This window comes from Cydia fagiglandana, chromosome 12, assembly GCF_963556715.1.
Source record: "Cydia fagiglandana chromosome 12, ilCydFagi1.1, whole genome shotgun sequence".
NCBI classification, from domain to species: Eukaryota; Metazoa; Arthropoda; class Insecta; order Lepidoptera; family Tortricidae; genus Cydia; species Cydia fagiglandana.
The window spans coordinates 17,652,610-17,724,698 of NC_085943.1; the positions used below are offsets into that span (position 1 = coordinate 17,652,610).

General features: G+C 38.6%; 1 protein-coding gene across 2 annotated transcripts; it reads left to right on the forward strand.

Annotated features, from left to right (window-relative positions):
• The first annotated feature begins 36,895 nt into the window (after positions 1–36,895).
• Positions 36,896–40,475, forward strand: LOC134669698 (uncharacterized). 2 transcript variants are annotated; one of them, XM_063527377.1, is made up of 4 exons: positions 36,896–37,288; positions 37,758–37,841; positions 39,383–39,564; positions 40,181–40,475. In XM_063527377.1, exons 1-4 carry the CDS (start codon positions 37,195–37,197, stop codon positions 40,370–40,372), a joined length of 552 nt encoding a protein of 183 aa, XP_063383447.1. In that variant the 5' UTR covers positions 36,896–37,194; the 3' UTR covers positions 40,373–40,475. The 2 variants fall into 2 exon arrangements, with proteins under 2 accessions (XP_063383447.1, XP_063383446.1); XM_063527376.1 differs by having other exon boundaries at positions 36,897–37,288; positions 39,383–39,576.
• The last annotated feature ends 31,614 nt before the right edge of the window (positions 40,476–72,089 follow it).

Genomic DNA, 72,089 nt, shown 5'->3' on the forward strand with positions numbered 1-72,089 from the left:
TTCCCTGTGTTTTCTGGCGAATAAACAGTGATATCGAGGCATCGTTTTCCGCTCGAGAGGACCCAGTATTTGCGTTTGACGTTAATGTAAAAGGAAAGTTTTTAATCATTTCGATGGGTTCTTTCACAGACAATATATGTATCTCAATAGATATGACATCCGCCGCGATTTGTATTGCAAGGGTGCTGTTCGAGTGATCCGTGATGCCATTAAAGTCTATTTAAGTGATATTTTATCAGTCTATTCTCTGTACGTGGCCATACTGAAAGTTTTGGATTCTGAGATATGAGTCAACTTGTTTTTTAGGGTTCTTAATTATAGTTATCTTCTTGTGTTTTTTTTCCTGTTCCCTTCCCTTTTCATTTTACCTTTACCTTTCGCCTTCTTAGTCGTGTTATTATCAACAGCTGGTTTCGTAGGTCGTTTTCTTTCTTCTATTTCTTTTTAAAGCTGTTATTCGATATCCTGACTTTTTTGCCAACACATCTTCTACTGCTTTTCATAGCTTCTTTAGACCTTATCGTCTTTTTTTATATTTATCGTAATATCGTACCATAATTACACTGCTACCTGAAGATCTACTAATGCTCGCAATATCATGAAAATTAGGTAAGCCCCATCATGCCTCGCAAATTTTACCCCGTCTTTTCTTCACCTCCATAATTTAGCAAAAATATTCTTAAAAAGAAACACATCAAACTTCAAGCATTTTGACTTACGCCACACGACAATTTAATGTAATAACAAATATGTAAAAAAATCTACGTATTACTTACGGTTTTATAATAAATTGCTTAGGTCCTAAATTAAAGATCGTTGAGATTGGTAAACACGTTTCGACCTGCACTGAACAAACGCACAACGCTCTCACTCCCTACTGACATCGGGCTGATGGCCATTTGGGAGGGGCGTCCCGTTGTCCATAACGATTCGTTTGTGTGATGTCTAGTTTCGCCTATGTGTGGGGGGCTCCATCTTACCTCGTGTCCCCGTCTTATCCGTCTATCTCCCCTATTGCTGCCGATTTTTGATATTTACCGCAACATCTTTCGGAAACTTATTCAATAACTTTATTCTTACGCAGTGCATTCCAAGTTCAATACGGTTATTTCAAGTGCTATATTAATATGCCTTTTGCTCGTATGGTCGCATTATTAGAATAGGTTTATCGTCAAAAATGTTGATATATCAGCGATGCCGTACATCCGGATTTACGTTTACGAAATCACTTCCCGCATCAGATTCGCTCTCCAATTTGATCCGATTTACCCGGATAATGTATTTGCGATATTCCGGGCACAATCTCGGAGATAGTGGCGTGCCAAAAGAACGTTGGCGGAGAGTTTGCGGCGGTTCTCAATTAAAAGTACTGATCGTGCTCACACATTGACAATTAATAATTGTGTAGGTATCCGACCGCAACGACACTCTTTGGTAAAACGACTTTCGTTTGGTAAGCCTCTGGTAATAATATGGAAGTACCTACTGTTTTATTAACTTTCATCACATGAATAAAAGTTATATTTTAAATACATATAATTTTATTTATGTTGCTGCGGGTTTAATGGAAACAGTCCAATTTAACAATTTCTACTCTATGTAAGTCGAAACAGGAGCTGAGTTTTAAATATTTTAGGTAAATATACCCGTCTCGCTAACGGAAGCGGCCCTAAAACTAGTGCGATAAGGACAGGGCGAAAAATCCTGCGTAAAAATCTCAAAAATGGAGGTTTCGTACTCGACTGTTTCCTCCTCCAAAACTTAACCAATCGTAACCAAATTTGGAAATCTAAATGATTATGATTAGCACCGACCGACGACGATAATGACCGGATGAGTACGATTCATGACCGGATTAGCAAGCTGAAGTGGCAATGGGCAGGCCACATTGCACGCAGAGAAGATGGCCGATGGGGTCGAAAAGTGCTCGAGTGGAGACCACGGACTAGCAAGCGCAGCGTAGGACGTCCACCCACAAGGTGGACAGACGACCTTGTTAAGGTCGCCGGAAGACGCTGGATGCGGGTCGCTTCCCACCGGCACGTATGGAGGTCCAAGGGGGAGGCCTATGTTCAGCAGTGGACGTCTTATGGCTGAGATGATCATGATGATGAAATGATTATGAAATTATCTGTGTCAAACTGTTTTGATTTTTTGGCTAATTGATATCAGTTTTGAATAGTACGCCTCTCATTGCGGCATAGTCAATGAGGCCATTTTGGCCATTTTCGAAGGGCTATTTATTTAAAAAACAAAAATATCAAAAAAAGCAAAACGGTCTAACACAGATATTGACAATATTAATCTGTGTTGAAAAACTCATTGCTCTCGCATCAAAACCCACGGAGGAAACAGTCGAGTACGTTTGTTATGGAGAAATGGCCACTCATGTGGCTCTTAAAAAATTGCACTCCATTAAATTAACAGACATAATTGTTTTGTAGGTAATTTGTACATTATCCGGGCTGTTTTTTGTACAATCATTAAAATTATTTTATACATTATTTTGAGTACTTTGTTAAATCTTAATATATGTATTTAAAAACACTATGCAGTTGGTTAATGTAATATTTTAATAAGCTATTTTAGTTGACAACCAACTATCTCTCTATCTCTATAACTACGTATCTCATATGCAAAATTGGCCTTTCAGAATCGCGTCAAATAAAGTTTTCTACTTAAATCTGTTCGGGAATTGCAATCGATTTCGTTTAAAATAGTTTAAATGTAATCGGAAACGAATAATTACGGAATTCATTACACCAATAATGCAACGTTAATGAAACACGAAAGTAATCCAACTCTTATGCAAATTTAATTATTTAAATTGAAAAGATAGCTGAAATAATTGTACTGGAGAATAATGTGTACTACGTGATGAACCTTTTAGTTGAATTCAATATTATTTATTATAGGATTGAAGCAGATTCGTCCTAACAAAATCTGATTTATCTAATGATGCACTAATTAATGTTATCGCTAATGGCTTTTTTACAATTGTGTAATAAAACAATTATCAGTCAGTTTAGCTTAAAGTATACTTGAGCTAAGCAAACAATCTTGGTTCCAGTTAATTTTATACATTTTAATCCCTATGTTTTCCTAGTATTCCAACTTTTCAATTAATTAAAAAGGTAAAAGATTTATGTACATACTTACATATAATCACTCCTATTTCCCGGAGGGGTAGGTAGAGACCACAGATTTCCACTTGCTACGATCCTGACATACCTCTTTCACTTCCTTCACTTTCATAACATTCCTCATACACGCTCGCCGGTTTAGGGTGCTCTTGATCTGGCCTTTCTTCAGGATTTCCCCAAACTGATCAGAGAAAGTCCGCCAAGGTCTGCCCCTTCCAACTCCAACTTCCACTTCACACTCTCTTTGTTAGCCTTCTTTCACTCATTCTTTCCACGTGTCCAAACCATCAGCTCAACATACCATTCTCAATTTTTGTCACAACATCTACATTCAGGCCATACTTTTCCCTTATCAGCTTATCACACTGTTCCTAATTCTATCTTGCAATCTCACACCACACACACTTCTCAACGCTCTCATTTCCACTGAATTCACTTGGCTCTGATGCTTCTTCTGCCATACCCAACTTTCGCTACCATACATAAGTGCAGGCACCAACACCCCTCTATGAACAGCCAACCGTGCTTTTTGCGACACCTTCTGGCTGCTCATAAAAGCGTTAACTGCCCCATTCACACGATTTCCAGCATTCACTCTCAATATCTTTATCATGCTTACCGTCCCTAGTAAACAAGGTTCCCAGATACACAAACTCTTTCACTTGTTCCGGTCTTTCTAGACCAATAGATTTATGTAAAGGAATATTAATTTAAAATTAAATACGATTATTGTCGAAAAAAGTTGAATTTATCTAATAACGTGTCGATATTATCCCAGAAACACAGATCCTATTTAACTTAACTATAATTATATTACTAATTATAGTAAAGTTAAATATCTAAACCGACCTTTAGGACATAAGGATTATTATTCTAAAAATCCATGTAATTACAATGACACCATGAAAAATGGTTGCGTTTCAACGCTCCTACTGACATATTAAACCGCGGGCCAAATTAAAATGTAAAACTCGACCGAGTCACGCTCGTGTAAAGTGAATAAGATAAATGGCCTAGGGATCCAGTGAAATGTTCATTTTATGTATCACTGAAATAAATTAACCGCCGAGCCCCAGGCTTCCGCTCGTTCCGCAGCTAAATCAATAAGATTTCATTTCGAAATATTTGTTGATTAACTTAAAATTTGTTTGCTATAAATTATGGGGGCGCAGGCGACCTAAGGTCGTTCACTTAAAGAGAGAGTTGTCCGATTTAAGATTGGGCGTAAAACTAGTAAATAAGAAGCCAGTAATTTTGAATTAAAAATGTTTAACATTAATCATTCATCATTCATGGTCTTCCTTTTATTTTTGACACTATGTTATTTAGCAAAAAATAATCCTTATGATGTAGCCTTTCGATCGGTATGATAAAACTACAGGGTGATTTTTTTCTCGTGTAGCGGGTTCGATTCCCGGTTCAACCATGTAATTATTTAAAAATCTATGAATGCAGTTTAAATTGTTATTTTTTTTATTAAAATAATGTCTTCTTTCAGCGAAATATCCTATCTACGATATTTAAGGTACTTTCCCTTGACCTGTAAACATACCTTGCAAACAACCCTTTCTATACAAATACAATACCGGAACCAGGAATGTCCGGTTCTCGCCATACAAACTCGGTACCGGGAGCAGTATACTGTACCGTCACCGTCAAAAAGTCACCTCAAACTAACAAAAAGCGTCATATTTCTATTAAGTACAGTATTAAAGGCTCCGTACGCGTACGACAAAAAGGTAATCGAACATTTGGCGGTAGTTCGCGGGTTCGCTCTCATCACGAGCATGTGTCGCGCGAACTTTCTTCGCCGACTCAATAATATTGCGATTCCACCATTTGTTATTACTCGATTCTTTTTATCGTTCCTCACTTTCTTGCACCCTAAACGTTATGAGAAAATATCTTTCCTATTATCGGCATGAAAATTGCGAGACATAGATATTATGAGTGAAGGAAATAAGTGGATGGGTTCTCTCTCTCAGAAGACTCAACAATGCCTTTAATTAAAATTTCCTTTCATTATTATTTATACCAAACTAATGGCCGTTTTCGTTTGAGCGAAGAAGCTCGGCTCGTGTTTTATATGGTTTTCCTTGCTGTTATTACTTTAATTAAAGCGTAAATATAGTAATTTTATGAGATTCCTCTCAAGTAATCTGGAAACTTATCGGATCTTTCCTTTTTGTAACTATGAAACGTATTTACGATACGGTTGCGTTTGTGGCCCACAAATGGTCTCGCCGGCTGCCGGCCTAGCCAAGATTACAATCGCTATCGCTTCGACAACGAAACGCTTTGTGTCTCTCTATCACTCTTCCATATTAGCGCGACAGTGACAGTTGCGTCTCGATCGCTACGGAGCGTAAGCGATTGGCATGTTGGCTACGGGGCCAGCGCTGACTTTCAGGTTAGCATTATGCTGAGGCGGGACCAACGGGCGGGACCATTTTGTGGTAAACTATATACTTTATGCTTTAAATATACTTTTGGTAATACGTTTGTATGAAATGTAGTTTTAGTTAGCCATGAATAAATGAAATTATTCTTATTCTATTTAGCATCCGAGGTTGCAATAGTCAAGAGGGCAGGTAAGAATGATTATTAATGGCTCCCGTTCTTAAAGTCTATTGTTATCTTTACCAACAGTCCCGTCCAGCGAGGAAACCCACCTATTCACCGAGGACGGAACTACTAAACGGACGCCCAGCATAATTTATGAGATTTCTTACTTCTAAAATACGGTCTTGCTGACGTAAAAAGTTGAGCTTTGACGAGTTGGCTTTAATACTTGTTTTTTATTGCAAGTGTGGCGTTTACGAAGAATTTACGTAGGTATATTATTTTAAGTAAGTAGGTTGCTACTATTGATTTTTCATTAAAACGCTCTATTGAAAATTAGCGCCCTTGAATTGTTTTAATTATTTATTTAAACTTTATTGTACAGTAAAAATTGTACAAAAGGCGAACTTAATGCCACAAGGCATTCTCTACCAGTTAACCCTCGGGACAAACAGAGAACAAGAAGTAATAGGTGCAAGAAAAATTAAAAGTACGAAAAATTTATTATTTTTAAAATAATGTATGTAAATAATGAAAATATGGATGTAGCGTAATTTTTTAACCTGTATCTTTGTTTGCATCTACTACTTATTAATTATTACTATCGTTATTCATCATAATCGTCTTTCAAATCTAATAAACCGTTAATATTCAATATTTGACAATTCTGTTGATGGAGACAAAACTTTAAAAAAAACAACGGGTTGCACTCCGGGAGTGCCGACAGAAGCGAAAACTCAATGACTAGTTAGTCCAAAATGTCTGCAGCACTATGTATAATTAATTGACCCATCCTCCTTTCTATTGAAAAACTTTAGTTCCGAAATTGCTGGTCAGTGAACTTGTTTAAAATTCGAATAGAAATTGTAAAGTTACCTTGCAGACCTCGCATCGAAATATATTTGGTCATGATTTTATTTTGAGTTTTATTCACCAGTACTAGAGTTCATTTTTATCTAGACACGCGGCAGCGTGTCAAGCCAAGTTCAAGCAAAGGAACTGGCTTGCCAGCGCCAAGTGTAATATTACACGAACCACTTGGTGCCACTTTTGACCCTTCTATAACTCAAAACATCTTTAACGTAAACACATAAAACTACGTGTGCTTAATTATATCCATAAGGACATCTAGAAGCCCAAATTTCATGAAGCTAGCTCAAACGGTTATAAAGATATGAAGGTCAAAAAGTCGTAAATTTTAAGACTGACTGACAGACTTATAGTACCTAAACCTAACCTACTTCCAGATGACCTAGAAGGATGAAATTTGGAATCCAGCTCAGTTATTGTGTGAAAGCGTAGGAAAAAATCTAAAAATAAAAAAAGTTATAAAGTAGGGGGGGTCTCCATACAAAAAAACCATTTTTTATTGTGACTGACATATAAGTACCTAAACCTAACCTACTTCCAGATGACCTAGAAGAATGAAATTTGGAATCCAGCTCGGTTATTGTGTGTAAGCGTAGGAAAAAATCTAAAAACAAAAAAAAAGTTACTAAATAGGGGGGGTCCCCATACAAATTTCTTTTTTATTGTGACTGACATATAGTACCTAAACCTAACCTACTTCCAGATGACCTAGAAGGATGACATTTGGAATCCAGCTCGATAATTGTGTGCAAGCGTAGGAAAAAATCTAAAAATAAAAAAGTAAAAAAATAGGGGGGGTCCCCATACAAAAAACCTGTAATACGCGCTAAACAACTGGCCAACGGTGTGTCGTTGGCGGCGCGCGGCACTACATAATTAATACAAAGAACAGAAGTAAAAACATGCAGCGGAAACACAAGAAAAAACATTAAATCTCAATACCTGCCTAGTTTTCTTTACAAAAAGTATTGATATCCCATCAAAAACATAAATGTAAAAAAGGAGAGCCAAGTTCAATACAAAAATTATGCTTGGCTGTGGGGTTCGCCGCAAAAAGAATGGAGATCTAAATGAGTGCCAAGTTCTATGCAAAATCCAAATATGTATTTATAGGAACAAAATAACATTATAAACAAGTATTAAACTCTATTTCTTTGCTTTATTGGATACCTATAAAAATTGCTGTTATTTAAAAAAAATGTGAGATCTTAAAGTAGGTTAGATTTGGCTTGGCCAGTTTTTATCAGAATTACAAAATATATATGTTGAATAACTTTATAAAATGACTGGTGTAATGAAAACTGGCCAAGTCAAATCTAACCTGCTTTAAGATCTCGCATTTTTTTTAAATAACAGCAATTGTTATAGGTATCCAATAAAGCAAAGAAATAGAGTTTAATACTTGTTTATAATGTTATTTTGTTCCTATAAATACATATTTGAATTTTGCATAGAACTTTGGCACTCATTTAGATCTCCATTCTTTTTGCGGCGAACCCCACAGCCAAGCATAATTTTTGTATTGAACTTGGCTCTCCTTTTTTACATTTATGTTTTTGATGGGATTAGCGATTTCATCAAGATGTAGCTTTATTGAATTATATTTGAGTGATATAAAGTTAGAATGTAACTGTGAGATCCTCGTATTAGATTAGAACCTTTTTCATGTAATGTCATTGAGTTTTTCTTTATTGATTTAAATGCCATCTAAATGAGCGGCCATCTAAACCTTACGGTCACGTGATCGCCTTACGCTGTCTCGCTCGAGTTTATCATTTTTTCCCCACCTCAAAAATTGCCCAGCGCCGCTAAAGAACTTTTCACTTCAAAAAATTTTAAGAGTGTGCTTTTGCTACGTTTTATGAGTAAGGGGAAGTGTTCTTACTTGGGAACTTACTTATTCTTAGATAAATAGTTTAATTTCGGACTAGGAGGTTATCATATTAATCTCGTGCGACGAACCAAGGCTCAAGGTGTTTTTACATCAACTTTGACTCTGGTTCTAATTAAAATGAAAAATATTCTGTAGTAAATAAAATGTCACTGTAGTACCGTAAGTGATGGCGGCTTGGCGGCGCTCGGCTCCGTAAATAAGGCGAACTATTAAGCGACCGTCGCTTGACTAGCTCACACAATTCCCTGGATAAAATACTAGTATCTCTTTACACTGGGTATATTAAGGCGCTCTCGAAAAACACGGTTTATTTTGTGTTCAGGAACAACGAAGAGGAACTTTTGTTGGATTCGCGTTTAATGATTATGTTATACGTAATTGCTTTAATGCTATATAGTTTGTCAAAGATACTGAGAGAGACTGTTTCAATTCAATCATAGACAGAGAGAATCATAGGTACTACTTTGTCTTACACTAGTACATACTAGCACCCAAAAGAAAAGGATGAGTATCGTTTTCGAACTGACTGACAAATTGGTTTGACCTACTATATATAACTTTATTTATCAGAGCTATTTTTAATATTATCAAAGGATTCAAAGGGATGAATCCCACCTACCCAGGTAGGTAAAGGCCCAGTGCTGCAGAACTGTGTCGTTTTATTTGAAAGTGATTTTCCTATGTGACTTACGGGCAACACAAATAGCCATGGATCACAAATAAAAATAATTTAGCCTAGATACGTCCCACTGCAAGTCCCACTCCTTTCATTCGCAAGAGGGCTTGGGAGTCCCCAATATATTATAGGTTGCGCATTGAGTAGTCACTCAATGCGCAACCTATAATACATGTACACTTTTGGAATTATTCGCATATGTGTGCAGGTTTCCTTATGATATTTTCCTTCACCGAAAAGTTAGTGGTAAATATCACATGATATTGCGTACCTACGTAAGTTCCAAAAACTCATTGGTACCTACGGGCCAGGATATGACCCACGGATTGAAAGTCGGACGTCAGATCCACTCGACCAGCAGCACAGCTAAGACATAAAAGATAAGAAATTATAAAAGATAGTTTGAAGATATTTATGATAGGTAGGTATGAATATTAATTTAATTTATTCATAAACATTATTGGTAGGTACATTCAATGTCAATCTTAAAATCTAGTTAACAATTTACTAAACGATGTCAATGAGGTAGGTATGTGGATTCCATAAAATAAGTTCAAAAACTAAAACCCGACTACTGCAAATCGCGCTCTAAAAAGTATGAAACAAGATAGAATTCTTATCTAAAATTATCAAGCAGGAAATATTATAAATGTTACCATTTTTTTTATATAAAAATACAACGTAATATAATTTACTGAATTTTTTATATATTCACAGAGATTCAGAGGATCGCCGTGGTCGTATGCCACGATTATAAACTTAAAAGTAATGTAGCATACGACCACGGCTATCCTCTGAATCTCTGTAAATATATAAAAAAATCAGTAAATTATATTACGTTGTATTTTATATAAAAAAAATGATAACATTTATAATATTTCCTGCTTGATAATTTTAGATAAGAATTCTATCTTGTTTCATACTTTTTAGAGCGCGATTTGCAGTAGTCGGGTTTTAGTTTTTGAACTTATTTTTTATTTAATTAATTTTGGGGTCATGATTTCGTTACTAACTTTTTGAAGTCACTTTATATTACTTTTGCGAGGGCGTCGCAGAAATGCACGCAGAGCGCCGCCTATATCGGGCTACGCCCGACTCCTTTAGTGCCTATGAGGGCGCCGATGGCGGCCGTCTTTGGAACGCGTACGTCGGGCTACGCCCTACTCTTTTAGTATGAGGGTGCCGAAGGCGCCCGGCTTTGGAACGCGTACGTCGGGTTACGCTCGACACTTTTAGTATGAGGGCGCCGAAGGCGCCCGGCTTTGGAACGCCTATGTCGGGCTACGCCCGACTCTTTTAGTATGAGGGCGCCGATGGCGCCCGGCTTTGGAACGCGTACGTCGGGCTACGCCCGACACTTTTAGTATGAGGGCGCCGAAGGCGCCCGACTTTGCAACGCGTACGTCGGGCTCCGCCCAACTCTTTTAGTATGAGGGAGCCGAAGGCGCCCGGCTTTGGAACGCGTATGTCGGGCTACGCCCGACTCTTTTAGTATGAGGGCGCCGAAGGCGCCCGGCTTTGGAACGCGTATATCGGGCTACGCCCGACTCTTTTAGTATGAAGGCGCCGAAGGCGCCCGGCTTTGGAACGCGTACGTCGGGCTACGCTCGACACTTTTAGTATAAGGGCGCCGAAGGCGACCGGCTTTGCAACGCGTACGTCGGGCTCCGCCCGACTCTTTTAGTATGAGGGCGCCGAAGGCGCCCGGCTTTCGAACGCGTACGCCGGGCTACGCCCGACACTTTTAGTATGAGGGCGCCGAAGGCGCCCGGCTTTGGAACGCGTATGTCGGGCTACGCCCGACTCTTTCAGTATGAGGGCGCCGAAGGTGCCTGGCTTTGGAACGCTTACGTCGGGCTACGCCCGACTCTTTTAGTATAAGAGCGCCGAAGGCGCCCGGCTTTGCAACGCGTACGTCGGGCTCCGCCCGACTCTTTTAGTATGAGGGCGCCGAAGGCGCCCGGCTTTGGAACGCGTATGTCGGGCCACGCCCGACTCTTTTAGTATTGGAACGCGTACGTCGGGCTCCGCCCAACACTTTTAGTATGAGGGCGACACTTTTAGTATGAGGGCGCCGAAGGCGCCCGGCTTTGGAACGCTTACGTCGGGCTACGCCCGACTCTTTTAGTATAAGAGCGCCGAAGGCGCCCGGCTTTGCAACGCGTACGTCGGGCTCCGCCCGACTCTTTTAGTATGAGGGCGCCGAAGGCGCCCGGCTTTGGAACGCGTATGTCGGGCCACGCCCGACTCTTTTAGTATTGGAACGCGTACGTCGGGCTCCGCCCAACACTTTTAGTATGAGGGCGCCGAAGGCGCCCGGCTTTGGAACGCGTATGTCGGGCTACGCCCGACTCTTTTAGTATGAGGGCGCCGAAGGCGCCCGGCTTTGGAACGCGTATGTCGGGCTACGCCCGACTCTTTTAGTATGAGGGCGCCGAAGGCGCCCGGCTTTGGAACGCTTACGTCGGGCTACGCCCGACTCTTTTAGTATAAGAGCGCCGAAGGCGCCCGGCTTTGCAACGCGTACGTCGGGCTCCGCCCGACTCTTTTAGTATGAGGGCGCCGAAGGCGCCCGGCTTTGGAACGCGTATGTCGGGCCACGCCCGACTCTTTTAGTATTGGAACGCGTACGTCGGGCTCCGCCCAACACTTTTAGTATGAGGGCGCCGAAGGCGCCCGGCTTTGGAATGCGTATGTCGGGCTACGCCCGACTCTTTTAGTATGAGGGCGCCGAAGGCGCCCGGCTTTGGAACGCGTACGTCGGGCTACGCCCGACACTTTTAGTATAAGGGCGCCGAAGGCGCCCGGCTTTGCAACGCATACGTCGGGCTCCGCCCGACTCTTTTAGTATGAGGGCGCCGAAGGCGCCCGGCTTTGGAACGCGTATGTCGGGCTACGCCCGACTCTTTTAGTATTGGAACGCGTACGTCGGGCTACGCCCGACACGTTTAGTATGAGGGCGCCGAAAACACCCGGCTTTGGAACGCATACGTCGGGCTACGCCCGACAATTTTAGTACGAGGGCGCCGAAGGCGCCCGGCTTCGGAACGCGTACGTATCTTGTAAAAAAAATGACTGTTTCATACATTTTGGCTGATCAGGACTTCTATACCTATTCACGTTATAAAATGTTGCAGGACATTAAAAAAAACACCATGTATAGCGGCCAAACAAATTTCTTTTGCAAAAACCTTCTTGTATCGCCGTAGTCGCGTAACCCGCGGATAGAATCCAGAGCGCTTGTAGATTCATAGTTCGACGAATCACCTAACCGAAAATTTAATGTTTTATCTGGCGAATGCAAGCAAAACCGGGTGCAAACGCTAACAATATTTATATATTTGAAATGTGCTAATTGAGCTCTTTCCAATGATGTATAACACATCATCATTACTTAATTTTAGTTTTTTGGTTCGTGACTTTATGACCTCTAGAGGGCGCAGTGTTCATTTTTTTCTGACACCATATAGCCTATAACCAGCGGACAATTAAGACGATTCGAATGACACATCGTTTATTAAATTATAATAAGTACTTTAGAAGTTATGAGGGAACAGATGAACATACATACATACATACATACATACCCACATACATACCGGTCAAAATCATAACCCTCCTTTTGCGTTGCCGTAGTCGGGTAATAAAAGTAAAACAAGCACCTTGTTTAAGTAAGTCAAAAATACTTTTAGCGCTAACGAAAGCGGATTATGGCTTCATAATAAAATTCGCAATGCTCAAGAGAATCCATATTATTTTAAAGCGCACGTATTTTCCATATAAATTTAATCCTTCGACATTCTATTTCGCTATGTCAGCAATGCCCGGTGAGGGCAAACACTTACCGGGCCAATAAATAAAGCAAACGGATTGAACCCATTTGCGGAGTGGTTTTGTAAGCCACGACTACGGAAACGTCTTTTCTAATAAAGACGTTAGGTAAATCTAGTTAATTGTAAGCTAAGACGCGCCACGTATACTCGTATAGTATAGTCTTTCGATTTGTAGCTGGCCCCGAGCGGCTAATTGTAATTCAATAACCGGTTAAAGTGACTGGTTTTTATGCAGGTTTACTTAACAATAGACAAAGGATTAGCAGTTTGGGGCCAGCTACAAATCGAAAGGCTAATACGTTGATTATAATTTTATTAGCACGTAGCTATGGAGGCTGGTTCTGATTTAACAATTAAGTAATTAAAGTTTTCATGACATCGAAGTCGTCTCAGAACAAGATTTGTTAGTTGGGCACCAAGAATAGGCAGGTCGGCATCACCATGTTCAAAGATCGAAATGTGAGTGGATTTTTCATTGGTAAAATTGGTACCACTCACTATTTTTGTCTAGTTAATCAAACCATTTTTTATTGAAGATATTTATTTTTAAAACTTGCTTAAAAACAGGAAATCGTATCGTCGTGTATCGACCGTTTTAGTAAATAATGCAGCTGTAGTTTTTTAAGGGAATTTTTATTATATTTATAATATTTACAATTTTGCAATCTCTAATGCCAAAGGCTGTTTCCAACTAACAAGCAGTGAGGTTCCATAGAAATATCTAAACTAACTAAAATGGTGGAATATTTTGTGAACTTTAAACTAAATTCCTGATGAATTTATGATTCCTGAAAGAATTCCTAGAAATCGGTTGTACATTAACTCATAGTTTATTAATCATAAATATATCTAATAGGATCATATAAAGCATTGCCTCTTTCGTTGAAGAATTCAAGTATGTAAAACCGTGTCATCGACACAGTCATAACCTGCTCTTTTATTTTTAGTATGGAATTACTGAATTAAGTGGATTGTCGTAAAGTAAAATTAAGTTAAGTACTGATGTAGTGCATAATTGTGTTCCATCGTATTTTCTCGGAAACGGTCGTATTTGTCATGCTACTTCTGTTAACGTCAGTACAGTGCGTGAGATCTTAGAAGAACCTTCGTAATTTAGAAAAAGACTTCGGTTATCGGCGGTAACCTACGAAGGTGATACTGCTGTTCTGCTTTCTTAATAGCTGATAAAACTTTTTGAAGTTATCGTAAAAAGTTAAGTGGACAATTAGCATCAACATAAAATAAACCCTAATCTAAAGGCTCTGAAATTAAATTTCGCTAGATAACTATATTGCGATTAGACTTATTGTCATAATTTAAATCAAATGGAATCAGAATTTGAATTTCGACCGGAGGTAAATTTGAAAACAGAATGTCATCTCACCATGTATCGCTTCTGGAAGAAATTATATAGAGCTGAGAATACCTATCGCATATTGGATTTTCTTCGATCATACAATCAGACGTGGCACGCACACGCATTAAAAGACGTATTATTACTGGGAGTGTCGATGGGCGAATGAGTAGAGGGCGTACACCCAGAAGATGGACAGATGTGGTCCAAGACGTTACCAGGACTTCACTCCAGGCAACTATACAAATGGCTGAAGATCGAACGGCCTGGAGAGCAGTGACAGAAAGAATAGCCCAATAAAACAATTATCGCTCTTCTTAAAAGTTGCCGCTTCCTTCGGTATAGAGGTCGCTCGGTCGGTTGAAAATATTTGTGGGACTCCTATTTTAAGATTCAAAGGAATAATTAACCAAGTAAAACTAAAGCGTATTCAATTTATTCTGACATTAGAAGAATCAATCTTTTTACAATCAAAGTGACACCTAATATGAATTGTCGACTTAGCGGCCTGCTTCGCAGGCGGAGGTAAGCAACCGAAAAAGGTTCGCCACATATTTATAACATTATATACAATTTCCCGCAATTGACTATTTACAGATATACCCTTTTTGAAACATGTCTCCATTAAAATCAATTTAAAAAATATCTAATGAAATAATAACGAATATATTATGGTGGTATTAACTGCTCTATATAGTTCAAGATGAGAAAAACGACTGCACTCTTTGGGTGTTGGACTGCCACTAATTCGTCAACCAAAGTAATTGAAACTGTCATTTTCTATTACACGATTACGTCCGATTATAGCCGAGACCCGAAGGTTCTTCTAAGATCTCACGGACTGTACTTTTTGTTCCGAGACTGACTGATAGCAACAACGACAATAGCAAGTGTCTTGACACGTTTCCGTGAAAATGTATGTATGTATGTATGTATGTCACTTTATTGCACATAAACAGGTTTACATAAAATGGACAAAAACAAAACAAAAATAAAAATGTTATGTATGTTATGTGTGAAAATACTATGGAAAATAATTATGCACTATATCTGTATACAAATATTGAAATTATAAAAATGCAGCCAAATTGTGCTATGAAGACATGGGACATAGGTAAGATAAGATTCCCCTAGATCCTACATCAGAAGCAAAGTGGCAGCCACAAGCTAATAAATTAATAAACGTGGGCTATTTGCGTAACGACGGGTAAGGATGGATGTTGCTCATTGTTGGAAACTTCCAGATACTGCAGCATCTTCGGATTAATTTTGCGTTAGTCTTAAGTGGTTTACTTGGGTAACGGCGCGCAAGTTGTATTTATAGCCTAACTCTCTAATGTTCTTTGTATTACCTTCCTTTCCGTGCAACAAAAACGTACTTTCAGCTCACTTTGTAGTTAGCACACGGAATTTAAGTTGGATTATTTAAAATGTATTTGAGCGCTCTTTGCTTTTCTTCGTTTTAGAGTACACTAAGTACTTACATCTGTGTGGCTTGCACATACAGCTTACTTAAGTGCTCATTAACCGCCCCAGCTGTTACTCACAAAATAAGATACCTTAGAGCATTTAATAACCGGAGTCGCTTTTGAGAGTTTACTCATTGCCGAAAACCTTGCACAATTGTGTAAACTTTTGTATAGACTGACGTTTATATGACGTGGCTATTTGCACGTTACGTATAATTAGCCATACTTTTGACGTGCCCCTCTCCCGCAAAAATCGGCAGACTGTTTTGTACAGAAACTGACAAACAAAGTGTCTTTAGTTACTAAATGCTTTAATTAAGATACCTACAAGTAATTATTGTTAGAATTTATATGTTACATTAGTCGGGTGCGGGGCTTTTAACTGGTTTTCATTAAAATTTACAAAGGATATTGCGGATTTTATCATTGTAGCATTGGTTGGTGTAATACAAAGCGTGTTACTGGCCTGTTATTGTATACCTGACTATTTAATGTTATTATATGGATAAGCCTACTTTGCGGTTTAGAAATTACTTATAGTTTTAAATTTTATGAAAAAAGAAGTAAAATATATGACTAATAAAATTATCTTTCATTTAAAACAATGTTGTTCCAGATGCATCTAATAAAACCTAAACCAAAGGTTTATGAACTATATCGAACATCAATTTGTCTTTTGTTTTTGAATGAATCATCAAGGGAGAATAAATATTAAAGGAGAAGTTTCTTAACGGATTTCCGTTATTGGTGAGCAAAATTTAGTGTAAACGGAGCTTAACATGGGCCAATATTATACAAAGCCATCATAATGCCATCAGTCGAATGTGTGTTTACCTACTTAATGTACCGACCCACTCGCTTGCACAGCACAATGAGCGTTATGCACGCTTCAATGGATGGTAAATAGTGTGTGGAATATAATATAATATTGCAATTTGTGGCCAAGTAAATTGAGGTAAGTAAATACAGAAACATAATATGATAGCAAAAAGATGCCAATCAAATGGGGTCAGCTTCCCACGTGCTCTTAAAGTATTGTTTAAGAAACATAACATTAATAAAAAAAGCTCGTTCAAAAGTAGCCAAATCTGACTTTTTTACTTTATTCGCAATGTTATGTTAAGAAGATTTATATTTCCAAGAAAACTCCTGCAAAATTTATGATTTCATTTATGGAAATTGTTTTTTGCACAATGGCTTTATTCGTTTTCCTCGAATTCTATGTATAATATTGTGTATAGTAAAATACAGATTTAACCTGAATAAGTAATTATCTTTCTATTTACCCATAAACATTATTTGGAGAGGCGTTGTTTATTTTAATATAATCTCACGAACATGACAAAAAAATATTACATGTTCGAAGACACAATTATATCTAAATAATGTAAAATGTGTTTGAGTTGTAGGTTATGTGGGTACTCCACGCACTGACCGCCCAATTCGAACTTTAAGATGTATCAGTTAATAGATCTAGAAACGTAATAGATTGGATATGTCAGTGTCAAATGTTATTTAATCTGTATATATAAATGCACAAGTGTCCTGTGACTGACTGACTGATTCATCAACGCAGAGCCGAAACTACAAAAGATAGAAAGTTGAAATTTGCACACCAGATTACATTTATAAAGTGTACAAGAGATAAGAAGCGATTTTGAGAAATTCAACCCCTAAGGGGGTTAAAAAGGGGATGAAAGTTCGTCTCGGGGTGTAAATTTTATTTTAAGCTAGGAACTTGAAACTTTGCAGAAAGGTATTAAATTAAAATACAAGAAAACTAATTTCAGCGTTTTCGAAAATTCATTCCCGAAGGTGGTGAAAAAGGGGTTGAAAGTTTGTATGGATAGCAAATTTTTTTTCGAACGCGGGATTTGAATCTTTGTATTTGGGGTATTATTAAAAGACAGGAAAAATGAATTCAGCGTTTTGTAAAATTCATACCCTAATAGGGTTAAAAAGGGGTTGAAAATTTGAATCCATTACAAATGCTTTGAAACTTCTTAGAAAGGCGTAATAGCTGATTATAGTGATTAAAAAAAAAGCAATTGCAACGTTTTTGGAAATTCAATTCTTAAGGGGGTTAAAAAGGGGATGAAAGTTTGTATGGGGTTCAAGTTTTATTTTAAGCTAGGAATTAGAAACTTTGTAAAAAGATATATTATTATTAAAATATAAGAAAAATAATTTCAGCGTTTTGGAAAATTCATCCCCTAAGGTGGTGATAAAGGGGTTGAAAGTTTGTATGGATATCAAAATTTTTTTCGAACGCGGGACTTGAATCTTTGTATTTGGGGATATTATTAAAAGACAGGAATAGTCATTTCAGTGTTTTGTAAAATTCATCCCCTAACAGGGTTAAAAAGGGGTTGAAAGTTTGAATCCACTACAAATGCTCTGAAACTTCTTAGAAAGACGTAAAAGCTGATTACAAAAAAAAGTTATTGCAACGTTTTTTGAAAATTCGTCTTGGGGTGCAAATTTTATTTTAAGCTAGGAACTTGAAACTTTGCGAAAAGTTATTAAATTAAATTACAAGAAAACTAATTTCAGCGTTTTTGAAAATTCATTCCCTAACGTGGTGCAAAAGGAGTTGAAAGTTTGTATGAATATCAAACATTTTTTTTTTCAAGCTAAGAACTTCAAACTTGGTAAAAGGGCATTAACATTATATTAAAAATTTGTATTATAAAGTTTGCATCGATGAAAATTATAGGTACCTACCTACTCAAGATGTAAAATGTTCAAGATAAGAGTCCACGCGGACGAAGTCGCGGGCAACAGCTAGTTGACGTATAAGTTCGAACCGGGCATTGACAGGCTTACGAAGTGAGAGATCCTGGGTTGAAATACAGCTAAGGGCATTTAGGTACTTGTGTACCTATTTATCATAAATATTGATATTTTTTTCTAAATCATGGATGTTTTCAAAGTCCCTATATCCATATTGCTAGCTTTGACTACCTTGCTACAGTTGCTGCGATATGTTGACTTTTGTAAAATATATAAATATTTGTATAATATACTTACTTTACAAATGCTATTTCGCGAAATCATTCATGTTCGTACATCATGCAAATGACATAATATATAACGGCATTTAATACGTCGCGTGTACCTACACCTAACAATCTACACTTGTTTGGCATTCTATCAACTTGACTGTCATTTCTTAGTAATGATTCTTTTTGTTCATTTGATCTACGCAATCAGAATATCGGGTCCACCACCACTACAATTCAGCCTATATACGTCCCACTGCTGGGCACAGGCCTCCTCTCATGCGCGAGAGGGCTTGGGCTATAGTCCCCACGCTAGCCCAATGCGGATTGGGGACTTCACATACACCTTTTGAATTTCTTCGCAGATGTATGCAGGTTTCCTCACGATGTTTTCCTTCACCGAAAAGCGACTGGTAAATATCAAATGATATTTCGTACATAAGTTCCGAAAAACTCATTGGTACGAGCCAGGATTTGGACCCGCGATATCCGGATTGAAACTCGGGCGTCATATCCACTCGGCCACCACCGCTCCGACTCCGAATATCGGGTCAGAATCGATTAAATGTGTTTAATAATGTAATTAGTTTTAATGATGTACTTTTTTAAGAGCGCTGTTTATATTGCAAAATTATGTATTATACTTATACTGTTATGTAGTACTCTAAAATATACAAGAAGCAACCATTATTTTTATGATATAATATATATACTTGTCTCATAAATCATGAAGTATTTATCCTATGCGAAATGGCACAAAATGGGTGTCATCTGGGATCAAGCACCGCGAAAGGGATTATTGGACCCTTTTTAGAAAAAAACAAAGATATGAAAAATATTTTACTTAAAGTAATTTAAAACGAGCGCTTCGATTGGTCATAGCAGAGATATATATAACTGCGTATAAGATAAATAAAGTCTAAGATAAAAACGTGCCTCGGAAATCAAGAAAAAGTCATTCTCGAATAGATGGCGCCATATACCTTTGGCCTATTCTCGGCTAGATGGCGTTGACGACACCGTTTGATATTTAACAAGTTTAACACATATCAGTGAAAGAACATGGGTCAGTATGGAACAATAAAAATTAAAATAAAGAACAAACAAACAAACAAAAATAATTTTTCCGTAAACATATTTTGATTAATTTATACATTTTCAATTTTATTTTAAGTTTCAATCGTGTGTCGATAAATGGCAGTAAATGCACCGTGACTACAAAATTTACTTTGGCAATAGCCCTCTATACTATCTACATATTTTCTTTGGTCATAGGTATCAATTTTCGAGGTATGGACAATAGGAACTGAGAAAGTTTCTGATTAAAAGATTTTTGTTTTTTTAAGGTCGGTCAAGCGCATGTGACACCCCTGGGTTCGCAAGTATTGGTCACCGACGTTGTATACAAAAAACCGGACAAGACCGAGTCGGACTCGCTCACCGAGGGTTCCGTACTTTTTAGTATTTGTTGTTATAACGGCAACAGAAATACATCGTCTGTGAAAATTTCAACTGTCTGGCTATCATGGTTCATGAAATACAGCCTGGTGGCAGACAGACTGACGGATGGACGGACAAACGGACAGACAGACAGTGGAGTAATAGGGTCCCATTTTTACTCTTTGGGTACGGAACCCTAAAAAATTAGCCGTTGAACTTTGAAAAACAAATTGGAGCCTCGTCATAAAAAAATTTGGCGGTATCAAGAGTAATTATGTTGAAGAACCCTCGAAAAGTATAAACTGGATTCTCTCAGGATCGGCGACCCGATTAAGATGTCCAAGAGTGGACAGTCTTCAGGGCTATATATCCTGCTATATAAAAAGACACATTTTGAATTACAAAACACGTCTCTTACGCCACTTTGTGTAAGGCGACCACTGTATTCGAATGCTTGAGTAAAACGGCTTAGCTTCAAACACTTTACATGCTACATGTGACATTATATCACAGAGCCAGTGTAGTACTCTCCCCATTAGGGACACCCTCTTGGATGGCAGGAGCACCCTCGATTCTTCACAAGCCCGGAATTCCATGGCCAGTGATTTTCCACTTCGAGTGCCCTTGACGTTCTGTGTCCCTTCTGTATAAAGTTGAATATATTTTTCAATCGATTTTTAGGCAATTAAATTTAATTTGTTCAATGAAGATATCGTTGCACGTTCGGCATACAAATTAAATACGTATGTATTTGAAACAGAAAACATACTTACCTAATCGTAATTTTATGACTTATTTTATAATGGTTTGGTTTTCAGATGTTTTGGTTATCCACTTTACAGTTACATAAAACCTAAGTAGGTAATACAATTTGATACAAAATCGTTCGATATGTTTTATTATATTGCTTAATCAGTTATAACCCAAATAAGTAACCGGGCAATAACTTATAATTTTAGAAGTACTTAAATACACGACATGTGTATGTTCGTCATTAATTTTACCGTAAAAGGCGACACTTAAGCTCTTTTACCAAGACTCACGCGCACTCAAATTGCGTCTACGATTGATGAGCACCTATTACTTTAAATAAAATAAATTAACTAAAAAATTAAAAACACGACTGCTGCATTTTAAATCGAACTGAAAAGCTAAAAATAATGTTAATATGTTAGTCACATAATTTTATGAATCTAAATTGGAATGTAAATATACACTCACGGTCATTCACAGTAAGTACAAAGGGCTATGTACATTTATGTCCGTGACTGTAGGTACATGTACATTTAATTTCAATTACAGTCGGGGGACCTTGATGTACCTAAGTGCATCTCAATCAAAAGGTCCCCCGACTGCAATTGAAATTAAATGTACACGTATACCTACAGTCACGGTCATTAATGTACATAGCCCTTTGTACTTACTGTGAATGACCGTGAGTGTATATTTACATTCCAATTTAGATTCATAAAATTATGTGACTAACATATTAACATTATTTTTAGCTTTTCAGTTCGATTTAAAATGCAGCAGTCGTGTTTTTAATTTTTTAGTTAATTTATTTTATTTTAAACATTTTAGTAAAAAAACTAAGTAAAACTATCATTTATAAGGATTTCCCCCGGCCATTTAGTTTGTCAACAAAGTTCTTTTTATGTGGATAGGTATTAGCTCCTAGGACTGGGACCTTCTAAAGGCAGAGACACACTTATTACGGGCGTCTTTTCTGTGGATTTTGGACATTTGACACATCACAATTTGGGACATTTGATATTTGATATTAAATATAGCTTCTTAACTTCTTAATAAAAAGAAGTGGAATTTTGAATTATAATGGCCATGAGGGTTTGAAGGTCCACAATAAAGACTCATAATTTTAACTGTCACTAAAAAAGTTTTTGATCCAATTATCTTCGTCGCAACTTCAGCACGACGACGCACACATGGCCTTTGGCAAAATAGCACCAATTCAAAGATCAATAATGACAGACTGTATGTAAAAGGGCCTATTCAACGCTAATATCTTTAAGTGTTAGTACCTACCAGTGGCGGCGCGACAAACATATCCATAGGCAAGCCGGGGCTAATTAGGCTTACATATTTCCTTTACAACTCTGCTCAAACGTCCAAAAACAGGCAAGCTGGTGGGAATCGGCTTTTATGGACGCGCCGCCACTGGTACCTACCTACATTCAAATGATGAACTTCCAAATAAAAGTAGGTAGCCCTGACAGACTAGATGGCTGAATGCCGAGCTCTGCGTAGGGCCGAACACCCAAAGCGTCCAAGAGAAGCGAGTTTCTACGCGAGGCTGAAGGCTAAGCTGCGGGACGTTAGCGGTGAAACACAAAACCACTGTAGGTACATGTGTTAAAATACATAAGCTGAAGACCGACCTCCGCGTAAGTTGAAGGGCTAGGGATTCTAGCAATTCCTGCAATTTCTTCAAATATCTGACCAAGTTCCGCGAGTACTAACCTCCCGCAGCTCGGTCTTCAGCCTTGCGTGGAATTGCGACTTCTCAATTATGATACTAGGAGAAATTGTAGAAAGCGCGTACCTGTCGGACGCTCCGGGCCTTCGGCTTTACGCGGAGTTCGATCTACGGCCACGCTTTAACTATGAGGGCGCCAAAGGCGCCCGGATATGGTAAGCGTACAGCATGTCACGTACGTCGGGCTACGCCCAACTCTCTTAGTATGAGGGCGCCACGACTTTGGAACGCGTACAGCGCGCCATATACGTCGGGCTAAGCCCGACGCTTTGAGTACCTACAGCGTGTGACGTACGTCAGGCTACGCCCGACTCTTTCAGTATGAGGGCGCCGAAGGCGCCCGGTTTTGGAACGCATACAGCGCGCCACGTACGTCGGGCTGCTTTGAGTATGAGGACGCCGACGGCGCCCGGGTTTGGTAAGCGTACAGCGCGCCACGTAAGTCGGGCTACACCCGACGCTTTGAGTATGAGGGCGCCGAAGGCGCCCGGCTTTGGTAAGCGTAAAACGTGTCACAACGTCGGGCTACGCCCGACTCTTTTAGTATGAGAAGGTCGAAGGCGCCTGGTTTTGGACCACGTGCAGCGCGCCACGTATGTCGTGCTATGCCCGACTCATTTAGTATTATTCAAACCCTATCGCTTAAATCGAAGTTCACACGTTTAGATTTCAATAGGGCGATTTAGTTCCTAAAATTACTTTATAAAAATATACCTATACAAGTCATATGGATGATTTGTATATATTTTTATGATCAGCGGTAAATACGCTTTTATTTGATAGCTCACTAAATAAGATAGAAGAATTTATTTTTCTTAGCACATTTTGTAAATCCTTATTTAACCAAAATAAGATTTAAGCGCGTATGTTGCATATATATTTTAAATCGCCTTTCAAAGCTCTTCATTTTGAGACCCCACTCGATAGGTTTGCAAGATTTTTTTTTCTAAATGTCACGCAATATTGTGTATTACGTCCGCCATATTGTTTTTATAATGACGTCATATAGCCTATGTCACCCGGGATGACGTAAGGATTCTAATGACATATCATACATCTAAATCGGTTAAGAGTGCTATTACATTTCGGGGTTGAGCGAGTTTAGGTATTTTACGTGCTGCGGCAGGCCGTGCGAGCTCAGTATTCCGATCCCTTCTACCACACTCGCACTACAATGATGGATTAAACATTCTTGATCCTTCGCGAAGCATATTGAAATCAACCATAACAACACTAACTGTACTTAACTTATAAAGTCCTAAAACTGTTATTTGGTAAGTACGAAAATACTAAATGCAGTGCAAATGTACATAGGGGCTGTTCATAAATTACGTCATCTATTTTTGACCCCCCCATCCCTCAAATCATCCAAAAATCATGCTTCGGATGACTCTGTTTCCTCCTACGTCATGCTACCATCATCCGATGTCCAGACCCCCCCCCCCTCCTCCCATTTGAAACGACGTCATTTATGAATAGCCCCATACTCGTATTTATGAACGTATATTACTCGAAAGAAATTATAGGTACTCGCTTATTTACAAGAAACAAGTTACAAGAAACTGAAGATACACAGGGTCTGATGATGGAGCTGGAAGGTGGCCACGGGTACCAGTGTATCATGTAACTAAACCACTTCGTGTTTGGGCTCGTTTGATTCGTCTCAACAAGTTCTTTGACACTGAAGATACACAAGGTCTGATGATGGAGCTGGAAGGTGGCCACGGGTACCAGTCTCATGTAACTAAACAATTTCGTGTTTGGGCTCGTTTGATTCGTCTCAACAAGATCTTTGACACAAGACAGTACTCAGGGTCTGATGATGGAGCTGGAAGGTGGTCACCGGTACCAATCAACCATGCAACTAAACCACTTCGTGTTTAGGCTCGTTTGATTCGTCTCAACAAGATCTTTGACACTAGGTAATAAACCAAACACGAAGTGGTTTAGTTGCATGGTTGATTGGTACCGGTGACCACCTTCCAGCTCCATCATCAGACCCTGAGTACTGTCTTGTGTCAAAGATCTTGTTGCGACGAATCAAACGAGCCCAAACACGAAGTGGTTCAGTTACATTATAGGAGTGTTGGCAAAAAATCAATTCGAATTGACGATTGACGATTGAGAACTGACCGATCAATTCGAATTGACGATTGACGAAACTAATTCTAAATCTACTGATTGAAGATTGACGATTACTAATCGTTAATTCGAATTGATCGGTCAATCCTCAATCGTCAATTCGGATTGACGATTATACTTTGTATGTACCCACCTAATGTCCTTTTTATTTAGGCCATTTTTGTGAAACTGACCAAATGCGTTCAAAAGCGGTGTCTGAGTTTACCAAAGGTTCCGCAATGTTTCCGACGGCTATATGAAGGATGTCCTTTTTGGAACATTTTCGGGACTTTCCTTGAAATTAACCGATAGCGTTCAAAATCGATATCTGAGGTGCCCAAAGGTTTCGAAACTTGTTTCCAAGGGAAATATTGAGAGATGTCCTTTTTTGGGACATTTCTAGAAATTACCCGATTGCGTTTAAAATCGATATCTGAGGTAAACAGAGGTTTCTAAACATTTTTTCAACTGCAATATTGAAAGGTGTCCTGTTTTGGGACATTTTAGTGACATTCTTTGAAAGTGACTGATTGCATTCAAAATCGATATCTGAGGTGCAAAATATGGTTTAACGGCAATATTTAGATTCTACACTTTAGCCGAGTACTTACTTTACTACCTGCATTACGCCACCCTGCTGAAAAAAGGTCATTTCTCGGTATTGCCGTCAGAAACATGTTTCGAAACCTTTGGGCACCTCAGATATCGATATTGAACGCAATCGGTTAATTGAAAGAAATGTCCCATAATTGTCCAGAAAAAAAAGGAAACTCCGTCTGTATTGCCGTCGGAAACATGTTACGGAACCTTTGGAAATCTCAGATATCGTTTTAAAGTGCCAACGATCAATTTAAAAAAATGTCCCGAAATGGAAGGGACATCCTTCAATACTGACGTCAGAAACATTTTTCGGGACCTATGGTCGACATCGATTACGAATATGAACGTAATTGGCCAATTTCGAAAAATGTCCCTAAAAGGGACATCAGTCAATACTGACATCAGGAACATGTTTTCGAACCTCTGGGAACCTCAGATATCGACTTTAAGTCCAGTAAGTAAGTCCCTAAAAAGGACACCTTTGAAAACTAATCTTAGGGAAGGGAAAGGCACCCTAGGTTAATCTAGATTGAGAATTGATTTAATCTGAATTGAGGATTGATGCGTTAATTCCAATTGATTCAATCGGATTGACGCGTCAATCAGAATTAAATAAATTCGAATTGATCAATTCGGATTGATCAATTCGGATTGACGCGTCAATTCGATTGATCAATCCGGATTGATTTAGTTCAGATTGATGCCAACACTGCATGATAGACAGGTAGGTACCCGTCGCCACCTTCGAGCTCCATCATCAGATCCTGAGTACTATCTTGTGTCAAAGATCTTGTTGAGATGAATAAAACGTGCCTAAACACGAAGTGGTTCAGTTACATGATAGACTGGTACCCGTGGCCACCTTTCAGCTCCATAATAAAACCTTGTGTATCTTCAGTGTCAAAGATCTTGTTGAGACTAATCAAACGAGCCCAAACACGAAGTGATTTAGTTGCATGGTTGATTGGTACCGGTGACCACCTTCCGGCTCCATCATCAGATCCTGAGTACTATCTTGTGTCAAAGATCTTGTTGAGACGAATAAAACGAGCCTAAACACGAAGTGGTTTCGTTGCACGGTTGATTGGTACCGGTGACCACCTTTCGGCTCCATCATCAGACCCTGAGTACTATCTTGTGTCAAAGATCTTGTTGAGACGAATAAAACGAGCCTAAACACGAAGTGGTTTAGTTGCATGGTTGATTGGTACCGGTGACCACCTTCCGGCTCCATCATCAGACCCTGAGTACTATCTTGTATCAAAGATCTTGTTGAGACGAATCAAACGAGCCCAAACACGAAGTGGTTTAGTTGCATGGTTGATTGGTACCGGTGACCACCTTCCGGCTCCATCATCAGACCCTGAGTACTATCTTGTGTCAAAGATCTTGTTGAGACGAATCAAACGAGCCCAAACACGAAATGGTTTAGTTGCATGGTTGATTAGTACCGGTGGCCACATTCCGGCTCCATCATCAGACTCTGAGTACTATCTTGTGTCAAAGATCTTGTTGAGACGAATAAAACGAGCCTAAACACGAAGTGGTTTAGTTGCATGGTTGATTGGTACCGGTGACCACCTTCCGGCTCCATCATCAGACCCTGAGTACTATCTTGTGACAAAGATCTTGTTGAGACGAATAAAACAAGCCTAAACACGAAGTGGTTTAGTTGCATGGTTGATTGGTACCGGTGACCACCTTCCGGCTCCATCATCAGACCCTGAGTACTATCTTGTGTCAAAGATCTTGTTGAGACGAATCAAACGAGCCTAAACACGAAGTGGTTTAGTTGCATGGTTGATTGGTACCGGTGACCACCTTCCGGCTCCATCATCAGACCCTGAGTACTATCTTGTGACAAAGATCTTGTTGAGACGAATAAAACGAGCCTAAACACGAAGTGGTTTAGTTGCATGGTTGATTGGTACCGGTGACCACCTTCCGGCTCCATCATCAGACCCTGAGTACTATCTTGTGTCAAAGATCTTGTTGAGACGAATCAAACGAGCCCAAACACGAAATGGTTTAGTTGCATGGTTGATTAGTACCGGTGACCACATTCCGGCTCCATCATCAGACCCTGAGTACTATCTTGTGTCAAAGATCTTGTTGAGACGAATCAAACGAGCCCAAACACGAAATGGTTTAGTTGCATGGTTGATTAGTACCGGTGACCACATTCCGGCTCCATCATCAGACCCTGAGTACTATCTTGTGTCAAAGATCTTGTTGAGACGAATAAAACGAGCCCAAACACGAAGTGGTTTAGTTGCATGGTTGATTGGTACCGGTGACCACCTTCCGGCTCCATCATCAGACCCTGAGTACTATCTTGTGTCAAAGATCTTGTTGAGACGAATAAAACGAGCCTAAACACGAAGTGGTTTAGTTGCATGGTTGATTGGTACCGGTGACCACCTTCCAGCTCCATCATCAGACCCTGAGTACTATCTTGTGTCAAAGATCTTGTTGAGACGAATAAAACGAGCCTAAACACGAAGTGGTTTAGTTGCATGGTTGACTGGTACTGGTGACCACCTTCCGGCTCCATCATCAGACCCTGAGTACTATCTTGTGTCAAAGATCTTGTTGAGCCGAATCAAACGAGCCCAAACACGAAATGGTTTAGTTGCATGGTTGATTAGTACCGGTGACCACATTCCGGCTCCATCATCAGACTCTGAGTACTATCTTGTGTCAAAGATCTTGTTGAGACGAATAAAACGAGCCTAAACACGAAGTGGTTTAGTTGCATGGTTGACTGGTACTGGTGACCACCTTCCGGCTCCATCATCAGACCCTGAGTACTATCTTGTGTCAAAGATCTTGTTGAGCCGAATCAAACGTGCCCAAACACGAAGTGGTTTAGTTGCATGGTTGATTTGTACCGGTGACCACCTTCCGGCTCCATCATCAGACCCTGAGTACTATCTTGTGTCAAAGATCTTGTTGAGACGAATCAAACGAGCCCAAACACGAAGTGGTTTAGTTGCATGGTTGATTGGTACCGGTGACCACCTTCCGTCTCCATCATCAGACCCTGAGTACTATCTTGTGTCAAAGATCTTGTTGAGACGAATCAAACGAGCCCAAACACGAAATGGTTTAGTTGCATGGTTGATTAGTACCGGTGACCACATTCCGGCTCCATCATCAGACCCGGAGTACTATCTTGTGTCAAAGATCTTGTTGAGACGAATCAAACGAGCCCAAACACGAAATGGTTTAGTTGCATGGTTGATTAGTACCGGTGACCACATTCCGGCTCCATCATCAGACACTGAGTACTATCTTGTGTCAAAGATCTTGTTGAGACGAATCAAACGAGCCTAAACACGAAGTGGTTTAGTTGCATGGTTGACTGGTACTGGTGACCACCTTCCGGCTCCATCATCAGACCCTGAGTACTATCTTGTGTCAAAGATCTTGTTGAGCCGAATCAAACGTGCCCAAACACGAAGTGGTTTAGTTGCATGGTTGATTGGTACCGGTGACCACCTTCCGGCTCCATCATCAGACCCTGAGTACTATCTTGAGTCAAATAAATACATATAGAATGTCAGGTCGTTTCAAATATTTTTAATCCTGTCCGGTAGTTTATTAAACTGTACCATTATTAATTATAATACTATAAAAACAGTGCTAGGATCAAAGTCTCTCGTTGCGGTTTACACGCACACAGTATAGCGTTTTACACGGCGCCCGCCGCACACAATGATAAAAAACCTCGTCGTCGCCGTTGAAAATGTGCGGAGCCGACCGACACACGTCCTGCCTGTACAAGCTCTGCCGCGGCACTGAGCTGGCGAGCGCGCGTCATCGGTAATATAGAGTAGTTTTCAAAAAATTGCCAAAAAATTATAGTAGAATTTCATAAACACTAATGTATACCAACAGTATAAGCAAACGTTGCAGATTGCTTGAGTATGAAAATGACTTCGATATTAAGTAGATTTTCGTAGAAATTGACACTTGTTTCGGAGAGAAAATTGAGTTCGTTTTACTTTGATTTTCTCTTTCTCAAAGGTATGTAGGAAAAATATCGTTTGATATGCCTAAAGTACAGGGTATTAGTAATACAAAATAGCCAGGTTTAGCAGAGTAAACTTCTCAACATTTCCAAATAAGAGCTTGCCGTTCAGTGCTTCACGGGGTTTTTCGGAAACGACCATCGGAAAAAAATTCATTACTAATTTAATAAGTCCTTTTTCTAATATTTACAACGATATTTAAAAAGATAAGAATACGCTTTTACTGGAACAAGTACTCATTGTTTCTAATAATGAGCACAAAGTCCTGAATTTCGTCGACTAGTATCATCAATTTTGCATTATTTCGACTTTTCTTGTAAGAGCGCTCTTAAGGCATTCAGAAGTTATGGTGGAATAAAGAAACTCACATACATACAAACATGAACGCTGAACACAATACACTCTTTTTGTTTGGGCAGTCGTGTAAAAATAACGCGGAGTAGGGGAAAATTTCCACTAAGTCTCGTTTCAAAGAAGCGTACTCGTAAACTTCTAAGCAGACCATCTCTTTTTTTGCCAAATATCTATTGAATATTCGGCTCCTCTCATGGCCGAAGCGCCAAATATTCGGCGAACGAATATTCATCATGACATGCGGACAATTTGAGTTACAATTATTATGAAAATTGTTTGCCAACAAGGCACAAAGCTTGCTAAGATATAATTTTTGTTGAACAGAATAATTAATGTAAATATATGTAGTCAATCAAATTATCTAATTTTAATAATAATAAAAAAATAATATGTAAGAATAAAATATTTAGTTCTCAACAAAGCTCAAAAAAGGGTATTCGTATTTAACAACTTTCCAAGAATACATTTAAAATATTAAATAGACCTAGTTTTTGGTTAGCTATTTTTATTGTGTGATTTTTCTTTTTAGGTAGTTACAACATATATTTGGTATTCGGTCCAATTACTAAGCCTAATTCAGCCGAATACCGAATATTCGGCAAAGTGGGCGAATAGGCCGAATACCGAATAGTTGCCAAATATTCGTGGCATCTCTACTTCAAAGCAAGTTTAGTATTATCTAGAAGATAAGACTGTTTTTATTGTAACAGTGTTCTGAACTTAATGCATTTATTTAAGCTAAATATATTTAAAAAAACATTGTACAAGTACAAATGGTAGACATTTAAGTGCCTGAATGTTATCTATCCCTGGCGCAGATAGTCCCTCTTATATAGTAGTTATAAGAATATATTATTTTGTTTGTGTCTATTCAGATAGATTAAAACTACCTTTCAATCGCAATTTTATTTAAAACACCTGTAGCTTTTTGCGAAAGAGGTATCATAGTGAAATTGGGTTTTCTTCTCACAGCAAAAAACCGTAGCCTTTACAGCGAGCGACATTCGTTTCAGTATAGATAGGTAGTCAAAAATAAACTATCAATATAGACGATTTAAAATAACAGTTATCAAACTTGCAATGGTTGATTGGATGTATATATTTGCCAAAGCGCAAACTAGTGAAAAACAAGTAAATCGAAAAACTGTTTACATTGTTTACGAATTCCGGACCGCCCAGCACACGCCGCAATGATTTACTGAATAGCTACATAAAGGCCACGTGTGTTGTGTGTGAACAAAATGTTTCAATATAGGTACCTACCTAAAGGCTCCTCTACACAATGGGCCAACGCCGGCTATTCCAAGGGACGCATTTATGCGTTAGAGGGAGCAAGTGATATTGCTATTTCAGTAGAGAAGCCATAACAAGTAGAACGGTCTGGAAATTGTTGCACTAAACATATCTGTAATATGGCTATAAGTGCTATAACTATATAAGTTGGACAAACAGAGAGACAAAGATTTGTTTTTAAGGTTCCGTACCCAAAGGGTAAAAACGGAACGCTATTACTAAGACTCCGCATCGGTCTGTCTGTCCGTCTGTCTGTCACCAGGCTATACCAGGCTATGTCAGGGTTACTCATGAACCGTGATAGCTTATGATGTATTTCTGTTGCCGCTATAACAATAAATACTAAAAACTAAACAAAACAAATTTCTAAGTGGGGCTCCAATACTACAAACTTGATTTTCTTGCCGTTTTTTGCGTAATGGTACGGAAGCCCGCGTGCGCGAATCCGACTTGCACTTGTATATAAATGGGTATTTCAGAATGTTGTAACTCTGTTAAACATATCTGCATAGGAGGAACTTTGGCAGTTAAATTCCTCATTTATTTTATATCTTGTGGCGATAAAAGACATTTCATAAATAATGAGGATTTCAGTAATTATAACTACCTACCTATTCTGCCCTGCTAAGCCGAGTGGAGCTATCTCAAAAGAAAATCCATTGCAAATTTATACTTTAGTTTTTATAACTGAAAATTCCATTTTCAAAATCATTTGTTATTGAGATAGCGCTTTTCGGCTTAGCAGGGCAGTATTTTAAGTGTGGGAAATAACACTGCGCTTTCATAAAGTTGTACAATACAATACAGTACTAATGTTCTTTATTGCACACCTCATTAAACAAAAAAATACAGAAAGAAAATAGCAACACCGGCGATTTTATTGCTAAAAAGGGATCGCTTCCAGACAATCTATGGATAGAATCTATAATCAAAGGGTATATATACCTACTTGCATCAGATCAGATGTTTGTTTGAAATTAGTTTTTTTCATGACGATCAGTTGGGCTAAAGGAATTTTCCCCATGAAACGGGGAACCCTTTTGCCTTTTACCTATTAGGTTTTAAAAGTTACTACTTCTAGTAAACGAAAAATTTAAATACAAATCCAAAAATAGGTAGGTAGTAACGTTTTAAAATCTTAAGTACCTAACAGTCGTAAATCGCAACATATAGGTACAACATAACCCTCTTAGGCCCACTTACACCATTCCACTTACCCAGGGTTAAGCGGTTAAACCGTTAACCTAGTGTCAAATTGTATGGGTAACCATGGAAACTCCAGATTTAACCGGTTAACCCCGGGTTAGTGGAATGGTGCAAGTGGGCCTTACTAATAAAACCTAGCAAACCTATGTTAAATTTTATCTCTCTTTCTAACAAACAAATTATAAAATGACAGATAAGGAATAACGATTAGAGATGCACCGGATATTCGGTTACTATCCGGTATCCGGCCTATCCGGCCATGATTTTAATAATCGGCCGGATACCGTATAGTGTCCTACTATCCGGCCGGATACCGGATAGTAAAATTGCTTGATTTCGGAGTAAACTAATTGGATTTAAGAAATAGCCTTGATCATAATCGTGCTTGTTTATTATTTTAAAACAATTTAATCATTCCACTGCCTTGCACGCGCACTCATTTCGAACCTAGAAAAGAGTCCGCGCGAACGTTCACTAGGAAACAGGTCAAACCTGCAGAATGTGCAGCTGCAAAACCGAAATGTAGGTATATTTCCGCTGGCCGAATATCCGGCCAAACAACTATCCGTTGCATCTCTAATAACGATTATCAAAGGCTTGTTAAACTGAACAAGTGTTTATGAATAACGTCATGAATATTAACTTGTTACTCGTAAATAAGTATTAATTAATAACCACGGCTTGGCCGTCTCGAACATACCTTGGAGCATTTTTAATTAAAGCCTCCAACACTGGAAATTAATATATTGTCAGACGCAATAGCTAAGATATTATAGACACGTTCGCTGAATTAATATATGTATTAATATCCAGGATATACCTGTTACGACACAGACGTACCTATTCAATAGAACAGGTAAGGAATACGTTTGTGTACAAAGGCATATTGTGTGCCGAAAGCTATGCGATGTGACGGAATGCCTCTACCTATAATACGATCATTTTAATGAGAGTGCACTTCTACAGTCAAACTAAGTTGACGTTTAAAATAATACTTGCACTGCGTGTGCTATCAAAATCGTTGCAGACTTATCTTGATCTAACTATAAATTAGTATAAATACCTACTTAAGTAAATAAAACTGATAGATTCAGATCCATTAAAGTCAGAAATAAATATTTTCCTGTAAGCAAAAGTGTTAAAGTACCGAAACACATCCATGCTAAAACCCGCAGCATGCAAAAAACCATAAAAAAGCCTGCGGAGGCTAATTTTGCAGAACTAGCTAAAAAGCCAGTAACGAGAATATGTGTGACAGCTGTACAAAATTGTGACATCGGCAGAGGCGCGAATTTGTAAATGTCTGTAATAAAGACGGCTCTGACACAGAAATTGTGACATTGCAGTAGTTTTACGAGGCAACAAATTAATTTTTATCAATTCTAAACCTTTCAGACCCTCTTATGCGTATAAGTACAACGCGTCTGGCCAACTCTATTCTAACACCTGCACAAGAGTCTTTAAGAACAAATTCGGCCTGGCCAGCCACAGTCGGGCCCATAATAGGCGTAATCCGTTATTTCTGACGTCGACGTCATCGAAATCGATGAGGAGGACATTTATTTACGTACATTTATTTTCTATTTGATTTTTGTTTACACGGTATAAACATCCATAAACATCCAGGAAAGAAAGTCCATCCATAGTTTTGTTATCAGCAACGCAGGCTTCATCAAGTGCAAACAAATTAAAAGCAAATCATATACAGGCTTCGTCATCTACTTACAAAAGATGTAATCCACAACAGGCTTTCTCAATGTAGCATAGTAAAAGTTTAATTAAAGTTTAAAAACAACCCAGCTTGATCAATAACTTTTTCGGAACTTATATCCGAAAGAAAGTCAGAATTAGTTTTGACTGAAATCCTATTTAATAACGAATGGAATTCTATGGTTTACTATAAGTCTTATTCCGTACTTTTATATTTTCTGTGGCTTTAGTGCAAGCGCGTTGGCAAAATGCCGCCGTTATATGTAGCCGCTTTAACTACATATCTCAAATCGACCTTACCAGGAGTTCTGGTTCACTCTCTCTGTATATGTTAGACAAGGATGTAGTAATGGATTTCGATGTGGAAATTTTGATAGATGTATGAAATGGATTCTCAGATTATAATATTCTAATATTCTCCGGTTAATGCTAGACTTGCAACGGTGGGTAGTATTAAAATGATAACTAAATATTTTAGGCAAAAGGAGATATTAAAGTATTTTAAATTATAACCAGAAAGGCGTTTTGCCATTGTCAAAATATTTTATTTTGTGACAGACTATGACATTATGACTCAATCATTGACTAATTCGAAGAATAAACATTTCTTTAAGGTATCAATCATAAATTAGTGCCACTTCCAGATTTTTTTTGAGAAATATCTAATTAAACGTATTGTTATTCGTTAGTGAAACAAATAATGTTGGTCCTATTTCAAATACCAAACGGAATACAATAAAAAATACAAACATTTCAACAATAGCTCGAATTCATAAAAATACCTCATGGCACTCCTCTGCTTTCAATAAATCGTGTTATATTACGTTTGGCAAAATGAAATACCTTCTTTATACTGGCGCAGCTATAAGCGTTTCAGCTATAACCAATCAATGTAAAATTGTTCCGAATGAATCTCGACGAAACCCTTACTTCATTAAAATTGTATCTCTCTTTATTTTTCCTTCGACTTACAACCTTATTTCGTGGAGTCTAAGACTATCATCTTCATGTCAGTTGTCATAACATAAGAGATTTAAAAAATAAGTAGTAGATATAATAAAGCAAGCGGCAGATTGCAAATTGCGAACAATGGATTCTTTTTGCCTATAGGCCTTCGTTGCGAGAAATAATACAATTGCGATTTCAATTATTGCAAATATTTTATTGGGATTTTGAACGGCTGTAATACTCGTTCGAGGAAAATTGAATTTAGGAGCAGGTAACATTAAAAAACGTACCTGCGTAAAATGTGTTTAAATTATTACATTACATTTAAAAACATAGTGAACCTAAACATTAACCATAAGGTATGTATCCCCTACCTGGAGGCATATTCTAATTGCGATAACGGGTTAGGAACTTGATCTGGATTTGTTAAGGATATGATATGATCTGTTAGTGTCAAAAGTATTATTCCTTTAACCCTTCGTATATCTAAGCACTGATCTGATCAGTGCGAACGAATTTAAACCTATTGTATTAAACAAAGGATTTTAATTCGTGCGCACTGATCAGTGCTTAGACATCATCATCATCATCATCATCATCATTTCAGTCATACGACGTCCACTGCTGAACATAGGCCTCCCCCTTGGACCTCCATTCGTACCGGTTGGAAGCGACCCGCATCCAGCGTCTTCCGGCGGCCTTAACAAGGTCGTCCGTCCATTTTGTGGGTGGACGTCCTACGCTGCGCTTGCTAGTCCGTGGTCTCCACTCGAGCACTTTTCGACCCCATCGGCCATCTTCTCTGCGCGCAATGTGCGCTTAGACATACGAAAGGTTAATAATTACAGACATAATTTTTGATTATGACATAATTATCATATCCATAACACAACTAGATCAAAGGCATAACCTGTTATTATAATTAAAATACGCCTAATTGTCACTATTACATCATTTTACTTAATGGCAGTTATACCATTATAATTATTATGAGAGATGAAAAACTTTACATCAAAATATTAATACAAAGTGAGACGTTATATTATTATTTCTCTTGCGTATGTTATTTTGACATGTAAAATATACTGGGTCAAGCAAATCTTGTCAGTAGCAAACGGCGGCAAATTTGAAAAATCGCGGGTTAGCAACACTGTGTTCGAATAATTCGAAAATCGCGTGTCATCTGTGTTTTATCTGTGGAATGTGGATCGCGAATGACAGCCATCATCTTGTTTGTTTACAAATGGTTTACAATGTTCACATTCTGAATCGATTCTATTTCAAGAGATATTTCTGCTGTGTCACCATTAAATACCAATATATTAAATAAGACTGTGCTTAATTAAAGCTAAGGTGCCTACAATGCCTACAGTGCCAACTGAGAAATCTAATAAAATATGAAAATCCAGTATGACATCTACCTGCTGAAGCAATGATTTTATTCATACATTCTTGTTTAACGGCATAGTCCACTTACAATTTTATTTTGAGATCTTCAAATTAGTTAATCATTTTTATCAACATCACACACTGCTTTTAAATTGTCCGTCCATACGTATTAATAACAATTTCAAACATTTTCAATAGAGGATCCGCGAGTGACAATTTGAATTGACGTACGTGACAAGGCGCGCTCAGCGGACAAAAAAGTTTTGTTTCGATGTACATTGTACATTGCTGCTTTTCTTAGCGCAATACTACTCTTTGAGTGTTGCCCTACTTTAGTTTGCTTTACATTGCTACTGACAAGATTTGCTTGACGCACTATATAATGTACATTTTGCTTATTCAAAAATGACTGATACAATTATTTGCCACGAAATTATTTCCTTTTGTTTCAGAAAATGTAGGAGCATGCCTCATTTTTGCTTGTATTTAGTTATAAAAACAGGAAAAATACATTCGAAACTCACTCTCATAAATATTAGGAAATTTTGTCTCACAACTCACTACTAAGCAGTTGGCACACTCTCAGCAGCCATTTTGAAAGCGTTGTCCTTTCTGTCCGAAGTAATTTAAAAGAAAAACTTTTGTTTTAGGTTGACCGATCGTGAACCATATTCTCCACTTATCGAGGCCGTTGTTACCAGTAAAAAAACTTAATTCACGACCCTTGACTTTTGTTGAGGAGTTTTCGTGACTTTACTTTCATTTTAGAAGAAAATAGGTACCTAACACTGCCTAGTTTTCCATGTTTTCTGATGAAATCTATATAACGTCCATCTTATTGGCTAGTTGCTGGGTTAATAGCACAACTGCCTGCTTGGGCAGTAATGATCCTAATAGTAAGTTGACCTTATCTTGCCTACATTCTATAATATTTAGAATGTCCTATAATATTTTATAGTTTTTAACGCCCTTTGTTGATCTAACATCTTGTAAAGTAACAATTCGTAAAATAACGATCCGCTGCAAATTATGTTGAGTTGTACCAAGAAAAATCTGCAAAGATTTTGATAGCATACGCAGTTTTACGTCGTAATTTCATAGAAGTTTGACGTTTAAAGCAACATTTGCACTGCATGTGCTATTAAAATCGTAATAGACTTTTCTTGGTCTAATTCTATATTTATTCAACTATGCAACACAAGTTTCGGTCATAATTGCCGTATACATCCGGTCAATCTCGAGTAGTAAATGAGACCTTCTATCCTTGAAACCTGTGTTAAAAGTAACGCCCGTATGCAGATTCGTTAGGAAAGATTCATGTACCTAAATAACACTTTACATAATCTTTGTTTGGTTCTTTTCCAGGGACGAATAGTAATATACTTCAATATTTCCCTTGCCAGTGGACGGACGGGATAATACCCTTCGTTTTTGATTTTTACGCCATCAGTAAGTACCCCTGATCGTCCATCATTATTAAATCTTTATTGACAGTGTCGATATTACGGAGTATTTAAAAGGGATTAAATTTTCAAAATAAATAGGTATTACTTTTGACTATTTGGTGTAAAGTTAACATTAATATAGGCACTAAAATTAAAACTAAACTTATAGTAACAGCACCAGTCATGGGACATTTAAGAGGAAATTTGGAGTATTTGTAATATTTCCTTAATAGATGTAAATGGTCTACCGGCTTAGCGTGTTAAAAGATGAATGTCCTATCCGTTTTTCATGTTTCAGGCGTGTTGTATCAAAGATACTGCAATGAGTTTCCACATACTTAACAGATTAAAACTATGCTTTTTTCTCCAGTCATGGACACCAAAGTTCCATCCAGTAATGGGCCCCCCTATAATGGACATTGCTCTATTAGTATAAAATATTGAAATAGGTCATCAGATCAGGTCCATGTTATCATAATATTGCGTTATCATCGGATTTGCATATTTAATTACGATTACAAAATTTCAACTCAATCGGAAATCGGAAAGTGGCTCAAATTCAGCTACCAAGATTTGACCCACACTAACTAACAGGGCAAGTTAAATGAAAGTTTGGAAAAACGATATTAATTAATCCGAAATCCGAGCATACCTCCTGGTTGACATATTTCGTAACTACATTTTACTTTTGTATTGTTTAAACATGAAATTATGGCATGGCAAGCATCATTATGTAAATTGTCCCAGCATAGGAGGTATGTAGTTTTACAGCTCCTATAATGGGATTGGGCCAAATACCACTATTTTATTACATCTGTGGAGCCACAACATAGTGTGTTGTATACCTTATCTCATGGTAAATGCAATTAACAAAACACATTCTAGTTTTCATCAAGTATTATTTCATACTAAATTTAATAAATTAACTCACCTCTTTTAGCGAAGTTGTTAAGAATTCGTAGTGGTATTTTTTTTCAGTGACACGACAACTTTTGGGTTGGTGCCACTTTCTTAAAAAACAACCAAATTTAATAAAACTTCAAACTGAAACAGCTCTAGGACTCTTATTTATGATAATATACAGCTAGTGTTTATAAACTACTTTTAAATACTTATTTTAGAGGATTTGTGGTTTTTTGTCCCATTACCGGTTCCACGTCTATTATAGGGTACACTACTATAAACCTATTTTTTTGTTTCAAAGTCAATGCTTGTTAACGTGCTGGATTTTTAATGAGTAATAACGAATTATGATCCAAAAAAATACTCATCTAGTACCAATTAGTAAAGGTGTATCAATTTTTTTATGTTAAATCTTCGGAAAAAATATTGGCTTCAAACTATTTACATAATTAGTACAAGGAAAATTTCGCAATTGAGAAAGATATTGTAGGGTACGACAAGAATACGCGGTTACTGTCGTCCTGAATCCTCCAAGAAAAAAGAACGTCCAGTTTACTTGGAATCCTAATCCGGATCGATTCCAATCCAAGTTACCTTACCAAAGACAAGTAAAATACCTCTAAATCCTAAATCTTTTTTCAGATTCCAACCGTCTTCTAAAAACTATCCGTCAAGGCCACGAGCTCATCCAAAACCAATCTTGCTTGATCTTTAACCAGCGCAGCCCCATCGCGATGGCGGAGAGCCGGAACACCTATTATTATCTCTACTATACCTACTCAAATGCCCTGGAAGACTGCTGTTACGCGTCAATTGATGTTAAGGTTGGCCGACGGGTGTGTTTACTGTTTATTGGTTCTTTTTAGGAGTTAGGTGACATTTGGATGGCAGCTGCATCACTCCCCAAATATTATCGAGGTGCAATCGGAAAAAGCCGATAGCAAAAAGTTTTATGTCTAAGTACACAATAAGAGCGAAAAAGTTGTCGCTCGGCTCGGCTCGCATCGGCAACGCGTCGACGACTTTTTCGTTGAGGAGACCCTTATTGTTGCGGCATTACTATTGCGGCGTTGACGTGGACGCTGTTACTGACAATTTCCTTGTAATAATGAGTGACGCTCCTCCTCGCAGCAGCATTACTGTCGCAATTATAATGTTTGTTCCGTCACTCATTTTATCAAGGAAATTGGCAGTGACAGCGCCCGCGTCAACGCGTCAACATTCCATTTCCAACCGCAGCTGCACTACCGGTACTGAACGCGTCGCTGTCATTGTCAATTTCCATAGTAAAATGAACAGTAGTGCAGCTGTCGTTGGAAATGGACTGTCACCTTAATGCTGCTGCGTGGCCGTCCGAATGTCACCTCTATTGCAGTTGTTTCATTACATTAACTAAAATTGTTGGACAACGATTTGACCTACTCACGAGCCTTTGTCCAGGTGGTGCTGATATCGCCCGGGTGTAAGGAGCCGCACGAGATAGCTCACGTCACGCTCCACATGCTCGGGCTGAGGCACGGGGATAGCACTCCGTTCCCCGCGTCTTCAGTTAACGCCGTCCTGTTTCCCGAAAACTGTCATAACCAATCAGGTCTACGGTTGGATTCTCCAGAGTATTCAGATGAGGAATAAAATAAGTTTTTGCCAATAAATCCTCTCGCTTATGACGCATGTCATCGTGACCGCCACTTTCTAATAAGTACGTTCAGTAGCGAGGCATAACACAACAGACGACAAAAGCGTAACCATCATAACCGTACTAATGACACAAGCTCCAATGGGTAAGGACTTATTTCTTATTAAGTTATTAGGTACCGGATCTTATTTGTATTGTTCGTATTAACTCTGAAGGTAATAAAATTGACCGCTGAGACAAGGCGCTGACATACATTGACATACCTGAAGACTGACATAATAAGCCAATCCTGCGTGAAATTGGAGTTGACTACAGGGACAGGAAGATCATTTACGAACTATATAAGAACCAGGAGACCATTATCGAAGTAGGAGATGAAAAAGGGAAAGCTAGAATCAGACAAGGAGTGAGACAGGGGTGTCCATTATCACCACTCATCTTTAACATTTTCATAGAGCAAGCCATAAAAATTATAATAGAGTCAGATTTGGGAGGGGTTAAGGTAAACGGGCACAAAATTCATTTCATACGTTTCGCTGACGATATCGCGGCATTTGCCAATGACCGGGGTGAATTACAAAAATTGGTTTCAAAAATGGATGAAGTTTTCAATCAATTCGGACTTAAAATAAATTGCAAAAAAACTAAAACTCTTACAGTATCAAAAAGCATCATGACAGCATCTAAACGCCCTAAAGTTTACAAATCCATCATATTACAGGACACACCAATAGAGCAAGTCAATAAATACAAATATTTAGGAAGCGTAATAACCAATGACTCTAGATGCACCGAGGACATCAAACAGAGAATCGCTATGGCTAAAAGAGCCTTCAATAACAAAAAAGATCTGCTTAAGGCACGCATTTCAAAAATAGCCAAAAAAAGATTGATAAAGGTGTTTATCTGGAGCATTGCGCTGTATTCAAGTGAGACATGGACACTGAGACAACAAGATAGAAAAAGGTTGGAGGCTTTCGAAATGTGGTGTTGGCGGAGGATGGAGAGGATTAGCTGGACGGAAAGGAAGACGAATGAAGAGGTCCTGAGTATGATAGGAGAAAAGCGATGCTTGTTAAATGCAATAAGAAATAGGAGAGGCATGATGTTAGGACACCTTATACGGCATGATAACTTTTTCCTAAACATCCTGGAAGGCAGGATTGAAAAGACAAGAGAAGAAGGGAGACCTAGAATCACTTATCTCAGCCAAATAAAAAATAATGCGTCGTATGTGGAAATTAAAAGACTGGCACAAGAAAAAAATGATTGGCGATTGCTCCACCGACAAGAGCAAAGCTCTTAAGTTATGATGATGATGATGACATAATAAGATTAATAAGTAACGCAAAAGGGAATGCTTGTAATGAACAAGTCAATTCATGTGACTGTGGACTGGTAAGGTCACGTGGACCTGGATATCCCTTCCACAAAAGAGGTAAGTCATAGGATAAGTTTTGTAAAAATCAAATATCAAGTATAGCATTGCAGTTAGAATAAATTTAATTGTATTCGTTTTAGCGTAACGTAATGCCCTTTTCGATGGACACACAGCAGAGTGTGCATAGACTGAGCTAGTCAGAAAGGCAGCGGGTAGGCAAAGAAACCCTGTCGAACACCGGACAAAATCTCTCCTGGCGCCCTCATAGTTTTAAGTCTAGGTTTAGTTAGTTAATAAACACTTATTGAAAATTGCATTGAAATTGGAAATCTTCGTGACGGGGACAAATCTGGATTAAACGTAAGTTATCTTCGAATGTATTTTTTGTATAGAAATCATTTAATAATAAAAATTATTAGAGGACATAAACAGGAATATAAAACTAAAACTTCTTATTAATTTGATATAATTATCCAGTATCGCTATCTACTCAGTCTGTCCGGTATTAGTTCCGAGGATTCATTCCTCGAAATTCAGACCGTCAGTAGGTACGAAAAAGTTATTCAGCGACCCTCTAGTATTGAAATCAAATTTGTATCGTAGTTTACATGGCCGAATACACCCCTTGGCTCCAGATATTTCGAATAGTCGTGATGATAAGACAAATAGCAAAATATGCTTTTAAAATGTAGGTAACAGGTATGACACGTGACGTTTATTTCTCCCGAGCATGCAATACAGCGAATCATCCAAATAAGTGAGATCTGCCGCGTCCCTACACACAATAGAGTTATAAGGAGCTATAGAAGTAGAAAGGGGATCAACGGAGATCCAGTAACAATGGTTGGATTCATATTGCGTCTGTTGATAAGATCGTTTTGTACTATCGCAGGCTTTGCGGGTGCTGTCTCGGCTTTCAACTGGCTTCCTTTTATGAAAGGCACGTTAACAATTCAGGATGTGACGTGTTTAAAGGCATATAATTTGGAAATGAATTTATTTGTGCTATCAATTGTTTGGCACGTCTTACTTGTAGGCGACAGTTTTTTATGACCCATTTTGTACCTTGTCACAGTTACAATAGTATGAGGTCTCTAGCGACTTTCATAAATATTGTCACTGTGGCAAGGTACGAAATGGGTCATAAATTAATACTTTCGACCGTACCATGAAAGTGGCGGCACTCTTCAAATATGAAATCTATTCCAAGAAGTCACGGTTACTTAGAACCGTTATCAAATGGAAAATGTATCAACACAACGTTGCATACAATACTTTTTCTACGACCAAGCACTTACTTTGAAGTAAAATTGTAAATTTAACAAATATTTTTAAATCAAGACGTAGCAAAAATGAAGGGTGCGAGCGGGAAAAGAATGAATCTATATACCGGGTGTGGCCTGTAATATGAGCAAAAAAATTAACTGTAGGCGGTACTCCTAATACTAATCAACATTTGTTCAGCGACTTTTGAAAATAACTTGTAGTCTTAGAAAGGCATAATAGCAGAATACAAAAAAAAGTAATTGCAACATTTTTGGAAATTCAACCCCTAAGGGGGTTAAAAAGGGGATGAAAGTTTGTCTTCGGGTGCAAATTTTATTTTAAGCTAGGAACTTGAAACGTTGTAAAAAAGTATTAAATTCAAATTGTATATATTATTAAAGTTATTATAACATTTACTAGATCCATCACCTGTCAGTATACTCATACTTCACAGTTTGAACTCATTCTTAGTCAGGAATTTATTTAAGATATCACCAAATCGTCGGTATTCTACAGGCTGCACTTCGGGGAGTGTGCCCAAGAGCTACACGAGCTTATACCACCGTCCCCATTCTACCATCGGACTTTTAGACGCACGGCCGGTTTCCATCCTTACATGGTAGATATTCCACCAATTCGCACGAAGCGCTTTGCTTCTACTTTCCTTATGCGAACTGCCAAGGAATGGAATTCCCTGCCGGCGTCTATATTTCCGTGTTCTTATAACCCGGCAACCTTCAAATCAAGAGTGAACAGGCACCTTCTGGGCAAGCTCGCTCCATCGTAGGCCACGTCTACGCCTCGGCTAGTCTGTGGCCATGAGTAAGCCCATTCATAATAAAAAAAAAAAAAAAGTTATATAATACAATACACTAGAGTTAAGAGGAAGTTAATATTTATTGGACGGCTTATCTCACGTGGGAGAAAATTATATATTGGATGACGTATAAGGGGTATTCCAAAAGTATATGGTTAGTAGTATCTTCGTCCAATCCACATTCACAGATAGAGCTGTCCCTTATTCGCATCTTGGCCAGGCGCACTGGCGAACAAATGTGTCCAAGTCGTAATCTGATAATATTCGAAGTTGCTACCTTAGAATAGCCTTTGTGCTTGAAAAACCATGGTTTAGGAGGGATATTTGGTTGCAAGTTACCGTAGTGTAAGTTGACCCTTGGCTCTACGTGAGAGCTGCCATGATTTATTCCAATTTTCAAAGAGCAGACATCTTATCGAAGATCTTATGTCTCGAGTAAAACATTTTTGGTCAGAAGCGAAACTCTGGTGTATGGCAGCTTTTGCACACTGGTCCACGACCTCGGATGTTATGACTAAAGTTTTATGGTGAATAACATTGTCCGTGACACATGACGTCAGCGTTACGTTAAGGCCCCAGTACACAATGGGCCATCGCCGGCCACTCCAAGGGACGCAGCCTTGCGGTAGAATGAGATAGCAATATCACTTGCTCCCTCTAACGTATAAATGCGTCCCTTGGAGTAGCCGGCGTTGGCCCATCGTGTAGAGGAGCCATAAAATGGTACATTTTTATATTCCTGACATGTCGATTCAAAAATTATATATATTATTAGATTACAATTACGACGCAATAGTGTGGTTAGTTGGGCATCGATTGACATCGAATATGGACCCGGAAACAGCTTAATTTATTTAAAAACAGATAAGAATCTCTTTCGATATATTTTGGTACGACTACAATGACATTTGTATGGACGCTTAATACGTTGGTACGCAGTTAAAATAAAAATGTTTATTTTATAGTAATAGTTTCAAATATAGTGTTAAAATATAAAGTAAAATAAATAAGTAAATCGGTTGTATTTTGTAGGAAATATCGCTAAAAAATATTATTGGCGACATGTCGCGACATTTGTATGGCGAAATTTATACGGCTATTTTGACCGTACAAATGTCGATTGTGGCATACAAATGTCGACATAGTGTCATACAGATGTCGAGAAGGTGCCATACAAATGTCGCCAGGGTCTTATAAATGCAACAAAAATAATAAATAGTGGCATATACATGTTGATACTGCCATACAATGTCGAAAAAATGCCTTATACTTGTCAAAAGCGCCTTACAAATGGCTAAATAGTGCCATACAAATGTCGATCTTTAAACGTCCATATCTAGCTAACTATAAAAAGTACAGAGGTGCCTCGTACAGTATATTTTTTGTTGTTAAGAACCCTTCCTAAAACGATGATTAAAAATCAGATTTCTCAAAAATAAAAAATTGCCATACAAATGTCGAAAAAACACCCTCTTCAAAAATTTACCCGTCTCTTGGAGTGGCCGGCGATGGCCCATTGTGTACTGGGGCCTTTACGCGTTACGCTGAATCGAGTTTAGAAATTTTTCCCCACCTCAAAAAGTGCTCAGCGCCGCTAAAGAAGTTTCCACTTCAAAAAATGTTTATGGTTCACTTATTTGTCAGAGATGACATTTAAAATAAGGTTGGCAACACTGTATTTCATTCAATATTTTTTAAGTGGTCATTACATGAAGTATCGTAAAATCGTGAAAAAGATACTGCGTGTATGCACAAATTATTTTTTGGGGAATAGACTAAAGACTTGTCTTGACAACTATAAGATAGGGGTTTAAAGGTGTGTGCTCCCTTTAAATAGTTTAAATGACAAATAACAGTACGGTAGTAAGGTTCGCCCGAATTTTAAGTGTGAAGGGCGCCGCAGGCGCCCCGTATGTAAGAGCGCGAGCTAAATCGCCGGACCTGTAAGTGTGAAGGGCGTCGCAGACGCCCTGTACTTAAGAGCGCGCGGAGCGCCCTGAATGTCGGGTTTCGCCCGACCTTTAAGTGTGAGGGGCGCCGCAGGCGCCCTGTACGTAAGATCGCGCGGAGCGCGCTGATAGCCCGACCGTCGACCTGTAAGTGTGAAGGGCGCCGCAGGCGCCCTGATGGAACAGCGCACTAAATGTGAACTTTAAGTGTGAAGCACGCTGAATGTCGGGCTTCGCCCGACCTTTAAGTGTGAGGGGCGCCTGCGGCGCCCCGTACGTAAGAGCGCGCGGAGCGCGCTGAATGTCGGGCTTCCCCGACCTCTCTGTGTGAGGGGCGCCGCAGGCGCCCTGTACGTAAGAGCGCGCGCAGCGCGCTGAATGTCGGGCTTCGCCCGACCTTTAAGTGTGAGGGGCGCCTGCGGCGCCCTGTACGTAAGAGCGCGTGGAGCGCGCTGAATCTTTCAGTGTGAGGGGCGCCGCAGGCGCCCTGTACGTAAGAGCGCGTTGAGCGCGCTGAATGTCGGGCTTCGCCCGACCTTTAAGAGTGAGGGGCGCCTGCGGCGCCCTGTACGTAAGAGCGCGCGGAGCGCGCTGAATGTCGGGCTTCGCCCGACCTTTAAGTGTGAGGGGCGCCTGTGTACGTAAGAGCGCGTGGAGCGCGCTGAATGTCGGGCTTCGCCCGACCTTTAAGTGTGAGGGGCGCCGCAGGCGCCCTGTACGTAAGAGCGCGCGGAGCGCGCTGAATGTCGGGCTTCGCCCGACCTTTCAGTGTGAGGGGCGCCGCAGGCGCCCTATACGTAAGAGCGCGCGGGGCGGGCTTTAAGTGTGACTAATGATGTTGATTGTTGCCAGCGGCAATCGGTCGGCACCTTTAAGTGTGACTAATAATGTTGATTATTGCCAGCGGCACTCGGTCGGATGCCAGTGTCCGCCTCCCCGACCATCCTCCCTAGAAGTGACTCGGAGGTATATATACGCGACAGGAAAAATTTCGATAGCGCGATGTAGAACATTCCAATTACGAATATTTACTGACGCCTAGTTTTGAATTGTATGATAATTGTGCCGTGTCTCGATGTGTTGGTGTTTATTTATAGAAATGATAAATTGAAAAACGGCCATAATTTTTTTTTTCAGAAAAACGATATGTGACGATCCGAGAGACGCGGATCTCAAGTGAGGACGAAACGGTCGCCATCTTGATTTTATTTATTTTGAACCCGATCTTGATGAAAATCGATATCTGAGGGTCCGAGAGGTCCCTTAACACGAATCTGAAGTCGAATAACGAAACGGCCGCCATCTTGATTTTCTTTATTTTCGACTCAATCTTTACGAAAATCAATATCTGTGCTGTGGGTCCAAGAGGCCCCTTAACACGAATCTGAAATAGAAATTTTACGAAACGGCCGCCATCTTTATTTTCTTTATTTTCGACCCTATCTTGATAAAAATCGATATCTGAGGGTCCGAGAGGCCCCTTAACACGAATCTGAAGTCAAAATTTCACGAAACGGCCGCCATCTTGATTTTCTTTATTTTCGACCCGATCTTGATGAAAATGGATATCTGAGGGTCTGAGAGGCCCCTTAATAAGAATCTGACGTCGAAATTTTACGAAACAGCCGCCATCTTGATTTTCTTTATTTTCGACCCGATCTTGATAAAAATCGATATCTGAGGGTCCGAGAGGCCCCTTTATAAGAATCTGAAGTCGAAATTTCACGAAACGGCCGCCATCTTTATTTTCTTTATTTTCAACCCGATCTCGATGAAAATGCATATCTGACGGTCCGAGAGGCCCCTTAACACGAAACTGACGTCGAAATTTCACGAAACGGGCGCCATCTTTATTTTTTTTATTTTCGACCTGATCTTATTGAAAATCGATATCTGAGGGTCCGAAAGGCCCCTTTATAAGAATCTGAAGTCGAAATTTCACGAAACGGCCGTCATCTTTATTTTCTTTATTTTCAACCCGATCTCGATGAAAATGGATATCTGACGGTCCGAGAGGCCCCTTAACACGAAACTAATTTAGAAATTTCACGAAACGGGCGCCATCTTTATTTTTTTTATTCTCGACCTGATCTTATTGAAAATCGATATCTGAGGGTCCGAGAGGCCCCTTTATAAGAATCTGAAGTCGAAATTTCACGAAACGGCCGCCATCTTTATTTTCAACCCGATCTCGATGAAAATGGATATCTGACGGTCCGAGAGGCCCCTTAACACGAACTGACGTCGAAATTTCACGAAACGGCCGCCATCTTTATTTTTTTTATTTTCGACCCGATCTTATTGAAAATCGATATCTGGGGGTCGGAGAGGCCCCTTTATAAGAATCTGAAGTCGAAATTTCACGAAACGGCTGCTTTCTTGATTTTTTTTATTTTCGGTCCGATCTTGATTATAATGGATATCTGTGGGTCCGAGAGGCCCCTTAAGAAGAATTTGAAGTCGAAATTTCACGAAACGGCCGTCATCTTTATTTTCTTTATTTTCAACCCGATCTCGATGAAAATGGATATCTGACGGTCCGAGAGGCCCCTTAACACGAAACTAACTTAGAAATTTCACGAAACGGGCGCCATCTTTATTTTTTTTATTCTCGACCTGATCTTATTGAAAATCGATATCTGAGGGTCCGAGAGGCCCCTTTATAAGAATCTGAAGTCGAAATTTCACGAAACGGCCGCCATCTTTATTTTCAACCCGATCTCGATGAAAATGGATATCTGACGGTCCGAGAGGCCCCTTAACACGAACTGACGTCGAAATTTCACGAAACGGCCGCCATCTTTTTTTTTTTTTTTTCGACCCGATCTTATTGAAAATCGATATCTGGGGGTCGGAGAGGCCCCTTTATAAGAATCTGAAGTCGAAATTTCACGAAACGGCTGCTTTCTTGATTTTTTTATTTTCGGTCCGATCTTGATTATAATGGATATCTGTGGGTCCGAGAGGCCCCTTAAGAAGAATTTGAAGTCAAAATTTAACAAAATAGCCGCCATCTTGATTTTCTTTATTTTCGACCCGATCTTGATGAAAATCTGAGGGTCCGAGAGGCCCCTTAACAAGAATCTGTGGTCGAAATTTCACGAAATGGCCGCCATCTTATATTTCTTTATTTTCTACCCGATCTTGATAAAAATCTATATCTGAGGGTCCGAGAGGCCCCTTAACACGAATCTGAAGTCGAAATTTCACGAAACGGCCGCCATCTTGATTTTCTTTATTTTCGACCAGATCTTAATGACAATCGATATCTGAGGGTCTGAGAGGCCCCTTAACACGAATGTGAGTCGAAATTAGGGCTTGCATTACCCGTCCATTTTTTGTATCCGGATATTTCGAATAATAAATAAATAAATAAATAAATATTATAGGACATTCTTACACAGATTGACTAAGTCCCACAGTAAGCTCAAGAAGGCTTGTGTTGTGGGTACTCAGACAACGATATATATAATATACAAATACTTAAATACATAGAAAACACCCATGACTCAGGAACAAATATCTGTATCATCATACAAATAAATGCCCTTACTGGGATTCGAACCCAGGACCATCGGCTTCGCAGGCAGGGTCACTACCCACTAGGCCAGACCGGTCGTCAATACTTATAATTTTACTATCCGGATATCAGGATAAAACGGATAATTCGAATACTTGAAGTTTTATACCGTAAAAATGTATCCAAATAAATAAATAAATCAACATACATCGTTTACGTTATAATATTCAACGTTTTTGAAATAATTTTCTTAAAACATTGAATGATATTTTTGTCATAAATGGTATTCGAATTATTAGTTTTATCTGTTATTATTATTTTTTTTTCACAAAATCCTTAGTGATTTAAAAAATTCGCGCCCGGTATTAAAGCGGATACCACGCGGTGCCTGAGTATCAGTTGCCAAATCCTTGAGCCATTCAATCAAAACAATCCTATCAGATAACTCCACGCGCAATTGGGAACACTTGCTTTCATTCACTTTTAAAGTCCTCCATATAAGTTCTGATAAACATTCAAAATCACTCACGAAAATAGTAAAAGACAACTGCTGCAGCGATATTTCATTTCAGTTCACTTCTCACAATTTTAGGAACTCCAACAACAATTTATTTAAAAAAGTAGAGACTAAAGTTTCCGATGGCGACATAAAAGGTGCCGCCCGCTTGCTGTTTTCTGACGATGCAGTAGCCCCAACTAACTCTGAAACCCACACAGCAAGCATCCACCTCCAGCTACAAACCTTTGCCTGCCTGATCCCCCACTGCCTGGTGATCCAAACCTTACTGCTACCACACAAGATGTCCTTGGAGCCGTATTATCTTTCCCCAATGGCTCTGCGGGAGATCTGGATGGCCTGACTCCTCAGCACCTGAAAGATCTCCCGTGCAGCGGGTGTGGTGAAACTGGGGAAATTCTCTTAAAAGACCTGACGTGTCTTGTGAATATCATGCTGGCCGGTCAGGTCCCGGACGATATCAGGGACGTCCTGTATGGAGCTAACCTTTGTGCTTTAACAAGATGGAGGCATCCGTCCCATTGCAGTTGGCACCACGCTCCGACGTCTTGCCGCCAAAATTGCCTGCCGCTCCATCCTTTCCAAGCTCACCCCAGAACTTCAGCCTATCCAACTGGGGTTTGGCTCAAAAAGTGGATGTGAAGCTGCCGTGCATGCTGTGCGAACATTTCTTGAGCATAATGCAGGAGAGGTCCTGCTGAAGGTGGATGTTTGCAATGCCTTCAATTCCGTAGACCGGGGCGCCTTGTTGACCCAAATAAAAGACAAAATTCCTTTGATATATAAATTCCTTTGGCAATGCTATAATTCGCCTACAAAATTATTATATAATAGTAACGTTCTGGCATCCTCTGTAGGCTGTCAACAAGGCGACCCGCTCGGCCCGGCAATTTTTAGCCTCGCTATACATCCTTTAATTAAGGAACTAAATTCAAAATTGAACATATGGTATTTAGATGACGGGACCCTCGGCGGCGAAGCGACTTCCGTCCTCGAGGACTTAAAAAAAATTAACATAGACCTGAAAGAAATTGGCCTCTCACTAAATTTTTCAAAGTGCGAACTTTTTATTACAGATTCCTGTCCGGACAAGGACAATACAATCAACCTTTTTAGACAACTCGCCCCTGGCATCAAAATTGTAAACAAAGAATCGCTTCACCTCCTTGGCTGCCCCGTCCTAGACCAATCCTTTGAAAATTTCGTTGACTCAAAAATTCAAAATTTTACAGCGACTTCACACCGCCTGGCCAAAATTAATCTACATTCAGCCTATTCCATCATTAAGCATTGTCTTTTCGTTCCAAAATTCACGTATATTCTTCGCGGAACCCATCTTTGGAAACACCCCAATTTGGTCTCAAAATTAGATACATTGGTAGTTGAAACACTCACATCCATCTTTAACATCTCTTTTGACGAAAGGTCTTGGACCCAGGCTAGCCTACCCATTAGGTTTGACGGCCTGGGCATCCGCAAAATTTCTTGTGTATCCTTACCTGCGTTCTTGTCCTCGGTGCATGGTGCTCAAAGCCTTATAGGGAAAATACTAGGTCCTTCTATTGGATCTATGGAGGTCGCGCACTGCTCCGAGGCCAAGAACGTCTGGTCTATAACCTGTCCCAACGGTCTGTGTTGGGACAGGTTGCCTGAAAACCCCTGCTCGCAGAGGCAGTGGGACGAGCCGCTCTGTCAACTAGTACGGAAAAACCTTTTAGATACGTCACCTAGTTCGACAGACCGAGCTCGTCTCCTTGCGACTGCAGAGTGGGAGTCAGGTCTGTGCCTGTAGGCGCTACCCTCTCCAAACATTGGGACTTTTCTCGACAACACTACCTTCCGCCTAGCAGCTAGCTTACGTTTAGGGGCATCTACCAATCAGCCACATCGCTGTCAATGTGGCACCACGGTGGACATTCTTGGCCACCATGGCCTCTCATGTGTTCGAAGCGCTGGCAGGATCCCCCGCCATGCCAGTATAAATGATGTCCTCCGTCGGGCTCTTGTTAGTGCCAAAGTACCTGCAGTCCTCGAGCCCAGCGGTCTGGCCAGGGATGATGGCAAGAGGCCCGACGGAATGACACTGGTGCCTTGGAGCATGGGTCGGTCGCTAGTTTGGGACGCTACCTGCGTTGATACCCTGGCACCGTCCCATGGTCCAAGCACCAAAGATTCTGCTGGCGCTGCGGCTTCCTCAAAGCCTCAAGCGCCGTAAATATGCCGCTCTGGGAAGCAGCTACATATTTGCGGCGTTTGGTGTCGAAACTTTGGGGCCGTGGGGGCCAAGTGCGCGTCGACTGTACAAAGACTTGTCGGCGCGCTTAATAGAGGCTTCTGGTGACCAGAGGGCTGGCCACTATTTCGCCCAGCGTATTAGCATCGCTATACAGCGGGGAAATACGGCCAGCCTTCTGGGCACCTTGCCCGTTGACGGCGATCTGGGGCAAATTTTTTACCTATAGTTTTTGTAAGTTTTATTATGTTTGTTAATTTATTTCTTTGTTTCTATCAATAAATAACTCTCTATCGTTTTATCTGGATATCAACCTCATCTAAATCTGGATAGTAAATTGGACGGATATCCGGATAAAACGGTAATCCGTACATCCGGATTGCAAGCCCTAGTCGAAATTTAACTAAACAACCGCTTTCTTGATTTTCTTTATTTTCGGCCAGATCTCGATGATAATGGATATCTATGCTGGGTCCGAGAGGCCCCTTAAGACCCAACAGGAGTGGTCATTTGCCCATACAAACGTACTCGACTATTTCCTCCGTGGTTTTTGAAGCTAGAGCAATGATTTTTACAACACAGATTAATATTGTTAATATCTGTGTCGGACCGTTTTGCTTTGCTAGAGCCCTTCGAAAATGGCCAAAATGGCCTAATTGACTATGCCGCAATGAGAGGCGTGGTATTCAAAACTGATATCAACTAACCAAAAAAGCAAAACGGTCCGACACAGATAATTTCTTAATAATTAGATTTCCAAGTTTGGTTAGGATTGGTTAAGTTTTGGAGGAGGAAACAGTCGAGTACGAAACCTCGATTTTTGAGATTTTTACGCAGGATTTTTCGCCTGAGCCGCTGTTGTTCTTATCGCACTAATTTTAGGGGTGGAGTCAAGTTTCTGAATACGTACACAGACAGAGAAGGGATGGGCAATAGTCGACATTTAATGTCGATAATCTAGTGATGTAAGAAGTTATCGATAAACCGTCTTGTGTGAAAATATTTAGATCATCCTAAGACACAAGTTTTGGGTTGAGTGGGAACATATTTTTGAAGTTACATACTTACCTATACAATCTTTTTTGAACTTTATGATTCTAATATTTAAAATTTGAAATTTAAATCAAAAATATTTTATTGCATGGTTATGGGTTTACAAATCTTTTTAGGTACAGTCACGCTCCGTAATAAAATTGTCGAGCAATTTAGGGTCCTAGTTAGGGAATGCAAACTCGCACCAAGAGTGGCGATTCGAGATCTCGCACGATATATCCGAATAGAGATTGGGTGTTTCGAGATCTCGAGAGTTACACTTTCGAGATCGAGATTAATATCTCGACGAGTTCGAATTTGACAAAGTAACTAAAAATGTGCTATTTTAATCAAAAATCTCTAAGAATTAGCCACCTGACGAAGCCTGCCTTGTGGATATCCTAATTAAAAATCTGGTGTAAGTAGTTGTAACATAAAAATGTATATTATTCTAAGAATTCCATATATGTACATATACAAACATTTTCTTGAAATCCTTAGCTTACAGAACTGGTACATACTTTGAAAATTCATCATTAGCGGCAAATCACTTTTGTACCCCTTCTCTCCTAAATCGTAGAAATTACTTAGATATTATGTTTCTGTTTAAAATTCTAAAAGGTAACATCAACTGTCCTGATCTCCTAAAATTAGTGACGTTTGGTTGTCCCCGTCTCCCCTTACGTCCTAGATCTTTATTCCATGTGAGCTTTTCTCGTAAGAACTATGCCAGACATACCTTTTTCAGACGAGTCCCCAGTTTCTATAATAAACATTTGTTCGATATTGATCCTTTTAATAATTCCTTGTCTAGTCTAAAAATGCTTGTGAGACGTAAACTCTTTTAGTACCTAATTCCTAACTTGTTTTCATTGTTCCTTGAGATTGTATGCTTATAGAGTCTGGCTACTGAAATTTTACCTAAATTATTGGCGGGAAATTCAAAAAATCTTGGGCTGATCACACTTTGTGCAGTAGGAATTATAGTTTTGATACTAGACAATATCTTTGATATTCTGTGCACAAGTAAGGTACCTAAGGAAATAAGCTAAATAAACGTTTAATGCACTCAAAGTCAGCTCACATAATTTCTACCACTATTTAAAGTACAGTCAACGACAAACACACATGTTTACGTTCCATATTTTTCAGAACTTTTGATTTATCCGTTTCTTTATACACTTGTCCTATTTATGAGATTCAGGCATTAATAAATTCACGTACTTATTCAAAGTAATCGGCAAATGTTAGAACTAGTACTTAAAGTATCAAAATATTTATAGAGCACCAACCTCCTAATTTGTTTACATTTGGTTAGAAGTTGTAAACATTGCACTTTTTCATTATACAACGCTACACGTCGACTTCGCACATTGTCGTAATTATTTACGAGCTTAAATAATAGTTTGTGAACCTCACTCAGCATAGAAATTATTAATATTATTTAAAATAAACCCCATAAAAACCGCAAACAATTTGAATGAATGACATAAATTGACAACTGACTTTTAGCTTTTTTTTAAATCATAGACAATTGGTGATACAACAACGAAATATCTGTCAACAATTTTTGGCTAGCCAGACTCTAGTTACCTATGTATTTTTAAATTACTACGTTGTTCTTATCTACCTTTTTTAACCGACTTCCAAATCCCAAAGGAGGAGGTTATCAATTCGGTTGTATGTTTTTTATTTTTTTTATTTTTTTTATTTTTTTTATTTTTTATGTTTGTTACTTCATATCTGACCGATTTTGAAAATTATTTTTTTGATTGAATGTATATGCATACAGATTGGTCCCGTTTCTGTCAAAACCCAGTTCTGATGATGGGTTCCATGAGGAATCGAGGGAACTCCTCAAATGTTAAAGGCATACATATAGTGATTTTTGGGTTTTTATCATCAAATTAAGCATATACATCCAAAAGAGTGACATTTCATGAAGTGGAACTGCTGATGATGATCAGAACGGAACTCCTCAACGACGCATAGTTCACGGTTTGCGATTTGTCCTCTTCGTTATGTTTGTTAAGCAAGTTCAGTTTTTAATGCACATTTTTGTCAAGCTCGAGTTCTGATGATGGGATCCATGAGGAATCGAGAGAACTCCTCAAATCTTAAAGGCATGCGTATAGAGATTTTTGTATTTACATCAGAAAATTAAGCATTTTCATTAAAAACTGTCGCATTTGATGAAGTGGAACTGCTGATGATGATCAGAACAGAACTCTTCAACGACGCATAGTTCACGTTTCGAGATTTTTCCTCTTCGTTATGTTTGTTAAGCAAGTTAAGTTTTTAATGCACATTTTTGTCAAGCTCGAGTTCTGATGATGGGATCCATAAGGAATCGATGGAACTCCTCAAATATTAAAGGCATGCGTATAGAGATTTTCGTATTTACCTCAGAAAATTAAGCATTTTCATTAAAAACTGTCGCATTTGATGAAGTGGAACTGCTGATGATGATCAGAACAGAACTCTTCAACGACGCATAGTTCACGTTTGGCGATTTTTCCTCTTCGTTATGCTTGTTAAGCAAGTTAAGTTTTTAAGCCACATTTTTGTCAAGCTCGAGTTCTGATGATGGGATCCATAAGGAATCGAGGGAACTCCTCAAATATTAAAGGAATACGCATAGATTTTTTTGTATTTTCATCATAAAATCAAGCATTTACATTAAAAACTGTCGCATTTGATGAAATGGAACTGCTGATGATGACCAGAATAGAACTATTCAACAACGCATAGTACACATTTGGTGATTACGAATTTCGATTTTGACTTGGACTGGGTCCCGGACTCGGACCCAGAACCGGACTCATACTCGGATCCGGTTCGGACCCGGACCCGGACCTGGACTCGAACCCGGGCTCGGACCCGGACTCGGACCCGGACTCAGACCCGGACTCGGACCCGGACCTTGACCCGGAAAACCACTAGGATACCTTAACTAAATAAACCACTATGATTACCTACCATAAAATGTGTAAGTATATAAGTATGATGATGCCAATCTTACTAGCCCCTCCCGCTTAAACCCCCGTACACCGCACCGCATGGGCCGTTAAGTGGGTTAGGTTAGGTTTGAACTGCGATCCTCACAGAACTGAACTGCTATCAGAGAAGTGGGTTAGGTTAGGCTAGAACTACGACCCTCACAGAAGCGAAATGCTAGTAAAAAAGTGGGTGGTTTTACCTCCTTTTCTACATAGTGTACCATCTACAATAATCTTTCACCGGCCCCCATAGAAGTCGGTTTTTTTTTCTTAAAAATTATATTTTATTAATATTGTGTTCAATGAACCTCCAGGTCTGTTTGTATCACCTCTCCGGTTCTGTACACTGTGTACAACATATGTAATATGTTTATTATGACTGTTTGTGTTCTAAGTAAAAAAAAAAAAATATATGTCGGCGGCACAATGAAAACCAATGAAATTTCTTGACAGACTATAATAGGTGTTTGGACGCTACGTTATTTTAGTACGCATTAGGGTGGAGCGAAATTTTTTTTTGGATTTTGGTTTTCTAATACTGACAAAAAGTTGCCTTTAGGGTTTAAGATAAGAAGTTATTATGACGACTTTACTATCAAAAGGGAGTAAGCGCCTCCGCAAGGTCAACGAACTTTTGTATGAAAAATGTTTATCCTGTATATAGCACCAACTTTGTTTAAGGATTAATACACATAAGGACAATAAAAATTACAATCAGGCATTCACCTCTTTAGTAATTATTGATTATACCAGTAGTCAAATATGGGCCGTATCCACTACAATGACGTATATTTGAAATATAGTCAAATTGACCAATTTTACGATATGCCGCCGACATACTACTTATTTAAGGTACGTCATGTTATATTTTGAAAATAAAAACAACAAATTAAATTGACATTTAATATAAAATCAATAAAAAATTTTACTTTACTTTTACGTAACAATAATAGAGCTAAAGCCGGACACATAATAGCACTGCCTGAACAACATGAATCTAAGGGCAAAAATACTAATTAAAACAAAGTATTTCACTTTCAATCTTGTTTCAGATCTCAAAATATTAATCAAGGTCTCGACCGAGATTGCATATATCGAGATTTCCTGTCAACTAGATTACATTTCGAAAATACGTGCGAGATCTAGCGAGATCTCGAAATTTCGAGATCTACATTGCATTCCCTGATTCATACTTACTCTTACTCTATAGAATGTCAAATTTAGCTAGAACCCTAAATATCTCAACAATCACGGAGCGTGACTGGATGGGTCATGTTCTGTGTAATCCTGCCTTACAAAGACGTTTAATATTTATATATGTCATATCTATACTTTGTTTTTAAGCTTTATTGAAAAGAAAATAGTACTTACTTGATACTAGTATTAACCACTAAGTACATAAATAGGGTAACAAGTACAAGCCACTTTTAGTAACTGGCCACCCCAAACCAAGAATGAATTCTATTCACCTATAAATAGAATTCATTTTAGTATAAGGTAGCCAGTTATTGAAACCTTATAGCTACTAAAATGAATTCTATATAGAGGTGAATAGAATTAATTTTTACTTTAGGGCGGCCAGTTACTAAACGTGGCCAGTTACTGGCGAATTACCCTATTCGATATCGAGTTCCGTAAACGTGCCGGGTGAAAAAGTTCAATCGCAATAGGGTAATTCGTCAGTGGCTACCACAAACCAAAATTGAATTCTATTCACCTATAAATATAATTGATTTTAGTATTACGGCCCCGACACTATCATGGATACTGACATTACTTTGACGGAATGACGTTTTTAGTGATAGTGTAGGGAGTGTCATGAAGGAATGACGGCAAGTAATGAAGTTTATTTTAATAATTTCCGTCAGTATTGGAGTTATGTCAAAGTAATGATACTACAAATGACATTATACTGACAGTGAATTGGTTAGAATGATGGAATGAGAAATGACAGAAAGAATGATGGACGATAATGAAGTTATTAAACATTTTTAATATTTTTGAAGAAATGTCAAAATAATGACATTATACTGATAGTGAGTGGAGCGCATCACTCTAATCCCTCATTCCGTCATTTAAAGTACTTTAAAAGAAGGTTTTATACTAACAAGAGTCATTACTGGCATTTAAATCAATAAGTGAAGTATACCTACTCTATTATCATTGCTCTAAAGTTTATTTTCACTTGACTCTTAAGAAAAAAGGAAAACATGCAGAATACGATGCACAAAGAAAATCTCTGTCCCTTTCTAAAAGTTTCCATACATGAAATAAAAATTAAAAACCTTTTATTTTATGTTGTTTACAACAATTTAATTATATTTTTACCGGGAAACCCGAAAATCTAAATTTAGTTATCTGCCTCTTTATCGTTCGAATATGCAAAGTGAGGATGGTGATGATGAAAAGTGATAGAGAGGTTAGAAAACGAAATTTCGTGTTTCGCGGTAGACCCCCAGATTGTGATGGATTGTGGTAGTGGCGCCCCCTACGCAGAGTTTCGAGTAATATTCCCTATTCAGGGAAATAGAATAATATTACGCAATACTCTGCGTAGGGGGCGCCTCTAGCACATACTGAGGGCTTACCGCGTAATTTCGTTTTCTGCCTCTTTAACACTCTTGCGTATTCGAGCATTAGAGACTGATAACGAAATTTCGATTTTCGCATTTCGAAGTAGACCCTCTGAATTTGCTAGTGGACCCTACGCCGACTTTTGCGTAATTTTCCCTTTTGCGTTTTATTTCGTGCATGGAGTTCAATATATTTTTTAAAATATGGTCAACATCCCTATTTTGTATATTCTGTATATGGCCTTATATAATAACATGTTGTAAGTATGCATCTATCCCATAAGTAAACTCTCTGGTTTATGGCATTATTTATAAACGCGTTACTGGCCTGAATTAGCTATGAATAGTTTTGATCTTCTCGTTTTGGTCTTTATCTTTCATTTTGACTTATGTATTTGTAAGAAGGATAAAACATATTAACTAAATCAGGCCTGTAAAGCTTAAAAAGTTTTATGACTAATTGAGAATGAATAGTTAGTGTTTATGGTTGAATGTTCCATATAAGACTATCCCGTTCGAACTTGCTTTATGACGGACTCTTTTTTTATACCTCTTTACTTCGAACCTCCACAGATATTGTTTTTACTAAACGTCAGGTCAACCGCAGAAACCCCGACTAGTTTTAATCAGCAAAATCCTAACCACTTTTTTAATAATTAATATAATTATGTACAAGTATTAGTATTTCGGATACCCCAAAAACCTGTGTCTTAAAGTGGGCTATAATGGTTTGTACAAAATAAAACGAAAGAACATGTACATTAAATTACAATGAAACAACACAATAAATTGAATATAAACCAATCCAGTACTTACGGTGCACGGAAATCTCAACGCTACGACTAGGTACACATATTTCGTCGGCTAGAAGACTGGCGTCAACTAACAAACAAGTTGTTGTGTTGCTGTTTGCGAGCGAGAAAATTCGAATATTGGCGAGAACTTTAAAATTTTAGCAGTGTTTTAAGCTGTTATTTTATATTTTAGCGCTTTGATTCACTTTACCGGATCCTAGACCGGATCCGGTGAATTTTGCCGGATCCGGTATCTTGAAAAATGTGGCGGATCCGGCCGGATTACCGGATCCGCCGGACCGGATTGCAATCCCTACCTTTACCTTACCTTTACCGTACCTTTTTTCTTAACCAAATACGTATACATTCTTACATAACAGAAGAATCCAGTAGGTACAGTCAGCGTCGTATAGTAGGTAGCATCCAAAGTATTCAAATAGTTCGGTACACCATATAATAGGTATGTATGGCGTACCGAACTATTTGAATAGGTACTTTGGATGCTACCTACTATATGATGCTGATTGTACTTTAAGAATAGTTTGATTCCCGGTTCGTGGTAAGAATAAAAAAAATATTTGGGTACATTTTTTAACTACCAATCTTTCACACAGTCATGGCGCACGCACGCACGAAAAGGTTGAAACAAATAAATATTCTTTTTAATTAACTATTTCTTTTTCTGCATTTTTCTGGCTCATCGGGCATAGAGTTGCCACAGTGCATAGTATAATTACGACAGGTTAGAAATATTTGAATCGATGATTGAATAATGTCTTGGTTTTGTGTTCTTCAAAACGTACACTACAACATAACTAAGAACGGTTAGGAAAATAATAACTTAAAATTCCCCGTGAAAGGTAATGATGAAAATACTGATAGAAATACTGATAAGTGTGTGGGGAGAGTTAGGAATGTCATGACCTGACTGGACCAAACGCTGGAGCGTGATGAAATTTTATGTCATTGCTAATGATAGTGTCGGGGCCGTATATAAGGTGGCCAGTTATTGAAAGCTGGCCTGTTGTTGAAACCTTATACTAAGATGAATTCTGTTTATAGGTGAATAGGATTCATTTTTAGTTTAGGGCGGCCAGTTATTAAAAGTGGCCAGTTACTGGCGAAGTACCCTACTTAGTAGTAGTAGTAACGAAAAGTGACATTGCACATTGCAAACACTGAGGTGCGTACGGGCGCGAGCACAGAATAAATAATAGTGGAGCGAGTACGAGCGCACGCGTCTGTGTGCGTGCATTACACAGCCAAATACAGTCTCTCACGGCGCGGTTACGCCCCGCCAGAGCGACGGGTATATTCAGCTTGAAATCTCAAAATTGAGTTCGAGCTCACCTCCCGTTTCGTCTTAAGGGGTCTGTTTTTGCGAATCGCAAGCCACTATTGTAATAGGTAACTACTATCTATCTCTATTCGTGTCTGTCTGTAATATTTGCTCGTATAACGATACTCCAACGAGATTTATTTGAACATTCATTAGCTTAATTTCATATTTTCCTTATTCAACGGTCTCTCAGTGACGTATTTTTAAGGCTCATTAATCAAATTCGTCAAAAAACTTTTAGCGTGCAAAAAATTAGGAAGTTTGTACCTAAAATATTTTGCGTAGGTAGGTAGTTACTTTCTCTGTAAAACTGTATAAGTACCTGTTAGACATTCTGTATACTTAAACTATTCGAAAGTCAAATTTGTCTAATAGTAACTAATAATTACTTAATACTTACCTATAACATAATGCTTAAGTATAATAATAGTGTTTGTATATGTAAAGATAAGTAAGTACATACAAGATAGGTTTACCTAATCCGGTGCTCTGAGAACTATCCGCCATTCTTAATTTTACTGTTGTAATGTTTTATAATAGGTAATAAATAATTTAATCTTGCGATTAATCCTTACACAACGTTAATTATTAATCTAGACTGACACAATTACTGATTGCGCTATTTGCGTTAACCAAATAAAACGAACCTGTTTGCTTTATTTGTGGGCCAATTTAAATATAATTATTGGAACGATAAAGCCGTCGTTAGCTCTGTATGGTTCTAGATACCAGTCATTATTCACTGGTCGGCTGACTGCATTGTTAAACAATTGGAATGCTTACATGCTATATATTAAATACCATTTCCATAGTTATTGTAAATATTGCGTAAAATATTATTGAATTATATCGGTACATGAAAATTATTTACAAGATAGGTATTAAAATAATTTGGATATTTATGCAAACATACTTATTATATTTCATAACTATTAAATTAAACATTTAAAAATCCCCCTACGCAAATGCAATATAGGTACAAATTGCAGAACATTCCCAAAAAGTGGAAACGTTTTCGAGAATGTTCTCAGAACATTCCTGCAACATGGAAATTATTGTTCCGCCATCTTGGATTTTTTCCAAAAATTTTTTTTTTGTATAGGAATTTAGAGGCCTCTATCTCCCGCCATGCCAAATCTCAGCGCGCTCGGACCAACTTGAAAAAATTAAAAAATAAAATAAGTCAGCTATTTTGATTTTTTTAATGCAGTTTGTTTTGTCTCGGGGCCCTCTATGACATTTGGTCGAGCACCCCCCTCCTATCACACACCGTTTAAAAGTGGCCAGTTTTCCCGCAATTGTAGCATTTTTCCAAAAAAAATTTTGCATAGGTATCTAGGGGACTCCGAGATTCCATGACCAAAATTTCAGCGCGCTAGAACAAACTTGAAAAAATAAAAAAGAAGTCGGCCATATTGAAAAAACATGGCAGCGTCAAAAACTGCCACGGTCCCTCTATGACATTTGGTCAAGCACCTAGGTCTGACCGTTTGGCCGGGTAGTCATACATTTTTCTGACCGGAAGCGGTAGACCAAAACTTGGAATTTTCTGGGGGTAAGTATACTACACCTAAACTATCGTGAATATTCATGGTATAAACTACGATAAATAAATAAATTCTCGTTCTCGAGAAGTTACCGAGAAATTCTCATGTGGAAAGTTTCGCAACTTTGGAAAGTTCTCGTGAGTGCATTGCTACCCTAATACGCCCTACGCATTATGCCAAATAAATATATTTTATGCCGAGAATGCCTTACATCATTTTGTAAAAGAGCTGATACTCTTCAAACTGCAGGATCGATTTTATCAAATATAGCTAAAGAACCCATCATCGGCTATCACAATTAATATTAAAGAACCTGTTGCAAATGTTGCAATCTAAATATTAGTAACGATCTGTCTATATTCGCTATCATAGTTAATTAAATATACAAATAAGATGTAGTAATTTGAAATACAGACATCCGAAAATGTAGTCGTAAAGGGGTTATTCCACTTGCCGCTTGGATAACGTTTCTTAAACTTACAAAAAACGTTTCTGTTACAAGCATAAGTGGTTATACATATACATATACAAATATTTCATAAAAGGCCCGATAAAATCTAAAAAACTTTTTGATAAACTGATATACTTACACGAGAAATATATTTAAAAAACACCCGACAAAATAAAGTAACGCTATCTAGTGCAACATTTTATCAAGACCAGTGGAATACCCAAAACGAGATTTGTTTGCTGTAATTTGATGAAAATTTCTATTCTGCAAATTCTAATCTTCAAATCACCAATGGTTATAAAATAATTATATCATTGTAATTAGTAGGTAAGTTTAATATAACTGAATTATTGTAGGTATATTCTACCTATAGTTCGTTTTTTAGCATTCTAAATAAGGTAAACAATCTTGATGTGTCTTTTAATCGAAAAACACATTTTAAAATTAATTTACGGCAAATATGTAACAATTATGAATCTAATACGATCATTTATATTCTTCTGCTTTCATAAGTAATAGTTACTGATTTTCAAAAAGCGTTTTTCAATTAAAAGACATGTCAAGATCGCTTACCTTCTTGCATGTTCTTTCTAATGCTAAAAAAAACTGGTCAAGTGCGAGTTCCGGACTCGCGTTTCAAGGGTTCCGTACATCACACAATTTTCAACAATTTTTTTTTGTACATCAATCGTGACGTGAGTGAAACGTCTTGAAAAACCCGAATGGGTCAATCAAAAACCAGATGTAACATGAAGTTTTCTGGCGTGGTGGCTTATATTATCTCTGCAACTATGCAAAGTAGCTTAGATAGGAAGATTAAATGACGAACAGTAGTACAAGGTGTCCAAATGCGAAGACTGAAGACCGAGCTCCGCCTAGGGCTGATAGCTCGGAGCGTCCGACGAGTCACGCTTCCTACAACTTCCGCAAGTGCTTTAAAAGGCCGAAGAGAGATAATACCTACCGCGAAACAAAATGTATGAAACAGCCAAATTTTTCCTCGCAATTTCGGGGTTGCACGTTGGCAACGGGAATACACTTAGTTAATTTTTGGCCACCCTGTTTAGTGCTTTTTAAAACACGTAACAATAGTAACCTAATCAATCAGTACTACACTTGTACCAATGCGGCTGTGTGCCAGATACAGCCTATAGTCACACCAATAAAAGTCTGCAGCGGATATGATAGCCCACGCAGTGTAAGTGTTATTAATACGTCATAATTTCATAGAAGTTTGACGTTTAATATGACACTTGCACTGCGTGGGCTATCAAAATCGCTGCAGACTTTTTACGGTCTAACTATAGTCGCATTTTTTGTCGTCATTTCGACTCATGCTTGAAGTTAGCTTCAAGCGTGAGTCGGAATGGCACGCCTCTTCGGGACGCTTCGGGCCTTCGGCCTTATGCGGATACCGGCCTAGGGCCTTCGCAAATAGCTGTCTACATCACGTTTCACTTAAACCATTGCGGCTGTGTCCCTAAAAAACCTTAACCGCATTTTTGTTCTTAAATCCGACTCACGCTTGACTGTAGATTTCTAACAGGTTTTCCTGTCATAGTTAGGTAAAGGACTATTATGAGTAATTTTTTCAGAATTTTAGACCCTGTAGTTTCGGAGACAGAGGGGGGGGAATGGTCATTGTTTGTCTTATTTCTTGAATAACTTCTAAATTTTTTATTGTAAATTTATAAAAAAAATATATTTGAGATTCTCACAATGAGCTCTTTCGTTTGATATGTAACACGACATAGTTCGCAAAACTTTGTTTTTAAATTTTATCTTTTACCCCCCAAAAGTAGCCTTCATGTTTAAAATTCATTTGTTGACGTTACATATTCGTCTTTGGGTCACAGACTTACATATGTGTACCAAATTTCAACTTAATTGGTCCAGTAGTTTCGGAGCAAATTGGCTGTGACAGACGGACGGACAGACAGACGCACGAGTGATCCTATAAGGGTTCCGTTTTTTCCTTTTGAGGTACGGAACCCTAAAAAAACGAACTATAAGTATGTATATGTATAAAAGAAGTATTTAGTTTTAAGTGTTAGTTTTAAGTATTAGATTTATATGTCGGTATTCTACAGGCTGCACTTCGGGGAGTGTCAAGAGCTACACGAGCTTATTCCACCGTCCCCATTCTACCATCGGACTTTTAGACGCACGGCCGGTTTCCATCCTTACATGGTAGATATTCCACCAATTCGCACGAAGCGCTTTGCTTCTACTTTCCTTATGCGCACTGCCAAGGAATGGAATTCCTTGCCGGCGTCTATATTTCCGTGTTCTTATAACCCGGCAACCTTCAAATCAAGAGTGAACAGGCACCTTCTGGGCGAGCTCGCTCCATCGTAGACCATGTCTACGCCTCGGCTAGTCTGTGGCCATGAGTAAGCCCATTCATAAAAAAAAAAAAAACAAACATATTGGTTTAAATCCCTGCATTTGTTGGAAGAGCGGGGTTTTCTGTCACAAGCATACCTGTTGCTTAAAAGAAGATCCCAACCTATATTGTAGAAATCCTTGTACAAAACCGATAAATATTAATCTTTTTTTTTTTCATATGAATATATTTCAGTTAACTTTTTGTGCGCTTTTAATAATAGATGTATTTTTGTATTTTATCTATTAACACATAGGTACAACACGAAATAAAGAATTATATGAGCCATTAATATTGGATTAGAGATTTTATAAGATAAATCCCCAGTACATATAACCGCAGTGTTTTGATGCACACAATCCATCGCAAATCCAAATGGAATCCATTTCAATAGCCGATATTTGGTAAGACAACAAAACAGATTTCAAAACAAATGCATTTACAATTCGATAAAAAAAACTATGAAATATACAGGCATAGCGAAACATTTCTAACGCGTCAATCAAAATTAAACCTTATATCAATGTAACAAAGATGGCAGGCTTCCCTACCTCGATATGCGTTTCCAACTTTCCATTATAAATTGAAATATTGCAGTTTTACGAGCATTTGCGTAGATGTAGATTATGTAGAATCAAATGTTTCCCAGCCATTTCAACTAGTTTGTAAAACTTTCATCGGTTTAGATAGATTTACCTGCCATTTTGTTTGAGTTAGTAGGTAAAGGTATAGTACCTACAGTCGCCATTAGATATATCCGAGCGGCCAAGGTGTTCACCATATCTGAACACGCACTCAATATTGCTAAGGATAATGGAGGCGTGTTCAGATATTTGTGAGCGCCTTGACCGCTCCGATATATTACGATACCTCCTCCTCCTCCTTGTGTCGTATTCCTCATTGCTGAGGGTCGTGGCCTCCACGATTTATTTTGTGGACTAACTCCTTCCACTTGTTGCGATCTTCAGCAGTGTGCAGTGCATCATGGATTTTAGATTTAGTGCCTTCGCGGATCTGATCTGTCCATCGCATTGGGCTTCTTCCACGTGGTCGCCTTCCTTGGACTTTCCCCTTGGATATTACGATACACGTGCGAATATTCGCTACTTGTGTCGATTGAGATTCACCCTTCGGCTCAGGTCGCATTTTAATTTATCGCCGCTCGTAGCGAATCACCTACTTTTCGCACTTGTATCGTAATATGCTAATCATCATCATCATATATATAAAATTGAAAAACCAGAACGGGATAAAAAACGAGAGAAGAAGCGAGATGGCGCCTTACAAATTTCTAAAAAAGTTTTTGACACGTTTCTCGAATACGACGCACGTATGATAAGAAAAAACTGTTCCAATCTATTATCTAAATATGAGAATATAACTAGAAAATAAAATTTATCGCTTTCGATGCGTATTTAATTTACAATAAGCAAATGAAATTTTCAAAATAACTTTATTCGGCCATCTCTCGGCAACTCTCGGTTGCTTTCGTTTGGCGGGGCTACAGATTAGACCAGAAAATCCGTAAGTTAAAGTAACCTAAATTATGTTTGTCATGTTGGTATACAGGTATTTCTGAGTTTTTTTACACGAAGTAAAATAAAAAGTGCTGCCAACCTCAACCTTAGTGTACGCCCATACGAGTGACTTATGCCATATATGACATCAATCAAATTAATATTGTCATATTATAAATAATTTGTACTTTGTGGTTTTAAATTTCTTTTAAAAACAAATTTAAAACAACAAAGTTTTTTGATAGCAAGTTATAACGTAGGTAGATAAAGTGCATGTTCAGATATTTTTGAGCGACCAGATGAAAATAAGCAAATGTACAGTCAGTCAGCCAAATATCGTAATATAACTTTATTGCCATAGAAATAACGATGTGTTCCGATATAGTGGCGAAATATTGAGAGACCACAGCGGCTCGGATACTGAGAGAATGGGAGAGGATCGTGCCGAGAGCGTAGGTACTTGGGACAACAAAATGGGAGATAGCCGATCGACGGACGGTGGATGGACGCCTAAGGTACCGCTGAAACGACGTAGTTGCTCGAGACCTGCTCAACCTCCGCCATGCCGACTGGCGAGAGCTATCGCAAGACCGAGAAACATGGCGTGATATGGTGTCAGGTGCCAGGACTAACGTTGCGTCACCGTACCTAGCCGTAGTAAGTAATGTTATAATATCCATAAAGGGAAATGGGGAGTACGTTTGTATCATGGTATAATAATATACTCCGCCTGGTACTCTCTTCCCTTCTTTTCGTGGTCACGTGACTGACACAAGTCTACGTCATCATGCGACAGCGCTATATGATATTGATAATATGCGATAGCGCTATATAAAGTGGCAATGTTATTATTGTGATGTAGGCTTGTGTCACTCTGTCTGGGAAGAGAAGACCATATTTTATTAGACTAAGGTTTGTATCAAAAGGCGATTTATGGGCGGTGGTCGTCCATATTATTCTTAAGGCGGTAATTAATCTAATAAACTTTTTTGCAACTAGGCTTTAACACAACACAACTAGGCTTGCAACTAGGCTTTAACACAACATCAAATAAATAATAATTTTATGTTGAAACAAGTTTTAAATAAATACCTACGTAGATGACAAAATACAATCTTGCCTTTTATCAAATCACATCATTTTTTGAGAAATTTGCGGACTAAGTTATCCAAATAACGGCTACAATTTAATAAGAAATGGATATCACAGTTATAAACCCTGGCAGGATTGAATACATAATAATGTCGGTATTTCAATGTACATAAAACAAACTCTTTATTTCATTTACGCGAGCGGAGCTGCGGGCTCGTCTAGTATTTAATATGACTCTAGTGCAAAGTGGAACCCGCCAGCCGAGTGGCTGGGACGAGCAGATGTTTCGCAAACGCGCTAATTCCTGACTCGGCCGTAATCAACTTAGCGAAACTTCGCGACTTATTCGCAACTGCTAATGAACAAACTCGGCGATGCACGGACTCCAAACGTGTTTTAAATACAAACACCCTGAGTGTTAATAAACACTAATTAGTTAACTTGCCTATAGTTATTCATTAAAATAGTATACCTACCTAAATTTGATTGAAGCAGGACAACAGTATTTCTATTTAGTATTTTTTAAGACCTAGTTATGCCTATATAACCCTTCAAAAGGCGGTCAGAATACTGAAAATTATGATAGATAAATACGACTACACTATGTACCTACTGTGTCTATGTATGTACTATATACTGTTACTATGTACGAGTACAGTCACCATCAGATATATTGGAGCGGTCAAGGCGCTACAAATATCTGATGGGGAGAAGACACTCCTGACTTCGGTCGAACTCGGCTCCGTTCGGCTCAGCATTGCTTCGAGCAATTATTAGGGTTGGTACCACTTGACTTCCTTATGAGTGCACGACCACAGATAAGATAATCATTTGAATTTTGACAACCCTAAATAGCCGAAAGGGATAGTGCCATATATTAGAAAGGGATAGCATGAGTCGACCCTGAACCGCTGTCAAACTTCGGGTTTGTAGGAAGTGTCCTTTCTGTATGATAGTACTATTATTTCTTCTGTGACACGACTCTATTGTTAAGGCGTTAGAGTGCGTGTTCAGATATTGTGGACACCTTGGCCGTTCCGATATACTGATGGCGACCGTACCTCAATGTCTTACTTTTTGCGCACTAAGAAGTCTCTTTGTAGATCTAACCTAAAATGATTTTAGTAAGTACTAAGAGTAAAAGCCCGTAATAATGGCCTTTATAATCTACCCATTGCAATTTTGCTTGTTATAAATTCACGTCATCATAAACTATTTCTTGAAAATAACTTCGACGGTTTTGAGGAAGTAGAGGCTAATCAGAATTAGATCTAGCTCGTTTTTATTCCTAGGCACATCAATAAAACCTATACGAGCAACTTCGCTGACCGAGATTTTTCGGTCAAACAAATTTGGTTTTAACTTCCTAGCTTCCTACTCAATTACGTGCTCGCTTTAAAGCGGCCCGATAGTGATGTTGGGTGGCCAGAAAAGTTATTAAATTGCTTTTAACTTTGTATGCTAAGTATCTACCTCCTTTATTAGTTAATATTTTGGTACCAATACAAAGATAATTTAGGTATTTACTAACAGACATACCAGTTCAAAACAGAAGTAAATTTAAACTACATAATAAACAATTACTTAAAATCTTTTGGCAAAATTTGCAGCCGTTATCTTCCAACGTGCGACGTACTTAAAGTTTTCTTTATTGTTGAAAATAAACAAAAGAAGGGTGTGTATAAATCACGAGGAAAATCTGATAAAGAAGAGACGATATTTCGCGTGATGGGGGAATAAACTTGGCTCTATAACTGCCAGATGATTATTTGGCTAAATGGTTTCTTTATAGGTTTGCCAACGACTACGTTGTTATGGCAAAAAGGAGTGTTCATTTTAAATTGTTTTCTACTTCACATAAATTCTTTTGTTTATGAAATGAATCAAAAGTTTTGTTAAGATTAGCGCTTGTTTTTTTAAATGAGTGTAAAAAGGAGTTAAACAATTCGACAAAGTGGAAACTGCTGAAGAAGACCAGAACGGAATTCTTCAACGACGCGTATATATTTCATTTTTCGCGATTTGTCTTCTTCGCTAAGTTGGTTAAGCAAGTAAGGTTTTAAAGAACATTTGTGTCAAGATCGGTTTTAATGATCGATGGCTTCCACGAGGAATTGTGGGAACTCCTTAAATCTTGATGGATTGAGAACCCCAAGTAGCGGTACCCCCATACAGCGCAGCGGTAGAGTCAACTCAACTGCCGCAAAACATAAAGCCAAAAATAATTGCATTTGTGTGATACCTTCTGGTAAATATTTTCTTGACCTAAAACAACAAGAATTCATCACATCCGTAACAACAGCAAGCAACCAACTTAATGTGTGTAGTTTCTAACAGAACGAAGCGGAAAAACAGCCATTATCTTTTAATTGTGAACGTGGTAAGAAACCGAGATGATCTTAGTGTAAGTCAGAAGTCCGACATACTTAAATATTACGTTTTACGTTAATGTTAGACCTTTCCATAAAAGCCAATGACTCGCTCGCGTGATACGGGCCCTGGAATCGTTTTATTTTACTGTTATTATCGTTTTCATTTTCTTTTTCGTCCTATAACTTTGTTATTAACAATAATATTAGCATATATCAATGTAGGTATCATATTTGGTTCCTTATTTGCAAAAGAAATAGTATACTTGTAATATCCTATAAGGCTTGATTAATATACCTGCATGTTTCATTCTTGCGGCGAAATTAATTTTCTGTACGTAAACTCTTTGAGATTTTTCTTACGTAGGTACGAGCATGTAGATGTTTTTTTCTCTACGTTGCAGATGTAGTTATACAGTGTGTGTACCGCGCAGAAACCTGTATACCTGTCGTTGTCTTGAAGCGCTCAATAGTTTGTTTCTCAATTTTCCATACGATTCCTCATTTTCTATATAATACAGACCTAAAGTCCAAACAATCCAAAGAGACATTAAGCGTCTCTAAATCTTCGTAAGTCTTTTAATTTTAAGCACTTCAGACACTATTGCAACCCCAATAAAGCTGTTTCAAAGTCGCTCCAAAGCCTACTCGACCTGTAATATATTCGACCCTAAATCTCTTTAACGAAGCTTCGGCCAACTGTTTCATGATTCACGTAAATGTTTTTTACCTCAGACCAAATGAGACTGCGAATCCAGTAAGGGTTGTGCGAAATTGGATTCATTATTGATTCAAAAAGGTCAACCCGACCGCGGTCGGCGGTGGATGTGGATGGTACTCATAGGGCCGAAACGGAAGTTTTAGTGCATTCACGTTTGCGGTTTTGGCCATCGATTTGATACAATAATTGTTCTGGATAAATTAATGAGGGATACAATTATAGGCTTACTTACATCAGGCGGTTGGCAAAGAAGTTCTGCGGTGATTGTCTAGTAGTAGGGGCTGTGATCTGCGCTCCGGGTAGTATCTGGTGCAGGGGATTTCATTGCCTATACAGCACGGAAACGCTGATAGTGGGAACTTTTGGATTGATTGCGATATGGTGCGGTCCTTTTTAAATGACAGTGTTTTAAAATAGAATAACCAAAATAAAGGAAAATGACGAAGCCTGTTGTTGCAAGTAGCTTTATTCTTTGTGCGCAATGACGACGCTTGTTGCTGATTTATGGTTGTGCCCTCCTGACGAAGCCTACGTTGCGGATATGAATTTGTCAATTATTTATGTTGCTTACTTTTATTTAGTAGAACGAAGAGAGTTTATATATTATATCTTTACGTGTGTCAATCGGTAGCTGGCCATAATAAATTATTACCAACCGCCTCAGTTGAGAGCGGTAGACTATGCATAATTTTACTATTCCATCATTTGTCCATCATGTTTATCCTTAGAGGATATAACCAACGGAGACGCCATGTCTAAAATTTTCGGTACAAAATAGTCTGCCGTTTTTTGCGGGGGAGGGGCACCATCAAATGTGTAGGTACGTCATGTCAGATAAACGTCAGTCCATACATATGGTTGACATGTGGTTGACCATTGGCCGCCTATTTTCGACAGAGGGGAACGCCTGTTAATGGCGGCTCCATTGTTAATTACTTACTCCGAGTGTTTATCTTCCTAGTTCGCCTAAATATATTTACCAGAATACAAAATTCCATTTCAAATAAAATTGAAATGTCATGAAAGTTATGTACATGATTTAAAATTTTCCACTTCATTAATTACTCCTATAATTGCACCTATCATATGGTAAGCACCTTTGACCAAATATATCACGGGTGATTGAACTGTTTAATCATAAATATTCAATCCGGTTTTAATTTTCTCTCAATATCTGAAATATTCACTTGAATGTAAAATGGCTTACCGC

Bases quoted from the DNA above. Each gene is read 5' to 3' on its own strand.
- LOC134669698 (XM_063527376.1), top strand. From the start codon at position 37,195: ATGTTTTCTGATGAAATCTATATAACGTCCATCTTATTGGCTAGTTGC. The intron at 37,289-37,757 runs GTAAGTTGACCT...GTTCTTTTCCAG, and splicing joins GGGCAGTAATGATCCTAATA to GGACGAATAGTAATATACTT. The intron at 39,577-40,180 runs GTGTGTTTACTG...GCCTTTGTCCAG, and splicing joins ATGTTAAGGTTGGCCGACGG to GTGGTGCTGATATCGCCCGG.